This window comes from Balaenoptera ricei, chromosome 1 (genome assembly GCF_028023285.1).
Source record: "Balaenoptera ricei isolate mBalRic1 chromosome 1, mBalRic1.hap2, whole genome shotgun sequence".
Taxonomy (NCBI): Eukaryota; Metazoa; Chordata; class Mammalia; order Artiodactyla; family Balaenopteridae; genus Balaenoptera; species Balaenoptera ricei.
In genome coordinates this window covers 57,997,555-58,058,559 of record NC_082639.1, presented here as the reverse complement: position 1 = coordinate 58,058,559, position 61,005 = coordinate 57,997,555, and the positions used below count along the sequence as shown (strand labels likewise).

Here is a 61,005-nt window from a genome sequence, read left to right as displayed (position 1 = left end):
ATTTAATTGGAATGTAATTAATTCTATAAATGTGAGCTCTTCTTATTTACTTTCATTAAAATTAAATCATGACAAAAAGAAAATAGATATAAATCAAGCTGCCTGCCCTGGCTTCAGGTATCAGTCACATCTGGTTCTCATACAGTAATCTTGAACTTTCTCCAACTCACCGTTATCATACATTTAAAAATTCCTGGGGCCCACATGCTTCTGGGAATTCTGATCATATGAGCTTCTATCTAAAAAAACTTGGGTTCCTCTACAATTCTGTGGTTTATTCCATGATCTATAGAGTTCTTTACCTAAAACAGTATTGTAAAGGTGGATCTCTTAATTTATGCCTAAATAATTGATTATATGTTTAAATTTTAATTGCTTTGGAGATTTATTATTTTTCCCCTCCTTTTAAAATAGGAATTTACTGACTGACAATGGCAAAAAAAATCTTAGAGAAGTTAGATATTCTGGATGAGCAAGCAAAGACACTCTTGGCCATAAGAGCAAAGGTTTGTAAAATATAGGCTAAAATTCAATTTTCCATTAAAAGGTTATCATTTCAAATGTGAACGAGTTTTACTTTTTAGTTAATGATGCATTAGTATGAGGCTACAAACCAATTTGTAAAAAACAAATAATTATATTAGTTGAAAGAGTCATCTATGTAATACTATAAAGAATTAATTAAATATACAAGGTAACTTTTAGGTAGCTGCTGTATTTGGTTATGATGTATCTAACCTGCTTAAAAAAAAAAAAATCCTGGGTTTCCCTGGTGGTGCAGTGGTTAAGAATCCGCCTGCCAATGTAGGGGACATGGATTTGAGCCCTGGTCCGGGAAGATCCCATGTGCCGCGGATCAGCTAAACCCATGCACCACAACTACTGAGCCTATGCTCTATAGCCCACGAACCACAACTACTGAAGCCCGTGTGCCTAGAGCCCGTGCTCTGCAACAGGAGAAGCCACTGCAATGAGAAGCCCGTGCACTGCAACGAAGAGTAGCCCCCGCTCACCGCACTAGAGAAAGCCCACGCGCAGCAACAAAGACCCAACGCAGCCAAAAATAAATAAATAAAATAAGTAAATTAAAAATAAAAGAATCCTAAGCAGTCAAATAGTAAATGTGACTACTCCTATAGTTCTTACTAACCTGTTAAACATAAAATCTTGTTTAGCTGGTTCTTTAAAAGGAAGGAAATATTTGGTATAGCTACCAAATTAGAAATAAAGTTCATAGAAAATAACTAAAAAGGGTGAGTCTCTTATAAAATCCAATATACAATATTAATAAAGAATACAGTTCTGAAACACCAGATTTTTTACCATATGTGAGCAATTTAATTTGGTTGCAAAAAGACTTGTAAAATAATATAACAATGTGAATAAATGAGGCATATATAAGGAACAATAGAGTCTGAGAAATCAAGGAAGACATCACAGAGAGGAACTCTTAAGTGAATGAACATATTTGCAATTTGAAAATGAAAACGTTAGTGTTTGAATAATAATTTGGTTTCTTTTTAATTTTTCATAATTATCTCCTTTCAGAAAATAAAGTAGAGGAATACTGAAAAATGGAATAAATTAATTCTGTTATAGCTATCAAAATTTTGAATAGCAAACCAGGGGTAACTTAACTAAAGTAAACCTTTTAGGCTTTGACACCCTAAAGTTTATTGCTTTTTTATTTTTTGTTTAAAATGAATTTTAATATATTTTAAAAAATATAATCAGAGATAAATCTATTAAATTTGTCACAAAATTCCCTTTTACATAAAATTTTAAGTTATAATTAGTAATAATAATTCTTACTTTTCCTGGGAGCTTCCTTTGGGCAAAGCATTTCCACATATTTTCTCATTTTGTGTTACTATTCATGTGTTACTGATAGAAAATTCTCTGGAGATTCTTCTGGAAGTATATATAATCATTTTTAAAACCTTTTCTTAATTTTCAAATTACACTGTTGGAAACAAGTTAAGCAACATATAGATATGTATAAAGAAAATTATACAAAAGGAAAATTATATAAAGAAGTATTAATAGTCTTTGGCCTCTTCCCTCTAATCCTTTCCTCTGAGACAGACACATTTTAGCAGTTGAGGTTTATTCATCCACATCTTTTGTACTCTTACAAAGATATACAAGTATGAATATCTGTATGTATACATACATTTATCTTTACTTACAAATATCCATAATATAAATATACATGTACATATATACATACATATACATTTATGAAAGTGGATTATCTATTTTTTCTATTGACAAAAAAATGAAATACAGTATATAAATCACTTTGGTAATTGTTTTTTAATTTTTTAAAAACTTTTATTTTGAAATAATCATAGACTCACAGGAAGTTGCAGAAATAGTACAAAGAGTTCCATGTACCTTTCACCCAGTTGACCCCATCGGTGACATCTTACAGAGTTGTAGTTCAGTAGCAAAACCAGTATGAGTCACATCCAACATTGACACAGGTGTATTACTGTTAACTAGACTACAGACTTTATTGAGTTGTCACCACTTTTTAACCTTCATTCATTTGGGTCTGTAGTTTTATGCAATTTTATCCCACTACAGATTTACGGAAATCACCGCAATCAAGACACAGCACACTTCCATCCTATAAAAGTACTCCCTCATGTTACTTCTTTATATTTGTATCCATGCCCTCACCTCAGTTCTCTGTCTCTAACCCCAGCAAGGACTAATCTGTTCTCCATATCTATAATTTTGTAATTTTGAGAATGGTATATAAATGGAATTATTCAGTGTGTAAAATTTTCAGATTGACTATTTCACTATGCCCCTGAGGTCCATCTAAGTTTTTGCATGAAGCAATAGCTTTTATATGATAAATAATATATAAATTTTATTGCTGAGTAGTATTCCATTATATGGATGTACAGAGTTTCAACTGCTCACCCATTGAAGGACATTTGGGTTGTTTTCAATATTTTGCTTTTAAAAATAAAGGTGCTAAAAAAATAAGATGAAGTAAAACTGCTATGAATATTTGTGTACAGGTTTTTGTATGAATGTAAGTTTTCATTTCTCTGGGGTGAATGCCCAAGAGCGTGATTGCTGGTGCAGGGTCTGTCTCTCAAACTCAACAAGGTCAGAGCCACAAGCTTTGGTTTGAGTTCCCCCTCCCTGCACGTCAGTCCAGAAACTGCCTCCAAGAAGTAAGCTAGGCTATTGTAGGGTTTACCTAATTTGTTTCCCTTTTTTCAGGGATCATGGTCCTGCTCTGCCTGTTTCCTAATGCCTGATTGTAGTTGCTTTCACATACTTTGTCTGGTTTTTCTACTTGTGTATAACAGAAGGGCAATTCCTGTAGCACTTAATCCCTCACTGGCAGAAGCAGAAGTTCCCATATCCTTTGACTTCCTTTTCAAGTTTTTATCTCTTTATTCCTCTGTGCTGTGCTCTGAGAGAATGTTTTAAAGAAGATTTTCAGCTCCTTAACTCACTCTTTAGCTTTACCCTTTTCCCTCTTCAGTCCATCTGTATAAATATGTGAACAAAGTTCTCTTTTGATTGCTTTCTTAACTCTATTTCTGGCTCATGTTCCACCATGTGTGTGGTTCCAGGGAGAGGAGCAGGTTGGAGAGAGCTGCCAGCTATAGTTCCAATAACTCTACGTATCAATATTGTCTTTGCTAAATATATAGGTCGTTTTTAAATTCTGGACTTTAGAATTTGGAGGGAGACTTCATGATCATCTAGTCCAACACCCTCATTTCATAGATAGAAAAAGAGTTGGTACACAAGGCCTCCAATTTTCAGTCTGCGTTATTTTTCCATTGTTGCCTGCCACATAAATTCTGTGTGTGAGTGTATGTATGTATGAAGTGAGATTAATTTTGTCCTTTCCATACCGGATTTTCCTTATATGAAAAGTGCTCCCTTTTTCACTGAGTTATATTTTGGATTTGCTGCAGAAAAACTGCCTTCAGAGTGAAGTAAAGAAAAAGATTTCAGTGATACCCCTGACATTTGATTTTCAGTTGGAATTTGAAAAGGATATTGCTACTTCCATATCTGAGGCAGAATCAAAGATCACAAAAGACAGATCATATGGCATTAAAAAAACAAAAAGGTAATCATCATAACTACCTCAAACTTTCAGTTTGAAATTTTAAAGCATTATTTTATATTGTCTTAGATTATGCAATCTATATTAAATGTAAGCTTAGTAAAACAGGTATATTTCATAATGGTTATGAGGTACAATATGCTAGATTAGCATTCTGAATATTCCTAGTTTATAAAATATTTATTATAATATTTCACTATTGCAGATGATAATTGTATATAGTAATTATAATTCCAAATTTTTAAAGAAAGACTTCTTTTTTTTTTTTATAAATTTATTATTTATTTATTTACTTATTTATTTTGGCTGTGTTGGGTCTTCGTTTCTATGTGAGGGCTTCCTCTAGTTGCGGCAAGCGGGGGCCACTCTTCATCGCGGTGCGCGGGCCTCTCACTATCGCGGCCTCTCCTGTTGCGGAGCACAGGCTCCAGACGCGCAGGCTCAGTAGTTGTGGCTCACGGGCCTAGTTGCTCCGCAGCATGTGGGATCCTCCCAGACCAGGGCTCGAACCCGTGTCCCCTGCGTTGGCAGGCGGATTCTCAACCACTGCGCCACCAGGGAAGCCCCTAAAGAAAGACTTCTTGAGCTTTATTATATAGCCCCAAATTAATGTCAGGATTTATTTTAAACTTTAACCAATATACTGCAAAAAAAAAAAAGGTAGGCCTAGAAAACTAAGTAAGGCAGTTTCTCTGTGTACTTACAAGGGGTAGCCTGAATATGTAATAATTGGTCTTTCACTGGCATTGTGTATGTATGTAATGCTATATAATTTTCTAGGCATCAGAAATGTGGAGGAGAGCCCAGAAAAAAGAAATACTCAGGTGTAGAATCAATAGGACTTCAAATCAATTGGACATTGGTGGTAGTGTGTTCTTACCTCATTTATTCTGTAGTAAATCAGTGTATTAAGTGCAGTTTTACAGATGCCAAACCCAAGTCTTGATGAGGTAAAATAACTTGCCCAAAGTCACAAAGCTAACAAGTGGCAGAAGCTGGATTTAGACATAGCAGTCTGATTTCTGAGCCTATGCTCTTATCACTACCACATTCAACAGAACGATTTCCAGCTTTTGATCTTGGTGACTAGATGTACTTTGGTGTTTTGTACTTAGGTGGAGATCATAGGATGAAAAGCAGATTGGAGTGGATAAGAGATTAGAGTGAGAAATGCTGAGCTATATTTTGGATATGTTAAGTTTTAGATGCCTGTGGGGCATCCAGGTGATAGTGTCTAGAAGACAGTTGGACAAATATGTCTTAATCTAAAGTAAAACAAGATCATTTAGACTCAAAATACAGCTTACTCAGATTTTTGTTGTTTATGATTTACCAGGATGTCAGAACACGTTTCCATTGTGCAGCCATAAGAAAAAGGAGTTTGTTTCTAACACAAATAAATATTAGTGGTTTATGTAATTCAGCTTTATCACAAACTTCTTTCACTACAACTTTGTTTTTATGTAGATACAGCCAATACTTTTACTTCGAAATCATTTATAGAACTATCCATGTTAAAATAGAATATTTTAATAATACATAGAAAAAGTTGCATAAAATGGAAGTTGGGCATGTAGGGAAGGGAAAAATAATATCTTATTATATATTATGTAGTATATAATTGTAATTGTATATATTTTATATTTGTATATATTTATATTTTTGAATTTATATATATGTATACCATTATGTGATAGCATAATATATGGCTAATGACCCATTAGACACATTTAAAGATAACGTGCAGTGTGTTTTATGACAGTATTTTCCAGGATGATACTGTTGCTTTCCCTTTCCTGTCTGTAGTTTGTAAGTAGTTTATAAAGGCATCATTGATCCTGTCTTTAGTGATGGTATCAATAGCTGAGTAATGTTCCTTTTGAGTTGTTTAAGTCTGGCTGAGTTGAAGTTTGAAATCAGTCTAAAATAAAGACAAACAGGCACATAGTTTCAAGATTCAAGGATCAAGTAAATTTTGCTTGATCGGTGCTCAGAGGACCAAAACTATCACACACACACACACACACACACACACACACAAGTACAGGAAAATGTCAAGAATTTAAACAAGAATTAGGGTGTAACCTAGGCCAAAAGAAAGAAAATTTGGTTGAAGAAATTAAGAGGATCTAGTACATACAGATAAGTCCAACTGGCAGCATATCTAGGCTCTGAGTTTTGCTTTTAAGACCACTTGTAACATTTGCCTCTCTTCAAGTAACTTTGTGGCAATTTTGTACTGTCACTCATGCTTGAATGATTGGCCCTAAACCAAGTTCAAATAAAAAATTCATACAGACAACTTCATTTTAATTTTTGTTAACAGTAGCTCTGCTATCCCATATGACTGTAATTTTAATTTATTGATTTTCTTCTACAAATGTTTACTGAGTGGCTACTATACTCTGGGAATATGACAGCAAGAGTGAAATATATCTCTTCAATGGAGATTCAGATAAGCAAACAGGCAAACATCAGTTGCCACAGAGAGATTCCTAATGTGAGGATCCGCAAAAGTTTCCTAGAGGAGGTGGCCCCTCAGGCTATACAAGCCTACCTCAAGAAACAAGAAAAATGTCAAGTAAACAATCTAACCTTACACCTAAAGGAACTAGAGAAAGAAGAAAAAAACAAAACCCAAAGTTAGCAGAAGGAAAGAAATCATAAAGATCAGAGCAGAAATAAATGAAAGAGAAGCAAAGAAAACAATGGCAAAGATCAATAAAACTAAAAGCTCGTTCTTTGAGAAGATAAACAAAATTGATAAACCATTAGCCAGACTCATCAAGAAAAAGAGGGAGAGGACTCAAATCAATAAAATCAGAAATGAAAAAGGAGAAGTTACAACAGACACCACAGAAATACAAAGCATCCTAAGAGACTAGTACAAGCAACTTTATGCCAATAAAATGGACAACCTGGAAGAAATGGACAAATTCTTAGAAAGGTATAACCTTCCAAGACTGAACCAGGAAGAAACAGAAAATAAGAACAGACCAATCACAAGTAATGAAATTGAAACTGTTTACTAAAAATCTTCCAACGAACAAAAGTCCAGGACCAGATGGCTTCACAGGTGAATTCTATCAAACATTTAGAGAAGAGCTAACACCCATCCTTCTCAAACTCTTCCAAAAAATTGCAGAGGAAGGAACACTCCCAAACTCATTCTATGAGGCTACCATCACCCTGATACCAAAACCAGACAAAGATACTACAAAAAAAGAAAATTACAGACCAATATCACTGATGAATATAGATGCAAAAATCCTCAACAAAATACTAGCAAACAGAATCCAATAACACATTAAAAGGATCATACACCATGATCAAGTGGAATTTATCCCAGGGATGCAAGGATTCTTCAATATATGCAAATCAATCAATGTGATATACCATATTAACAAGTTGAAGAATAAAAACCATATGATCATCTCAATAGATGCAGAATAAAGCTTTTGACAAAATTCAACACCCATTTATGATAAAAACTCTCCAGAAAGTGGGCATAGAGGGAACCTACCTCCACATAATAAAGGCCATCTACAACAAACCCACAACAAACATCATTCTCAATGGTGAAAAACTGAAACCATTTCCTCTAAGATCAGGAACGAGACAAGGATGTCCACTCTCACCACTATTATTCAACATAGTTTTGGAAGTCCTAGCCATGGCAATCAGAGAAGAAAAAGGAATAAAAGGAATACAAATTGGAAAAGAAGAAGTAAAACTGTCACTGTTTGCAGATGACATGATACTATACGTAGAGAATCCTAAACATGCCACCAGAAAACTACTAGAGCTAATCAATGAATTTGGTAAAGTTGCAGGATACAAAATTAATGCACAGAAATCTCTTTCATTCCTATACACTAATGATGAAAAATCTGAAAGAGAAATTATGGAAACACTCCCATTTACCATTGTGACAAAAAGAATAAAATACCTAGGGAAACAAAAAAAATGACAATCCAGGAATCTGCTATTCGGATGAATCATCATTTATATTTGAGAACAAAAGAGAGACAAGTTTTTGGACATGAAAGACTTTAGAATGTAAACTGCTTATTTATTCTTTCTGAGGAACTTGGAGAAATATTTTTATCCAAATTTAAATTAAATATGAATAAAATAAAGATCTAAACTGGGTATCTTTATTACACAAAAATGCATTTGAAAATTTCCCATGGTGTCTGAATGAAACTCTGGACTTCCATCTCAAAGTGGCTGTTCTATAAAAACATAAAACATTCCAAAGAATTACCAGGTAAGTGGTCCATAAGAGATTTCAAGTTGGGAAGAGGCAGCTTTAGCTCAACCCCCATCCTCCCATCTGAGCAGTACTTTTCTCTGGGTTTCCTCCTTTGTTTGCCAGTGCCACCTCAATGGTCCATCCCAGACACATGCAACAGCCTTCTTTTAATTCCAGCCCATGCAGCACAAATCAAGGCCTTTACTTGTATTCCCTTTAACAACTGCAACAGGATGTAATTTCACAGGGAATTTTTCTAACTATAAGACAAAAAAAGTGGGGGAGGGAAAAGGATGAATTTTTAAAAATTTGAGCAGCCCCAAACCAATACAACTTACAAAAAACAGATTTATAAATTTATGCTAGTGAACTAACCTACCAAATTTATAACTCCAGTTCCATTCCTCATATTCTATGAAAACCCAGTTCTAGGAACACAGTTTTTATTCCTAGGCTCGTATCCCTCCCATTCCTTCTTCCTACTGTTGGGGGAAAATTCTTCATGGGTCTCCTGTATTTCTGTACATCTTGTGAGCAGAAGCACTGGCTGCCTTTGTTCCTATCTTTTCAAGGACGTTTGTATGACAGACAGCCTCAGAAGACAGAGAAAGAGCCTTCCTCTGAACAAGAACAGGAATATTACTGTCCATTATAAAAGATTTGGGTTCCCTAAACTCAAGGTTCCATTCCTGTAACATAACCCAGTGTGCGTGCAGGTGACATCTGGCCCTCTGCTTGTTGCCCTGTGGAATTGGGGCTCAGAGAACTGACGCAGAAGGTGCTACCCCTGTTGCTGTGCATAATAAATTGTCCTTTGTCTCTGACCCAGGAGTCTCATGTCTTCTGCCAGAAGAGATGAAACTGTGGCAGGCTAACTTGTTGCTTTGTAAGTAGGGCCAAATCTCCAATCTTTCACAGTTCTTCGCACCTACTTGGAGGGAAGGAGCTTTGCAGGTAGAATGAGAGCAAACTTGGACCTTCTCACAAACTGAGTGGTAAAAGTAGTTGTGGCTCATTCCTCATGAATAATAGAGCATCCTTATCCAGGCCCCTGTGAGCCTAGAAGGAGCCTATTTATATACCCATTTTATCTATCCTATAAGTCTATCTGCTTCTAGGTAGCAGGATTTATAATTTAGTTATACCTAAACTAAGTCCACAAAATTAATCCATATAATAAAATTTTTAAAAAGAAAGGAAACACCATGACAAGGGACTATGTAAACTAGAAAAGAAAGACGTGATTAGTTGGGGACAGAATCTGTGTAAAGTTAATTTTATAAACCAAATATCTAGAACTTAGTTCAATTTATTTTTTACAAATTACGTTAACAACTGATGGGAACATACTGTATAGCACAGGGAACTCTACCTAATGCACTGTGATAACCTAAGTGGGAGGGAAGTCCAAAAGGGAGGGGATATCTGTAGGTATATGGCTGATTCATTTTGTTGTGCAGTGGAGGCTAACACAACATTGTAGAGCAATCATACTCCAATAAAAATTAAAAAAAAAAAAAGAATAGCAAAAATAAAAATTATGTTAAGTGTTCATTTACTGAAGGACCAAAAATAAATGAATAAATAAAGCTGTCGGGGGAGACCTTCAAGATGGAGGAGGAGTAAGATGTAGAGATCACCTTCCTCCCCACAAATACATCAGAAACACATCTACATGTGGAACAACTACAGAACACCTACTGAACGCTGACAGAAGACCTCAGACCTTCCAAAAGGCAAGAAACACCCCAGGTACCTGGGTAACGCAAAAGAAAAAAGAAAAAACAGACAAAAGAATAGGGACAGGACCTGCACCTCAGGGAGGGAGCTGTGAAGGAGGAAAGGTTTCCACACACTAGGAAGCCCCTTCACTGGCGGAGGCAGGGGGAAGCTTTGGAGCCACGGAGGAGAGCTCAGCAACAGGGGTGCGGAGGGCAAAGCAGAGAGATTCCCGCACAGAGGATCGGTGCCGACCAGCACCCACCAGCCCGAGAGGCTTGTCTGCTCACCTGCCGGGGCGGGCGGGGGATGGGAACTGATGCTCGGGCTTCCGTTGGATCCCAGGGAGAGGACTGGGGTTGGCTGTGTGAACACAGCCTGAAGGGGGCTAGTGCACCACAGCTAGCTTGGAGGGAGTCCGGGAAAAAGTCTGGAACTGCCTAAGAGGCAAGAGACCATTGTTTCGGGGTGTGCGAGGAGAGGGGATTCAGAGCGCCACCTAAATGAGCTCCAGAGACCAGCGCGAGCTGCGGCTATCAGTGAGGACTCCAGAGATGGGCGTGAGACGCTAAGGCTGCTGCTGCAGCCACCAAGAAGCCTGTGTGCAAGCACAGGTCACTATCCACACCTCCCCTCCTGGGATCCTGTGCAGCCCGCCACTGCCAGGGTCCCGTGATCCAGGGACAACTTCCCCGAGAGAACACACGGCACGCCTCAGGCTGTTGCAACGTCACATCAGGCTGTACTGCTGTAGGCTCACCCTGCATTCCATACCCCTACATCCCCCCAGCCTGAGTGAGCCAGAGCCCCCGAATCAGCTGCTCCTTTAACCCCATCCTCTCTGGGTGAAGAACAGACGCCCTCAGGCGACCTACACACAGAGGAGAGGCTAATCCAAAGCTGAACCCCAGGAGCTGTGCAAACAAAGAAGAGAAAGGGAAATCTCTCCCAGCAGCCTCAGGAGCAGCGGATTAAATCTCCACAGTCAACTTGATATACCCAGCATCTCTGGAATACCTGAATAGACAACGAATCATCCCAAATTGAGGAGATGGACTTTGAGACCAGATATAGACTTGGGGTTTTGCTTTCTGCATCTAATTTGTTTCTGGTCCTATGTTTATCATAGTTTAGTATTTAGAGTTTATTATCATTGGTAGATTTGTTTGTTGATTTGGTTGCTCTCTTCATTATTTTTTTTAATATATAGATACATATGTATTTTTCCTTTTTCTCTTTTTGTGAGTGTGTATGTGTATGCTTCTTTGTGTGATTTTGTCTGTATAGCTTTGCTTTTACCATTTGTCCTAGGGGTCTCTCTGTCTTTTTTTGTTTGTTTGTTTTTAGTATACTTTTTAGTGCTTGTTGTCATTGGTGGATTTGTTTTTTGGTTTGGTTGCTCTCTTCTTTCTTTTTTTTTCTTTTTCTTTTTTTTATTACTTAAAAATTTTTTTTATGTTTAATAATTTTTTTAAATTTTTAATTTTAATAACTTTCTTTTCTTTTCTTTCTTTCTTTCTTCCTTCCTCCCTTCCTCCCTTCCTCCCTTTCTTCTTTCTTTCTTTCTTTCTTTCCTTTCATTCTTTCTTTCTTCTTTCTCCCTTTTCTTCAGAGCCGTGTGGCTGACAGGGTCTTCGTGCTCCGGCCAGGTTTCAGGTCTGTGCCTCTGAGGTGGGAGAGCCGAGTTCAGGACATTGGTCCACCAGAGACCTCCCAGCTCCATGTAATATCAAATGGCGAAAGCTCTCCCAGAGATCTCCGTCTCAACGCTAAGACCCAGCTCCACTCAATGACTAGCAAGCTACAGTGCTGGACACCCTATGCCAAACAACTAGCAAGACAGGAACACAACCCTACCCATTAGCAGAGAGGCTGCCTAAAAACATAATAAGGTCACAGACACCCTAAAACACACCACCAGGCGTGGTCCTGCCCACCAGAAAGACAAGATCCAGCCTTATGCACCAGAACACAGGCACCAGTCCCCTCCACCAGGAAGCATACACAACCCACTGAGCCAACCTTAGCCACTGGGGCAGACACCAAAAACAACGGGAACTACGAGCCTGTAGCCTGCGAAAAGGAGACCCCAAACACAGTAAGTTAAGCAAAATGAGAAGACAGAGAAACACACAGCAGATGAAGGAGCAAGGTAAAAACCCACCAGACTAAATAAATGAAGAGGAAATAGGCAGTCTACCTGAAAAAGAATTCAGAGTAATGATAGTAAAGATGATCCAAAATCTTGGAAATAGAATGGAGAAATTACAAGAAACGTTTAACAAGGACCTAGAAGAACTAAAGAGCAAGCAAACAATGATGAACAACACAATAAATGAAATTTAAAATTTTCTAGAAGGAATCAATAGCAGAATAACTGAGGCAGAAGAACGGATAAGTGACCTGGAAGATAAAATAGTGGAAATAACTACTGCAGAGCAGAATAAAGAAAAAAGAATGAAAAGAATTGAGGACAGTCTCAGAGACGTCTGGGACAACATTTAATGCATCAACATTCTAATTATAGGGGTCCCAGAAGAAGAAGAGAAAAAGAAAGGGACTGAGAAAATATTTGAAGAGTTTATAGTTGAAATCCCTAATATGGGAAAGGAAATAGTCAATCAAGTCCAGGAAGCACAGAGAGTCCCATACAAGATAAATCCTAGGAGAAACACACCAAGACACATATTAATCAAACTATCAAAAATTAAATACAAAGAAAAAATGTGAAAAGCAGCAAGGGAAAAACAACAAATAACATACAAGGGAATCCCCATAAGGTTAACAGCTGATCTTTCAGCAGAAACTCCGCAAGCCAGAAGGGAATGGCAGGACATATTTAAAGTGATGAAAGGGGAAAACCTACAACCAAGATTACTCTACCCAGCAAGGATCTCATTCAGATATGACAGAGAAATTAAAAGCTTTTCAGACAAGCAAAAGCTAAGAGAATTCAGCACCACCAAAACACCTTTACAACAAATGCTAAAGAAACTTCTCTAGGCGGGAAACACAAGAAAAGAAAAAGATGCACCAAAACAAACCCAAAACAATTAAGAAAATGGTAATAGGAACATAGATATCGATAACTGCCTTAAATGTAAAAGGATTAAATGCTCCAACCAAAATACATAGACTGGCTGAATGGATACAAAAACAAGACCTGTATACATGCTGTCTACAAATGACCCACTTCAGACCTAGGGACATATACAAACTGAAAGTGAGAGGATGGAAAAAGATATTCCATGCAAATGGAAATCAAAAGAAAGCTGAAGTAGCAATTCTCATATCAGACAAAATAGACTTTAAAATAAAGACTATTACAAGAGACAAAGAAGGACACTACATAATCATCAAGGGATCGATCCAAGAAGAAGATATAACAATGGTAAATATTTATGCAGCCAACATAGGAGCACCTCAATACATAAGGCAAATGCTAACAGCCATAAAAGGGGAAATCGACAGTAACACAATCATAGTAGGGGACTTTAACACCCCACTTTCACCAATGGACAGATCATCCAAAATGAAAATAAATAAGAAAACACAAGCTTTAAATGATACATAAAACAAGATGGACTTAATTGATATTTGTAGGACATTCCATCCAAAAACAGCAGAATACACTTTCTTCTCAAGTGCTCGTGGAACATTCTCCAGGATAGATCATATCTTGGGTCACAAATCAAGCCTTGGTAAACTTAAGTAAATTGAAATCATATCAAGTATCTTTTCCAACCACAATGCTATGAGATTAGATATCAGTTACAGGAAAAAAATCTGTAAAAAATACAAATACATGGAGGCTAAACAATACACTACTTAATAACCAAGAGATCATTGAAGACATCAAAGAGGAAATCAAAAAATACCTAGAAACAAATGACAATGTAAACGCGATGACCCAAAACCTGTGGGATGCAGCAAAAGCAGTTCTAAGAGGGAAGTTTATAGCAATACAATCCTACCTCAAGAAACAAGAAACATCTCAAATAAACAACTTAACCTTACACCTAAAGCAATTAGAGAAAGAAGAACAAAAAAACCCCAAAGTTAGCAGAAGGAAAGAAATCATAAAGATCAGATCAGAAATAAATGAAAAACAAATGAAGGAAACAATAGCAAAGATCAAGAAAACAAAAAGCTGGTTCTTTGAGAAGATAAACCAAATTGGTAAACCATTAGCCAGATTCATCAAGAAAAAAAAGGGAGAAGACTCAAAACAACAGAATTAGAAATGAAAAAGGAGAAGAAACAACTGACACTGCAGAAATACAAAGGATCATGAGAGATTACTGCAAGCAATGATATACCAATAAAATGGACAACCTGGAAGAAATGGACAAATTCTTAGAAAAGTACAACCTTCCGAGACTGAACCAGGAAGAAATAGAAAATATAAGCAGACCAATCACAAGCACTGAAATTGAGACTGCGATTAAAAATGTTCCAACAAACAAAAGCCAACGACCAGATGGCTTCACAGGAGAAATCTATCAAACATTTAGAGAAGAGCTAACACCTATCCTTCTCAAACTCTTCCAAAATATAGCAGAGGGAGGAACACTCCCCAACTCATTCTACCAGGCCACCATCACCCTGATACCAAAACCAGACAAAGATGTCACAAAGAAAGAAAACTACAGGCCAATATCACTGATAAACATAGATGCAAAAATCCTCAACAAAATACTAGCAAACAGAACCTAACAGCACATTAAAAGGAGCATACACCATGACCAAGTGGGGTTTATCCCAGGAACGCAAGGATTCTTCAGTATACGCAATCAACCAATGTGATAAACCATATTAACAAATTGAAGGAGAAAAACCATATGATCATCTCAATAGATGTAGAAAAAGCTTTTGACAAAATTCAACACCTATTTATGATAAAACCCCCCCAGAAAGTGGGCATAGAGGGAACTTACCTCACCATAATAAAGGCCATATATGACAAACCCACAGCAAACATCATTCTCAATGGTGAAAAACTGAAAGCATTTCCTCTAAGATCAGGAACGAGACAAGGATGTCCACTCTCACCACTATTATTCAACATAGTTCTGGGAGTCCTAGCCACAGCAATCAGAGAAGAAAAAGGAATAAAAGGAATACAAATTGGAAAAGAAGAAGTAAAACTGTCACTGTTTGCAGATGACATGATACTATACGTAGAGAATCCTAAAACTGCCACCAGAAAACTGCTAGAGCTAATTAATGAATATAGTAAAGTTGCAGGATACAAAATTAATGCACAGAAATCTCTTGCATTCCTATACACTAATGATGAAAAATCTGAAAGAGAAATTATGGAAACACTCCCATTTACCATTGCAACAAAAAGAATAAAATACCTAGGAATAAACCTACCTAGGGAGACAAAAGACCTGTATGCAGAAAACTATAAGACACTGATGAAAGAAATTAAAGATGATACCAACAGATGGAGAGATATACCATGTTCTTGGATTGGAAGAATCAACATTGTGAAAATTACTCTACTACCCAAAGCAATTTACAGATTCAATGCAATCCCTATCAAACTACCAGTGACATTTTTCACAGAACTACAACAAAAAAATTTCACAATTTGTATGGAAACACAAAAGACCCTGAATAGCCAAAGCAATCTTGAGAAAGAAAAACAGAGCTGGAGGAATCAGGCTCCTGGACTTCAAAGTATACTACAAAGCTACAGAAATCAAGACAGTACGGTACTGGCACAAAAAAAGAAATACAGATCAATGAGACAGGATAGAAAGCCCAGAGATTAAACCCACACACATATGGTCACCTTATTTTTGATAAAGGAGGCAAGAATATACAATGGAGAAAAGACAGCCTCTTTTCTGGGAAAACTGGGCAGCTACATGTAAAACAATGAAATTAGAACACTCCTAACACTATACACAAAAATAAACTCAAAATGGATTAAAGACCTAAATGTAAGGCCAGACAATATAAAACTCTTAGAGGAAAACGTAGGCAGAACACTCTATGACATAAATCACGGCAAGATCCTTTTTGACCCACCTCCTAGAGAAATGGAAATAAAATAAACAAATGGAACCTAATGAAACTTAAAAGCTTTTGCACAGCAAAGGAAACCATAAACAAGACGAAAAGACAACCCTCAGAATGGGAGAAAATATTTGCAAATGAAGCAGCTGACAAAAGATTAATCTCCAAAATTTACAAGCAGCTCATGCAGCTCAATATCAAAAAAACAAACAACCCAATCCGAAAATGGGCAGAAGACCTAAATAGACATTTCTCCAAAGAAGAGATACAGATTGCCAACAAACACATGAAAGGATGCTCAACATCACTAATTATTAGAGAAATGCAAATCAAAACTACAGTGGGGTATCACCTCACACCAGTCAGAATGGCCATCATCAAAAAATCTACAAACAATAAATGCTGGAGAGGGTGTGGAGAAAAGGGAACCCTCTTGCACTGTTGGCTGGAATGTAAATTGATACAGCCACTATTGAGAACAGTATGGAAGTTCCTTAAAAAACTGAAAATAGAAATACCGTATGACCCAGCAATTCCACTACTGGGCATATGCCCTGAGAAAACCATAATTCAAAAAGAGTTATGTACCACAATGTTCACTGCAGCTCTATTTACAATAGCCAGGACATGGAAGCAACCTAAGTGTCCATCAACAGATGAATGGATAAAGAAGATGTGGCACATATATACAATGGACTATTACTCAGCCATAAGAAGAAACGAAATTGAGTTATTTGTAGTGAGGTGGATGGACCTAGAAACTGTCACAGAGTGAAGTAAGTCAGAAAGAGAAAAACAAATACCATATGCTAACACATATATGGATTCTAAAGAAAAAAAAAGGTTCTGAAGAACCCAGGGGCAGAACAGGTATAAAGACGCAGGCATAGAGAATGGACTTGAGGACACAGGGAGGGGGAAAGGTAAGCTGGGATGAAGTGAGAGAGTGGCATGGACATATATACACTACCAAATATAAAATAGAAAGCTAGTGGGAAGCAGCTGCATAGTACAGGGAGATCAGCTTGGTGCTTTGTCACCACCTAGAGGAGCAGGATAGAGAGGATGGGAGGGAGATGCAAGAGGGAGGAGATATGGGGATATATGTATATGTATAGCTGATTCACTTTTTTATAAAGCAGAAACCAACACACCATTGTAAAGCAATTATACTTCAATAAAGGTGTAAAAAAAAAAAAAAAAACGCTGTCATCTCCCAGTACTTCCACCAGACTTTGGCTTTCCTCTCATAAGCACACTGAATCTTTAACAGCATTTTGCAAAATTAGCATGTTTAAGACCTCCCCAAAGAATGTTAAAATGACCATAATTTAAGAAATTGAAGAGAAGAAACAGACAACATAAAGGCACAATATTAGTAATGAGAAAGGAGCTATGCCAATGGACGTAGAAGAAATTAAAATAATTATAATGAGTACTTCATATAACTGTGCTGCTTTGAAACATGAGTCAGATAGTGGATAATCTGGGAAAATATAAATGGTGAAAATAGAATCAACAAGAAAAAGAAAATGTAACTAAATCAATAACTAGAAAATTTTGAGAAATTATCAAAGAACTATCTTTTACAAAAACACCGTCTTGAAGCTGTGTCAGGGTGACTCCAACGTTTCAAAGAACTATTTAAATGGTTTCTGTGCATAGAGATGGAATAGTTCCAATTCTTTTTATAAAGATAGCTTTGAACCTCAAGTCTGACCACAAGAATGTAAAACCATTGCAGTGTCTCGCTTATAAATATAGATTTTTTAAAAATCTAAAATAAAAATATTAGCTTAACTGTTTCACTGCCTTTCTCAACTTGGGAACATATAACATAGAGCAGTTTTACATTTATTTCTCCAATTTCACTCTGATCATTTTTGGTTATTAAAAGTCTGACCAGTTTAGTATTTTGATCCCATGTATTAGTTGAGGTTTCCCCTTCCCCCATATAAGCCAGTTTAGTGACCTGAAATGAAAAGGGGTATGGCCAGCAATTTGATTCTTCCTGTCCTGACCTGTAAGTGGGAGATGGGTGTGGTCTTCCTCTAGCGCACCTCCTCTTCTTCCCTCTTTTAATCTTTTCTTTTCTTCTGGTATGGGATCATTGGTGTGCTAGAGCCAGCTCCCAACAATTTGTTAGAGCTGATTGTTGAATCTTCAGGGATTGTGTTAGATGGTTATTAAACACAGTCATTATTTAAATTAAATATGTAAACTAAAAATTCAGTGACATACTAAAAAAGATAAAACTCATCACCTCCTAATTATTTTATTACATTTCACTATTATCTAATGTTTTTTGTTTGTTTGTTTGTTATTTGAAGGCCCAGTGTTTGATTTTATTTCATCCAACAGAAGATTCTATTTGTGGTAGCAAACAGACGCTGGGGATTAGGGCTGAGAGGGGGCAGGAGAAGGGAAAAAAAGCCACATCCACTACCACGCATAGGTTTTCCCCGGAATTGCCACGTGGGGATGAATGAGTGATTCTTCAATTTATCACCTTCTCTCTCCTCCCTTCCTCTGGCTACCGCTGGGTCTCGATAACGCCCATGTCTTCAACAGGAGGTCCCAAGGCGCGGGGCAGTGGGGAGATCCCCGGGGCAAAAGGCGTCACCTCGCGGCTGCAGTGAGCGGCGGGTGCCTATCTAATGTAAATAATTCTTATAACAACCCCAAGAGGTAAATATTACCCTCATTTGGCATATGAGGGACTGAGATTCAGAGAAACTCAATATTCTGCAGAAGTTTACATAGAGTCTAGATGCAAAGTATGGTCTAACCTCAAAGCCCATGCTCTTTAGTTCACTGTAAGGAAATCCATATCTGAACATCTCTATATATTCTGCAGATGTATTTGAAAAAATACCATAGTAAGATAAGTATAAAAAAATCATCTCCTTAACAAGACTATATAGCCAACAACATTAGGGTGGAATCTTTGACACATTCCCATTTAAATTAGAAACAGAGGGATGCCCATTCTCACTAGTATACCAAACTATTCTGGAAGTACTTGCCAATGATATTAAATAACAACATAAGATACAAATTTAAATGTTTTGAAAGGAACAGATAAATTATTTTATGAAGATTAAATGATTGTTTATTGAAAAACCTAAAGAGAATAAACTGAAAACTCATTGGAAATTATAAGATTATAAGAGAGTTCAATCAAAATTTACCAAAACAATTCATATATTCAACAAATATTTATTATACGTGTACTATGTGCCAGTCACTGTTCTAGGTGCTAAGAATACAACAGTGACTAAAACAAAGACCCTGCCCTCAATTTGCATTCTAGGGTAAGGCGGAGAGACAAATAACAAATAAACAAGCAAATGAATGTGTAATATAAATTCACTAGTGATAAATGCTATGAAGAAAAATATAGTAAATTGACAGAATTAGGATTGATTCCCTTAATTTACTATGTTAGACGAGAGGGGGCGCAAAAAGACCTTTCTGGAGAGATGGGAATTTGAGTAAAGACTTATGAAATACATCTCTTATGATTTAAGTGAGTAAACCTTGCAATACCTAGGGGAAGAATATTACAGGCAGAGGGAAGAGCAAGGGTCAAGGTACTTACGTGAGAGCATAAGTTCCTTTCCTTAAACCAAACAGCCAAAAAACTCACTCTGCTTCCATGTGGAGGAGAGGGGTAAAGGGATGCACAGAGAGAGGGCTGGAGGGGCATTCAATGGAAGCTCCTCTACTTGGAAATACAAGAATTGGGAGGAAAGTTTCTGTCTTGCAATGAGAATTGTGAATTTCATTTCAGTGTGACAGGAAGCAGTTGGAGGGAAATGACAGTCTCATTTATATTTTACAGGTGCCACCATGGTTGCATTGGGAAAATACTGCTGGGCACAAGAGTGACAGCAGAGAGAGCAGATAGAAGAAGATGAGGGATGTAGAGAAGTAGTTCAGATGAGAGATGAAGGGGCCTTGGACTAGGGTAGATGTGATGAGGAAGGAAGTGGTTGGATTTGGAATGTACTTCAAAGAAAGATCCAATGAGACGTGCTGAGATATCGGGAATGGGGAACGAGAGAAAGAAAAGTCAAAGATGATTGCAGAGTTTTTGGCCTAAGCCTCTGGCTGAATGGAAATGAGAAAACCTGGGGAAGGAACAGATTGGAAAGGAAGTGGAAGCAAACATTTGGTTTTGAATATGTTTGAAATTCCCATGATATATCTAACTGCAGAAATCATGTAGCAGTTGGATATATAAATCTGGAGCTCAGGGAAGAGTTTGGGGTCTGTACTATAAATCTGGAGGACATCAACCTATAGATAATAAAAGGTGGGAGACTGGATGATATAAACTAAAGGTGAGTGTCTGAGATCTGAGTCATAGCATTTAGAGGTCAGAAATATCATAAATTATATAATTATTATAATTACATACCATCAATAGTCAGTTAAAGAATTTAGTGGAAAAAAATTTCTGTTTACTGTAAATAGATTCTGTGATCCTATCTGGTATACTATTCTGGAATCTGAGCTGACCCTAACTGCATATCCCACCACTGTGACTCGGCTTAGCAATGTCCCCAATATCTCATTTAACAAATTTCCAATGTATTTTTCTAAAAGGGTTAATTAGCTTGTGAACAGTAGTTTCCTGAGTGCCCTCAATTTTATGACAACAGCAGTTTTCTCTCTCTGTTTCCAGTGATTACCACTAATATTTTCAGCTCCTGCTTAATCAGTCCCAACCTTTTACACTTTGTACTATAATATATTAAAACAATAACATTCAAATCTATATAACTGGGACTTGACCACATTTCTCCAAATTTATTTTTTAGATTAGTTTTGTAAATTTTCTGATTATTTTAATTTAGATTAATTTTATTTCTTTCAGATATGTCTCCTTCAAAAATATGCCTGAACCTAAAAAGAGTGATTTTGAAAAGTCAAATTTAAGACCACACTTTGTACCAACAAAAATTAAAATTCAAGAAATCAAGTCAGTAGGTAATGCTGTGTATATTTACCTCTGTTTCGATGTATTAATGAAGTGCTTTTATTAAATACTTTATAATTTATTAATGCTTGTCTTATAAGTTCTTATAATTTGATGTTTCTGTTGAAAGCATTTGCTTGAAAGCCCATGGGTTATAACTGCAGTGTGAAAGATGTCAGTGAGCTATGAAGAAGAATTTCCTAAGAGAAAGAGATGATAAATGTCAGAATAGACATTTGTACAATTCACAAATTAAGAATATATTTTTATGTTTATTTTTCTGGAAAGAAAATCTTTGGATTTCCTTTCAGCTCAATCCTGAGTTTTCTTGTAATTGTTTTAAAAAAAATCACTCAAGCTTGTACATCTTACTTAGTAGAAATTTACTTTACAGGGACTGTAAAGGAACTCACTTTCCTAGAAACTTAAGGAATCTGTGAGCTAGGAACTAGCGTTATAGATCCTCAGAAAATTTGAATGTTTTATGTTGTCTTTGTTTTTCTCTCTCTGGCATTATCAAAAAAACCATCTAATTGTGTCATGCTCATCAACAACCCTGACTGAGGCTCCTTGAATCCACATTGCCCCATATTACCTCATTTCTGTGACTCTTCGTAATCTAATTCCTCAAAAGATTTGTTTACGTATACTGTCTCCACTCCCTCAACTTTTGTTTAAGCTTCAGCCTACTCCAAATTGGTCTTGCCTCCACCATTCTACTGAAGTTACACTGATTAAGAGTACCAGTGATCTCCATGTTGCTAAATCCAAAGGATATTTTTCTGCCACCTCTCAATACCAGTATAGTTAGTTGATCACTCCCTCCTGCTTAAAACTCTGTTTTTCTGCTATCTCACCCTTTCTCAGTCTCTCTTTTTAATTTCTCTTCTCCATCCTTAAAATACTGTATTTGCTCAGAGCTCAATCCTGAGCCTGCCTCTGCTTCTACATTCTTTCTCCTTGGGTGATCTAATCCAGTCTTACGGATTAGATCACCCAACCGTATTTTAAATCTCTATGGTTTAAAATACTGTAGAGATACCGTTAAATCCTTCATTTATATCTCAATCCAGACTAATCCTCTGAAGGGCAGGTGCCTACACTGAGCTACCTATTTGATATCTCCACTCAAACTTCTCATTACATCTTAAACCTAATATCCAGAACTGGTCTCATGATTCCCTATCCTAGCCATCCTCTCAAACTTTCTCTCCCATCCCCTCCCTGCAACAGCATTCCATTCTCAGTACATTGGGCCAATTTGCGCCAACTGGCTCAAGTCTAAAACCTAGAAGCAATCCTTGATCTCTCCTGTCCCTCCTCCCCAAAGTTCAATATATCAACAAGCTCTTTTCATTCTAACTCATCTTGAATTAATCTGTTTTCACCATGTCTGCTGTCACCACCCTAATCCAAATCATCATCATCTTTGTGTGTCAACTATAGTAGCTTGCCGACAGGTATTTTTTCTTTCATTCTTGCCCTCTTTCTAATCACTTTCCTTTTTTATTAAACCATTTAAAATTATGAAATAACATACATTATGAAAAGTGAACATAGCATAAAATGTACAGTATAATAACCAATTATTTAAAAAACACCTATATAACCATATTGCACATCAAGAAATAGAGCATTGCCAACATCACCACTTGACCTTTCCCAAATCACCTCTCCCTTCCTTGTCCCTAGGAGTTACTACTGTCCTGATTTCTGTGGTAATCACTTCCTTACTTTTCTTTAAATTTTTACCATCTATTGTTTGCATCTCTAAAGAATATTGTTTAGTTTGCTTGCTTTTTACTGTATATGAATGTAATCATGCCGTATGCATTCATTTGTATTTTTTTTCCTTAGCATTGTTTGTAAGATTCACTCATATTGTTCTGTGGAGGTGTAGTTGCTTCATTTTCATTGCTGTTAAGTATTCCATTGCATGAATATATCACACTTTGTCCGTACTACTCTTGAAATTTGGGGTTTTTAGTTTGTCAGTCATTGCAATGCTGAAATGAATATTTTTGTTTAGGCATCCTGCTGCATCTGTGTAAAAGTTTCTTGAGAGTGTATATCCAGGATTTACATTACCGGGGATGCTTATCTCCACCTATAATAGATAATGTCAACTTTCTAAAGTGTTTTTACCAATGTATGCTCCCATCAGATTTGTGAGGGTTCTTTTTGTTCTGCTTCCTAACACTTGGAATTGTCAGTTTTCCATTTTAGCAATCTACTGGGTATATAATAGTATATCATTATGGTTTAATTTGCATTTCTGTGATTACTAATAGGTTTGAGAACTTTTTCATAGACTATTGACAAATTGGATTTAAACTTTTGGAAATCATCCAAGTTTTACCTTATTTCAAAATTAGTTTTTTATCCTTTTCTTGTTGATTTTCAAATATATTCTTTTTACTTGTTCTTTGTTGGTTTTGCGTGTTGTGAATATCTTCCCCTTTTCTATAGGTTTTCTTTTCACTCTCTTTATGGTGTCTTTTTGATGAACAAAAATTCTTCCACTTTAATAAGGTCAAATATACCAAATCTTTTCTCATTTGATAAGTACTTTTTGTACCATATCTAAGAAATCTTTTCCTACTCTGTGGTCATGAATATCTTTTTCTATTTATCTTGCAAAAGATTTTAGTTCTTCTTTTTACCTTTAGGTCTAAAGTCTACCTGGAATTACATTTTGAGTGAGGTAAGAGTCAAATTTAGTATTTGTTCATGTGAATACCCAGCTATCCCAGCGTGGTATTAAAAAGGCTATTCTTTCCCTAATGCTCTGGGCTCTTTGTTCTGGAGTTCTTATTATGTTTCATTATATTATTTATCCATTTCAATATTAATACCACACAACATTAATTTCTGTAGCTTAAAATAACCCTTGATATCTGGTAGAGCAAGTCTTCCCACCTTGCTCTTCAAGAGTATCATGGTTATTTTCTGTTTTCCATTATGATTTCTTCTTCTGACCCATTGGTTATTTAGAAGTTTATGTCTTAATTCAAAATATATGAGGCTTTTCTAATTATCTTTTGTTTATAAATTTTTAGCACAATTACATTGTAGTTTGAGGATATACTCCATAGGATTTCAGTCCTATGTAATTAGTTAACACTTGTATTTTCATCCAGTATATGGTCGATTGTTGTAAATGTTCAGTATGTGCTTGAAAATAAAGTATATTCTGTGGCTGTTGGGTGCAGTGTTCTACATATGTCTTTTAGGTCAAATTTCTTCATTGTTTTTCAACTCTTCTATATCCTTACTGATTTTTCTGCTTGCTTATTCTGTCAATTGCTGAGAAATTTCAGACTTATTTATTTTTTCCTTGTAGAGTTATCAAATCTTGCTTTACAGATTTTTAATATAGTTTAGGCTGTGTTATTAATTGCATAAAACTTTAGAATTATTATATATTTGTAGTGAATTATTATATATTTCTAGTGAATTGAACCCTTTTAAATTACAAAGTGATTGTCTTGTTATCCAATATTACTGTAGTTACACCAGCTTTCTTTTGGCTAACATTTACATGGTATATCTTTTTCCATCATCTTGTTGCCACATTTCTGTAACATTATGATCTCTTACATAAGAGACTTATCTCTTGTAAACATCAAATTGTTAGATTTAAAAATCTACTCTGTAATCTTTCTTTGTCTTTGAAATGGAGCATTTAGTCCATTTGTACTTAGTGTAACTACTTATATCTTTGGATTTAAATCTGCCATCTTATTTTGTTCCTTCTATCTCTCCTGTTGATTCTGTGTTTCCTTTTATTTTCTCTTATGTCTTATTTAGGATTGAGTTTTTAAAATTTAAACTTTTCCCCTTTACTAATTTGGTAGTTATGCATTCTGTTTCTATTCTTTAAATGATTACCCTAGAAATTACAATATTCATCCTTCAAAATATATTGTTACCCTCCTTCTGGACAATAAAGGAATCCTAGAACATGTTAATTATTTTACTGCCATACTGAGTTTTATGTTATTACTAAAGTCCAAAGTCTCACCTAAATATCGTCTAAATCAGCTATGGTGAGACTCAAGGTATGATTGATCCTGAGGCAAAATTCCTCTCCAGCTTGAACCTGTGGAATCAAACAAATTATGTGCTTCCAAAATACAGAGTTGGGACAGGAATAGGATAGACATTCTCATTCTAAAAGGGAGAAATCGGAAAGAAGAATGGAGTAATGGGTCCCAAGGAAGTTTAAAACCTACTAAGACAAACTTTATGAGATCTTAAGGCTCAAGGATAATCCTCTTTGGCTTGATGCTCTGCCTTCCTGACCCACTGGGGCAGAGGTCCTGCTCTCACAACTCTGCTGGATCGAGGGTCACATCTCCCCCACTTCCCCACTGGGACTCTCCTAGGCCAGGATTTCATCCCCAGGACTATCTAGTGGGAGTGTTGGCCTACCCCCAAGGTCTCCATAGGCAGAAACTGAGGCAGGCCTGATGATCTTTGAGTCACCTTCATGGTCATTCTTCCCTTGTCTTGAGGAATAGCACGTTTGCAGTGCATAGCTCTGTGATCCTATCCTGTAAAACCCAAGAAGTCCGACAGCCTTCCTTCATTTTATCCTGTCTCTATCCCCTTCACTTCAAGCTGACAGTGTCTCTGCTGGGATGGCTGATTAGGTCCATGTTGCACACCCATACCAATCTCCTTATCTCCTTATCAAGTGGTCAGTGCACCACAGCCTTAGTGTTCTCTTTTGAACGTGATTTCTCAGTTTTTGTAATATGAGAATTTTCTAAATTCTTAAGTTCTGTTTCCATTTTGCTTAACAATTTTGTCTTCAATTCATTTCTCTCATCTTGCATTTTACTACAGGCAGTCAGGAGAAATCAAGCCTCTTCTTTAACACTTTGCTTAGAAATCTCAGCTAACTATCCAATTTCATCACTCACAAGTTCTACCTTCCACAAAAAACCAGAACACAAACACAAGTCAGCCAAGTTCTCTGCCACTTTATAACAAGGATCACCTTTGCTCCATTGTCCAATAGCATGTTCCCCATTTCTGTCTGAGAGCTCATCAGAATGGCCTTTACCATCCGTATTTCTACCAACATTTCTGCATATGGTTATTCATGTATTCTCAGTGAAAATGGAAGCTTCCTCAATGGCTCTCCTCTTTCTTTCTGGGTTCTCACCAGAATTGCCTTTAAAAATCTCTTCATGGCCATATTAGCTTTTTCTAGCATGCACCTCACAACTCTTTTGGCCTCTACCCACTACCCAGTTCCAAAGGTTCTTTTATATTTTTAGGTATTTGTTACAGCAGCACCCCACCTCTCAGTCCCAATTTCTGTCTTATTCAGGCTGCTATAACAAACTACTATAAACTGGGTGGCTTAAACAACAAATATTTATTTCTCACAGTTCTGGAGGCTGGAAGTCTGAGATCAGTAGGATCAGGTTCTGTTGAGAGTCTTCTTCTTGGTTTGCAGACAGCCACCTTCTTACTTTATTCTCACATGGCGGAGAGAGCATTATTCTCATCAAGGGCATTCTACCCTCATCACCTCATCTAAACCTAATTACCTCCCCAAAGCCCAACTCCCAAAACCACCACATTGAGAATTAGAGCTTCAACATATGAATTGTGGGAGGGACACAAACATTCAATCCATAGCAACTACCCTATCTAAATTATACCTCCCTCTAATGCTGCCCCTCACCAAAATCTGTCTATGTCTGTCACAGCATGCATCTCAATTTATAATTGTTCACTCCTTTGTTTCTTTACTTAATTCTTTTCTGTACTATCCAATAAAATGTGTGCATCATTGGGCAGAAATCACAATTCCAGAGTCCAACACCAGTGCCTGGCACATTGCAGGTGATCAACAAATAACTGTTGATTGAAGGAATACCAGATGTAAGTTTGTTACATCTATTATCTCATTTAATCCTCACAGCATCCCTGTTACATAAGTACTATTATTTCCACTTAACAGATGGGGAAACTAAAGCTCAGAGGGGTTAAATGATTTTCCTAAAGCTACATAACTCACAAACAGAAAAGTAGTTTTTGGTCCCAGGCTATCTACATCCAAAGTCTGCATGCTTGACCCTACATTATACCTACTTGAAAAAAAAATCCATTATATGTTAATCCAAATTAGTAAAACTCATAATTGGAGATGGGGGATTCAGGTTGAGGGGAATCTTTCTCTTTTCAAAGGAATTAATGAGAAGATTTATTTGACTATCAAGTATGATTCTGTGTGATTTAGAAATCATTTTTTTCTAAGAAAATACAGCTGTATTGTATAATAGTAATTGAATGTTATATTCTGTTAATAGAAATTCTTTTTAAAAGCAAATTATTCTAGAATATATTTAGCTCTAACAAACTACATTTCTAAAAAGTTTACAAGTAGAGAAAATGGTTTGTTGAGTTAAATTAGAAGTAGTCTAACAGTATAGAAATATCATTTATGTTTGCATTTGTTTCTTTAGAGCCAGTAGAAGAATATCTAAAATCAAAATCTATTAGATCTTTTCATTATCTTAAGGATACAACTGAGGTAGGTTTAATTTGCATGCTTACAATTATTTAATAGAAATTCAGATTATCACTAATAGTTTTATACATTTTTCTACAAATCCCAAATTCAAATGAATTTTAGGATTCAGAAGCATAAAATTTTAAAGTGATTTCATCTCTGATATTATGCAAAACTATATATGGCAATAATAGAGAAAATAATATGTTATTTGTTGGACAGGCAATACAGTGGAAATTATTTATTGAATATGAGAAGTACTAGCAGTTATCATAAAGTCAGTTAAGACAGGGCCTCATAGAAAATTATACATGCATAATTTAAATATTGTATTTTAATTTAGAATATGAAAATATACATCCATTTGTTAATCTTTTGATATATAGCCAAGACCATTTCTGTTATAGTTATTTAACTCACATAATTACAATAGCAATGATTATAACGGGTTTAGCACCAATACTATTGGGAACATTTTTTAAAAATTTATTTTATTGAAGTATAGTTGATTTACAATGTTGTGTTAATTTCTTCTGTATAACAAAATGATTCAGTTATACATATATATACATTCTTTCATATTCTTTTTTTTTTTTTTTTATAGCTACTTTATTTATTTATTTATTTTATTTTTGGCTGTGTTGGGTCTTAGGTTCGTGCGAGGGCTTTCTCTAGTTGCGGCAAGTGGGGGCCACTCTTCATCGCGGTGCGCGGGCCTTTCACTATCGCGGCCCCTCCCGTTGCGGGGCACAGGCTCCAGACGCGCAGGCTCAGTAGTTGTGGCTCACGGGCCCAGCTGCTCCGTGGCATGTGGGATCTTCCCAAACCAGGGCTCGAACCGGTGTCCCCTGCATTGGCAGGCAGATTCTCAACCACTGCGCCACCAGGGAAGCCCCATTCTTTCATATTCTTTTGCATTATGGTTTATCACAGGATATTGAATATAGCTTTCTGTACTATGCAGTAGGACCTTGTTGTTTATCCATTCTACATATAATAGTTTGCATCTGCTAATCCTAAACTCCTAATCCATCCCTCCCCTACACCTCTCCCTCTTGGCAACCCCAAGTCTGTTCTCTATGTCTGTAGCACCAGCACTATTGACTCTTGCTAACAACCTGAGCAGAGGTACATGGGCATCCTGAAAAGTGACCAACCAGCCTTGACCATTGAGCATGCCTGGATTTTATTCAGGAGGTTTTATCTAGGAGACTAGAGAGAGGAATTAATACAGAGAATCAGCAAAGGGAAATCATTCAAGAGAGTCTCTTAGGTGTTAATTTACTTATTATTGGTATTATTATTTAATTAATTAATTAATTTTTTAAACACAAAAGGGAATTCATTGGCTCATGTACATGAAATGTCCAGGGCTGTCTAGCTTCAGACACAGCTGGATCCAGGGGCTGATATGATGCCATAATGGCTCAGTCTCCATCTCTCAACAATGGTTTCCTGCCTTGGCTTTCCACTCTGTGGCAAGATGGCAGCTGAAGTGCTGGACCTCCTTCCCCTCTTCTCAGCAGGCTCTTTCTTTTTTTTTTTTTTAACATCTTTATTGGAGTATAATTGTTTTACAATGGTGTGTTAGTTTCTGCTTTAGAACAAAGTGAATCAGCTATACATATACATATATCCCCATATCTCCTCCCTCTTGCGTCTCCCTCCCGCCCTCCCTACCCCACCCCTCTAGGTGATCACAAAGCACCAAGCTGATCTCCCTGTGCTATGCGGCTGCTTCCCACTAGCTATCTATTTTACATTTGGTAGTATTTGTAAGTCCATGCCACTCTCTCACTTAATTTACTTATTATTAACCCTGTTTATTGCTAATTTGGAGAATGAAACATGAAGAAATACATACTTTGCACCATAATTAATAACATGTTATCATTTTATTGCATATTTATACCTTTTATACTTTTTAAAAATATTGACAAAATACACTGTCTGGCTTATTAGTTCTATCCTCATCTACCTGTTTTATATAGGTTTGTGTTTAATAAAAATCTCCCAAGAAATATAAATATATTGTAACATCATCATGATTACTCAGCACAATAAATTTACTAACATCTTATATAAAACATTTTAATTTTTAAAAAACAAATTAAAATATACATATGCCTTTTTAAATTAAATTATACAGAAAGGCTAATAAGAACACAAAGCCCTTGCACCCATTCTTCCTGTTCTAATTTCCTCTTTTCAGAAACAACCATGTTTAACCTTTTGGGGTTTCAATTCCTCTTATGATTAACTCTATAATTCTAAAGAATGAGCTTCTACTGCTAATTTTTTATTTTTTTATTTAATTTTTTAAATTTAAGCATTATCTACTGCATAATCAAAAACAAAGATTTGAATTAGTTTATTTACACTACATCTCACCTCTTTCCCTCTCTCCTCTTCTGTATCTTCGATAGTTACTTTTCTGCTTCTTCTGTTTTAACTTTGAAATAATATATCTAAATACTTTTTTCTTTTCTTTTTTTTTTTTAAATACTTTTTTCTTCCCTATCAACTTTAATCACTAACTCCTGATTCCTCTTTACATAAGATGAAGATCTTAGCAGTTTTAGCCTTCCCTCCACATCTTCTTCCCTAGGTCAAGTATATCTTTATTTTTACATTTTTGAGGTCAATGATTATACTCACTTTGCAACTCTGATTAAGCCTTTATGTTTTGTCTATAGATTAATTTTAAAACTAAAAACGCTATAAACAGCATTTATATTATTACATTTTTGTAAATAATTGTTTATTGTAGAACAAAGTAGTGTGCTAGGACTATGTTTCTTCTCAATGGATACAGTATAAAAACAATAGGCTCTCTTTTCTTATTCTCCATCAGTTACTAAAAAATAATGCCATATATTAATTTCCCTTATATTTAGATCTTGACTGTCTTGTATACTTTTTCTGGAGTTCCTAGTTGCCTTTCTTTTTTCTTGTGGTGAATGATAATAATAGCAAACATCTATGTAGTACTTGAGTGTGCCAAGCACTGTTCAAATGCATATATATACCCATATATTCAAAGATATATATATAATATATAATAAATGTACAATATATTCATTTATATGAAGTATATGTATACATGTATGATTTACACCTTCAAGAACCCAGTGAAATAAGTACTATTATTATTCCTATTCTATAGATGAGAAAAAAGAGGCACAAAGAAAATAAGGAACTTGGCTGAAATCAAATTATAAGTAACAGTGCCAGGAAGAACCCAGCAGTCTAATTCATGCTCTTTACCCCTAAGATATGCCGCCTCCAATATGTGAATATGATTAAGTTTCCTTTCTCATTCTGTTTAGTGGAATCCATTCCCGTCTTCTTGGAGGAATTGTTCATGGAGCCCAGAGACTTCTTGCTCTACATTTGACTCACTGCTTTTAAGCCTGCTCTGCAGTTGTCACTGGGTCATCCCACTCCTGGCTTAGTTTCCAGGTTCTAATATCCCATGCCTTATTTCTGCTTGGATTTAATCTTTACTTTCCTAAACTACATCTTCAAGAAACTTCCCTAGAAATGGTACATGAATGTCTGAGAGTGTATTTATTTTCCCCATACACTTGACTGATAATTTGGCTGAGTAGAAAATCTTTTTTTCTCTAAACTTTAGAGACAATGCCCCACTGTCCTATACCATTCAAAGTTGCTAATGAAAAGTTCCAGGTCTTTTGTGAGTGATATTTTTTTCTCTGGAAAACTTTAGGATCTTCTCTTTATCAATGTTGTTTTGAAATGTCTTGAGGTTATGCCTAAGTGTGCTTTATTCAGGTCTAAAAAACGTCTTTCCATTACTTCTTTTATTTATTTATTTATGGCTGTGCTGGGTCTTAGTTTCTGTGCGAGGGCTTTCTCTAGTTGCGGCGAGCGGGGGCCACTCTTCATTGCGGTGCGCGGGCCTCTCACTATCGCGGCCTCTCTTGTTGCGGAGCACAGGCTCCAGACGCGCAGGCTCAGCAACTGTGGCTCACGGGCCTAGTCGCTCCGCGGCATGTGGGATCCTCCCAGACCAGGGCTCGAACCCGTGTTCCCGGCATTAGCAGGCAGACTCTCAACCACTGCGCCACCAGGGAAACCCCCTGAAGCACTCTCCATTACTTCTTTTCCATTTTCCTTTCCACTATTTTTTCTGTTCTCTAATGGCCAAATACTAGACATCTTGGATTGATTCTCTACATCACTTTTCTCTATTTTTGTCTCTTTGAAAATTTTCCCTGTATTATGGAACATTTCCTTAACTCTTTCTTCTGGTCTTTTTATTGCATTTTTGTTCAGTAATCGTATTTTAAATTTCAAAATTTTCTTTATTGTTCTTGGTTATGTTTTTTTTTTAATTTTCATAGAATCCTATTAACATTTGTTCTCTAATTTTTCTGAGGAGAGTTCATATTTTCTTAAGTTATTTTCTGTTTCTTCAATTATCTGTTTCTTCTGGTATTCTTTTTGTTCTGTCCTTTTTGATTATCATCATATGTACCTTTGAAGTTGCTGATTTTTATCATATCTGGTAAATCTTCATTTGTTCATATTTAGAAATAAAGATATGAGTTAATTTTTCCAGGAAACTGCCATTAATTTTATAAATAAGTCTCTCTCCAGAATTGAACACTAACTGTTCTGTGTATATGGTAGAGTTCTCAACCAGCTAGCTTTACTTTAGGATCAGAAGGCAGAGAGTAGGCAGTTTGCCTGGTAGCCTTCCTCCCAGATGCTAACATGTGAAGAGCTTTACTTTGGGGAGCCAAAACCCATACTAACAGAAGTTTATTAAGAGAAAGCCACTTATTTTAGCCTGGGATTAATTTCCTGTAACTCTCTACGTGGGATAGGGTAACTAGGAGATGGGGGAATTGGCAACTGGCTCAGAAATTTCATAACAGCATTTCAGTTAACGTGTCTCTTTTACCACTTCTGTTCTCATTCCCATCTTCAATATCTGCCAACTTTAAGCTGAAAGATAGAAAGATAACAATTTTTTTTAGTGACCCCCCACTACTATGCTACTAGCTTCAATTAACTTTATGTCTTTCAGAAATCTGTTTGAACTCTCCCATGTGCTAACACCTCTCTCTTTCTCTCTCTCTCTCTCTCTGACACACAGGCACGCACACACCCCTTCCTGTTCTCTTTCTATTATAGGTTGATTCTTTTTTTTTACTCCTTTGCCACAATTGTAAAGGGCTCTCAATAAGATATGGCTGTAAACAGCATGGTCCATCACACTGACTCAGAAAGCCTCCTCCCCTTTAAAACTACTAACACCTTTATCAGTTCCCCTCATCTACATTCACACTGACTCCTGAAATGCCTTGCTCGTTCAATGAGTTTTTGTTTGACTTTTACCAAAATACTTCTTAGACAAATGTATCATCTGTTGCTATATCTTTTCCATAAATCTACAAGGTAAGAGATGGTGAGGCACTGAACCAAAGTAGTAGCAATGGGAATGTAGTGGAGGGCACTGATTGGAGAGAAATAAAGTAGTTAGAAACTATATAGTGGGGCTTCCCTGGTGGCGCAGTGGTTAAGAATCCACCTGCCAAGGCAGGGGACACAGGTTTGAGCCCTGGTCTGGGAAGATCTCACATGCCGCGGAGCAACTAAGCTCATGCACCACAACTACTGAGCCTGCGCTCTAGAGCCCATGAGCCACGACTACTGAGCCCTCGTGCCACAACTACTGAAGCCTGCACTCCTAGAGCCTGTGCTCTGCAACAAGAGAAGCCACCACAATGAGAAGCCTGTGCACCTCAATGAAGAGTAGCCCCCTCTCACTGCAACTAGAGAAAGCCCACGTGCAGCAATGAAGACCCCAACACAGCCAAAAATAAATAAATAAAAATTTATTAAAAAAAAAAAGAGGGCTTCCCTGGTGGCGCAGTGGTTGAGAATCTGCCTGCCAATGCAGGGGACACGGGTTCGAGCCCTGGTCTGGGAAGATCCCACATGCCGCGGAGCAACTGGGCCCGTGAGCCACAGCTGCTGAGCCTGCGCGTCTGGAGCCCGTGCTCCGCAACAAGAGAGGCCGCGACAGTGAAAGGCCCGCGCACCGCAATGAAGAGTGGCCCCCACTTGCCACAACTAGAGAAAGCCCTCACACAGAAACGAAGACCCAACACAGCTAAAAATAAAAAAAAAAAAAAAAAAAAAGAAACTGTATGGTAATGTATGGAAACTAAATTTTTGGTGGTGAGCACACTGTAAGGTATACAGAAGTAGAAATATATGCTGTACACATGAAACGTATATAATGTTATAAACCAATGTTACCTCAATAAAAAAACATTTTTAAGGCAAAAAAAAAAAAAAGAAATTAAGTAGTTAAACTTGACAGAATTTTTTAAGTGACTGGATATGGTGCTTAGAATAATAATCCCCGAATTTCTTTTTCGGAGAACTGGAAAAATGATGGTGCCATTAACTAAAATTCCATTCATTTTAATATGTTATATTTACACTGTCATTCAGTTTGAAAAATTATCTAATTTCTTCTATGATTTCTTCCTTAAAACATGAAACCTGCAGAAGTGTGTTGTAGAAGTTCCAAATATTTGGAGTCTTTCTAGATATCTTACTTTATTGATGTCTAATTTTCATTGTGGTTAGAGAACATATTCTGTAGGATTTCAATCTTTCTAAACTTATTGAGACTTGTTTTAAGATTCAACATATGGTTTGTTTTATTGAAAGTATTATGTGCACTTGAATAGAATGTGTATTTGGCAGTTATAGGGTGTGTTCTATAAGTATATACTTATAAACATATGAATATATCTATATGTTATAGATGTATAAATATGTAACTATACCTATAAATTAGGTTAAGGTGATAGTTTTGTTCAGATCATCTGTATCTTTAATGAATGTTTAGCTAGTTATTCTACCAGTTGCAGAGATGGGTGTTAAAACCTCTATTATTATAAAGTTGCCTGTTCTCCATTTTATTCTGTCAATTTGCTTCATGTATTTTACAACTCTGTTATCAGGTACATACATATTTATGAATTTTATGTCTCACTGATGAATTGATCATCTTTATCTCTGCAAATACTATGTCTTGAAGTCTATTTTGTCTGATATTAATAAAGCCACCATACGCATCCTGTTTACACAGTATATATTTTTCCAACAATTTGCTTTCAACTTACATTTAAAGTACATTTCTTATAAACAGCATATAACTGGGTCTTGCTTTTATCCCATTCTGAGAATTTCTTTTAATTGGAATGTTTAGTCCATTAATATTTAATGTAATTTTTGATATGAATGAATTTAAGACTAATGTTGGGGGGGTTGTTTGTCTCTCCATTTTTTTGTTCCTCTGTTCTTCTTTTCCTGTCTTCTTTTGGGTAATTTGAATATTTTTTAACATTTCATTTTAATTTATTGACTTTTAGCTGTACCTCTTTGTGTTTGGATTTTTTAGTGGTATCTTTAGGGATTAAAATATACATCATCAACTTTTCAAAGCCTACTTAGAGTAAAATTGTACTATTTCACATAAAGATTTAGAAGCCTTTAAATTGTATAAATCCATTTACTAACCCTGTCTTTCATAATATAGTTTTCATGTATTACTATAAACCCCATAGGACAATACTATAATTTTTGCTTTCAACACTCCTATATGTTTTAAAGAAAGTAACAGAGTAAAAATACAACCAAATACAACCAGATCTGATGCTATTCAGTACTTCCTGAAGATATATTTCCATCTGTTATCATTTCCCTTTAGCCTGAAGAACTCCCTTAAGTATATTTTGTAGTGAAGGTCTGCTGGCAACAAATTCTCTGTTTTCTTTTACCTGAAAGTGTCTTAAGGATATTCTGAAGGAAATTTTTGCTTGACACAAAATTTTGGCTGATAATTTTTTTTTCTTTCAGCATATTGATGATGTTCCAATATCTACTGGCCTTCACAGTTCTGACCGCCATAGTTTCTGATGAGAAGTCAGGGGTGTTTTGAATTGTTCCCCTGTGTGTATAACTTGTTTTCCTCTGGCTGCTTAAAGATGTTTTCCTCATATTTGGTTTTCAGCAGTTTGATTATGTGCTTAAGCATGGTGTTCTTCTAATTATCCTGCTTAGGGTTCATTAAGCTTCTGGAATTTATAAATTTATGTCTTTCATCAAATTAAGATCATATTTCATCTGACCACTATTTATTTAAATATTTTTCTACCCCATTCTACCTTTCCTCTCCTTCTGGGACTCTTGTTACACATATATCAGACTTTTCTTTTTTTCTTTTTTGAGTTCAGCAAGTATTTATTGAGTTCCTACAGCAGCCAGCCTCCTGTCCAGAGACTTGTGGCCTGAGATCACAGGGTAGGTGAGCAGGCTCAGACTTTTCATTATTGTTTTCTCACAGGGACACATATGTCTCTGAATCCCTCTAAAAAAAAAAAAATTTCTCCTCTCTTTTTTCATATTGGGTAACTTCTATTGTTCTGTATTAAAGTTCCCTGACTCTTTGCTCTGATGTCTCCATTCTGTTTTAAAGTCAACCAGTGAGTTTTTTTATTTCAGGTATTATATATTTTCAGTTCTAGAATTTCCTTTTTTTTTTTTCACACACACACACTGTATTTTATTTTTACAAGAGATAAATAGACTGACACCAAGCATTGTACATGGATGACCACAACCAAAGCAACAATGATTGCAATTACCAAACATGAAACACACTCATACTATGTCATAATATTGACATTCAGTCCAGTAATCCTCCACTGTAACAGCTCCTTTACTTTGCAGTGAAAATTGATTTGTATATTCTTTGCCTCTGAGAACTTGTGGGATTTTTTTTTTTAATTCAGACAGAAAGTCACAAAAATTATACTCATCCTCATCAGTTCACACAGTCCCATGTAATTAATTTTTTTTTCATCTTGATCTTTTGTTAGCACTTTTATGAGTTCATCAGTTTTTCATTAGAGTTCTGAAAATGCTTATTCACTCAGTTCAGCAGTACAGTCAGTTACCAGAAACCTGTACTTGTCAGAGTCTTTTCCATGAATTTCTTGAAGATGAAACCCTTTTATAGGAACATATTTGCAAAAGCATCAGAGTACACCCAGAACTGTCTGTAAATGACAAAAGACTTAAAAATGACCACAGTTAAAGATTTGATGAAAGTTCATAATAATGCAGTTGACAAGAAAATTAGTTATTTCTGAGATATACATTTTAAAGTAATAACTAGGATTATGACTTATAACATTATACCAGAACATATAAGATTTTTAGAAATTTCATGTAATGTCTGAAACATTTATATTAACATATTTCCACACATATTTCCATACAAATACAAATATAAGATTTTTAGAAATTTCATGTAATGTCTGAAACATTTATATTAACATATTTCCACACATATTTCCATACAAATACAAATATAAGATTTTTAGAAATTTCATGTAATGTCTGAAACATTTATATTAACATATTTCCATACAAATAACCCAATGAAAGTTTAGTATTAGTTGTTTTGTTTGTTTGTTTTTTTATACTGCAGGTTCTTATTAGGCATCAATTTTATACACATCAGTGTATACATGTCAATCCCAATCGCCCAATTCAGCACACCACCATCCCCACCCCACTGCAGTTTTCCCCCCTTGGTGTCCATATGTCCATTCTCTACATCTGTGTCTCAACTTCTGCCCTGCAAACCGGCTCATCTGTACCATTTTTCTAGGTTCCACATACATGTGTTAATATACGATATTTGTTTTTCTCTTTCTGACTTACTTCACTCTGTATGACAGTCTCTAGATCCATCCACTTCTCAACAAATGACTCAATTTCGTTCCTTTTTATGGCTGAGTAATATTCCATTGCATATATGTACCACAACTTCTTTATCCATTCGTCTGTTGATGGGCATTTAGGTTGCTTCCATGACCTGGCTATTGTAAATAGTGCTGCAATGAACATTGGGGCGCATGTGTCTTTTTGAATTATGGTTTTCTCAGGGTATATGCCCAATAGTGGGATTGCTGGGTCATATGGTAATTCTATTTTTAGTTTTTTAAGGAACCTCCATATTGTTCTCCATAGTAGCTGTATCAATTTACATTCCCACCAACAGTGCAAGAGGGTTCCCTTTTCTCCACACCCTCTCCAGCATTTGTTGATTGTAGATTTTCTGATGATGCCCATTCTAACAGGAGTGAGGTGATACCTCATTGTAGTTTTGATTTGCATTTCTCTAATAATTAGTGATGTTGAGCATCTTTTCATGTGCTTCGTGGCCGTCTGTATGTCTTCTTTGGAGAAATGTCTATTTAGGTCTTCTGCCCATTTTTGGATTGGGGTGTTTGTTTCTTTAATATTGAGCTGAATGAGCTGTTTATATATTTTGGAGATTAATCCTTTGTCCGTTGATTTGTTTGCAAATATTTTCTCCCATTCTGAGGGTTGTCTTTTGGTCTTGTTTATGGTTTCCTTTGCTGTGCAAAAGCTTTGAAGTTTCATTAGGTCCCATTTGTTTATTTTTGTTTTTATTTCCATTACTCTAGGAGGTGGATCAAAAAAGATCTTGCTGTGATTTATGTCAAAGAGTGTTCTTCCTATGTTTTCCTCTAAGAGTTTTATAGTGTCCAGTCTTATATTTAGGTCTCTAATCCATTTTGAGTTTATTTTTGTGTATGGTGTTAGGGAGTAATCTAATTTCATTCTTTTACATGTAGCTGTCCAGTTTTCCCAGCACCACTTATTGAAGAGACTGTCTTTCTCCATTCTTTGCCTCCTTTGTCATAGATTAGTTGACCATAGGTGCGTGGGTTAATCTCTGGGCTGTCTATCTTGTTCCATTGATCTATGTTTCTGTTTTTGTTCCAGTACCATATTGTCTTGATTACTGTAGCTTTGTAGTATAGTCTGAAGTCAGGGAGTCTGATTCCTCCAGCTCCATTTTTTTCCCTCAAGACTGCTTTGGCTATTCGGGGTCTTTTGTGTCTCCATACAAATTTTAAGATGATTTGTTCTAGCTCCGTAAAAAATGCCATTGGTAATTTGATAGGGATTGCATTGAATCTGTAGATTGCTTTGGGTAGTATAGTCATTTTCACAATGTTGATTCTTCCAATCCAAGAACATGGTATATCTCTCCATCTGTTGGTATCATCTTTAATTTCTTTCATCAGTGTCTTATAGTTTTCTGCATACAGGTCTTTTGTCTCCCTAGGTAGGTTTATTCCTAGGTATTTTATTCTTTTTGTTGCAATGGTAAATGGGAGTGTTTCCATAATTTCTCTTTCAGATTTTTCATCATTAGTGTATAGGAATGCAAGAGATTTCTGTGCATTAATTTTGTATCCTGCAACTTTACTATATTCATTAATTAGCTCTAGCAGTTTTCTGGTGGCAGTTTTAGGATTCTCTACGTATAGTATCATGTCATCTGCAAACAGTGACAGTTTTACTTCTTCTTTTCCAATTTGTATTCCTTTTATTCCTTTTTCTTCTCTGATTGCTGTGGCTAGGACTCCCAGAACTATGTTGAATAATAGTGGTGAGAGTGGACATCCTTGTCTCGTTCCTGATCTTAGAGGAAATGCTTTCAGTTTTTCACCATTGAGAATGATGTTTGCTGTGGGTTTGTCATATATGGCCTTTATTATGGTGAGGTAGGTTCCCTCTATGCCCACTTTCTGGAGAGTTTTTATCATAAATGGGTGTTGAATTTTGTCAAAAGCTCTTTCTGCATCTATTGAGATGATCATGTGGTTTTTATTCTTCAATTTGTTAATATGGTGTATCACATTGATTGATTTGCGTATAGTGAAGAATTCTTGCATCACTGGGATAAATCCCACTTGATCGTGGTGTATGATCCTTTTAATGTGTTGTTGGATTCTGTTTGCTAGTATTTTGTTGAGGATTTTTGCATCTATATTCATCAGTGATATTGGTCTGTAATTTTCTTTTTTTGTAGTGTCTTTGTCTGGTTTTGGTATCAGGGTGATGGTGGCCTCATAGAATGAGTTTGGGAGTGTTCCTTCCTCTGCAATTTTTTGGAAGAGTTTGAGAAGGATAGGTGTTAGCTCTTCTCTAAATGTTTGATAGAATTCACCTGTGAAGCCATCTGGTCCTGGACTTTTGTTTGTTGGAAGATTTTTAATCACAGTTTCCATTTCATTACTTGTGATTGGTCTGTTCATATTTTCTGTTTCTTCCTGGTTCAGTCTTGGAAGGTTATACCTTTCTAAAAATTTGTCCATTTCTTCCAGGTTGTCCATTTTATTGGCATAAAGTTGCTTGTAGTAGTCTCTTAGGATGCTTTGTATTTCTGCGGTGTCTGTTGTAACTTCTTCTTTTTCATTTCTGATTTTATTGATTTGAGTCCTCTCCCTCTTTTTCTTGATGAGTCTGGCTAATGGCTTATCAATTTTGTTTATCTTCTCAAAGAACCAACTTTTAGTTTTATTGATCTTTGCTATTGTTTTCTTTGTTTCTATTTCATTTATTTCTGCTCTGATCTTTATGATTTCTTTCCTTCTGCTAACTTTGGGTTTTGTTTGTTCTTCTTTCTCTAGTTTCTTTAGGTGTAAGGTTAGATTGTTTACTTGAGATTTTTTTTGTTTCTTTAGGTAGGCTTGTATATCTATAAAATTCCCTCTTAGAACTGCTTTTGCTACATCCCATAGGTTTTGGGTCGTCGTGCTTTCATTGTCATTTGTCTCTAGGTGTTTTTTGATTTCCTCTTTGATTTCTTCAGTGATCTCTTGGTTATTTAGTAACGTATTGTTTAGCCTCCATGTGTTTGTCTTTTTTACGTTTTTTTCCCTGTAATTCATTTCTAATCTCATAGCGTTGTGGTCAGAAAAGATGCTTGATATGATTTCAATTTTTTAAAATTTACTGAGGCTTGATTTGTGACCCAAGATGTGATCTATCCTGGAGAATGTTCCGTGCGCACTTGAGAAGAACGTGTAATCTGCTGTTTTTGGATGGAATGTCCTATATATATAAATTAAATCTAACTGGTCTATTGTGTCATTTAAAGCTTCTGTTTCCTTATTTATTTTCATTTTGGATGATCTGTCCATTGGTGTAAGTGAGGTGTTAAAGTCCCCCACTATGATTGTGTTACTGTCGATTTCCTCTTTTATAGCTGTTAGCAGTTGCCTTATGTATTGAGGTGCTCCTATGTTGGGTGCATATATATTTATAATTGTTATATCTTCTTCTTGGATTGATTCCTTGATCATTATGTAGTGTCCTTCCTTGTCTCTTGTAACATTCTTTATTTTAAAGTCTATTTTATCTGATATGAGTATAGCTACTCCAGCTTTCTTTTGATTTCCATTTGCATGGAATATCTTTTTCCATCCCCTCACTTTCAGTCTGTATGTGTCCCTAGGTCTAAAGTGGGTCTGTTGTAGACAGCATATATATGGGTCTTGTTTTTTTATCCATTCAGCCAGTCTATGTCTTTTGGTTGGGGCATTTAATCCATTCACGTTTAAGGTAATTATCAATATGTATGTTCCTATGACCATTTTCTTAATTGTTTTGGGTTTGTTTTTGTAGGTCCTTTTCTTCTCTTGTGTTTCCCACTTAGAGAAGTTCCTTTAGCATTTGTTGTAGAGCTGGTTTGGTGGTGCTGAATTCTCTTAGCTGTTGCTTGTCTGTAAAGCTTTTGATTTCTCCATCAAATCTAAATGAGATCCTTGCTGGGTAGAGTAATCTTGGTTGTAGGTTCTTCCCTTTCATCACTTTAAGTGTATCATGCCACTCCCTTCTGGCTTGTAGAGTTTCTGCTGAGAAATCAGCTGTTAACCTTATGGGAGTTCCCTTGTATGTTATTTGTCATTTTTCCCTTGCTGCTTTCAGTAATTTTTCTTTGTCTTTAATTTTTGCCACTTTGATTGCTATGTGTCTCGGCGTGTTTCTCCTTGGGTTTATCCTGTATGGGACTCTCTGCGCTTCCTGGACTTGGGTGGCTATTTCCTTTCCCAAGTTAGGGAAGTTTTCGACTATAATCTCTTCAAATATTTTCTCTGGTCCTTTCTCTCTCTCTTCTCCTTCTGGGATCCCTATAATGCGAATGTTGTTGCGTTTAATGTTGTCCCAGAGGTCTCTTAGGCTGTCTTCATTTCTTTTCATTCTTTTTTCTTTAGTCTGTTCCGCAGCAGTGAATTCCACCATTCTGTCTTCCAGGTCACTTATCCATTCTTCTGCCTCAGTTATTCTGCTATTGATTCCTTCTAGTGTAGTTTTCATTTCAGTTATTGTATTGGTCATCTCTGTTTGTTTGTTCTTTAATTCTTCTAGGTCTTTTTTAATCATTTCTTGCATCTTCTCAATCTTTGCCTCCATTCTTATTCCGAGGTCCTGGATCATCTTCCCTATCATTATTCTGAATTCTTTTTCTGGAAGGTTGCCTATCTCCACTTCATTTAGTTGTTTTTCTGGGGTTTTTTCTTGTTCCTTCATCTGGTAGATAGCCCTCTGCCTTTTCATCTTGTCTATCTTTCTGTAACTGTAGTTTTTGGTCCACAGGCTGCAGGATTGTAGTTTTTCTTGCTTCTGCTGTCTGCCCTCTGGTGGTTGAGGCTATCTAAGAGGCTTGATGGGAGGCTCTGGTGGTGGGTAGAGCTGACTGTCGCTGTGGCGGTCAGAGCTCAGTAAAACTTTAATCCACTTGACTGTTGATGGGTGGGGCTGGGTTCCCTCCCTGTTGGTTGTTTTGCCTGAGGCAACCCAACACTGGAGCCTACCTGGGCTCTTTGGTGGGATTAATGGCAGACTCTGGGAGGGCTCATGCCAAGGAGCACTTCCCAGAACCTCTGCTGCCAGTGTCCTTGTCCCCACGGTGAAACAGAGCCACCCCCCGCCTCTGCAGGAGACCCCCCAACACCAGCAGGTAGGTCTGGTTCAGTCTCCCCCAGGGTCACTGCTCCTTCCCCTGGGTCCCGATGCGCACACTACTTTGTATGTGCCCTCCAAGAGTGGGGTCTCTGTTTCGCCCAGTCCTGTCAAAGTCCTGCAATCAATTCCCACTAGGCTTCAAAGTCTGATTCTCTAGGAATTCCTCCTCCCTTTGCCGGACCCCCAGGTTGGGAAGCCTGACGTGGGGCTCAGAACCTTCACTCCAGTGGGTGGACTTCTGTGGTATAAGTGTTCGCCAGTCTGTGAGTCACCCACCCAGCAGTTATGGGATTTGATTTTACTCTGATTGCACCCCTCCTACTGTCTCACTGTGGCTTCTCCTCTGTCCTTGGACGTGGGGTATCCTCCTTGGTGAAGTCCAGGGTCATCCTGTCAATGATTGTCCAGCAGCCAGTTGTGATTCTGGTGCTCTCGCAAGATGGAGTGAGAGCATGTCCTTCTACTCCGCCATCTTGGTTAATCCTCTGGAATTTCCATTTTTAAAAATAGTTTCTATTTCTCTAAGATTTCCTATTTCTTCATTCACTGTGAACATATTTTACTTTTTTCATTGAGCATAATTATAATAGCTGCCATAACATCTGATAATTCCAACATCTGGGTCATTTCAAAGTTGGTTTTGATTGATTGCCTTCTCTGTTGAGACTAGGTTTCATTTTCCTGGTCTTTGTATGTTAAGTTGGATTTATCCTGGACACCACAACTGTTATAATGTGGAGACTCCAGAGTCTGTTATATTCCTACAAAGAGTAATGATGTTACTGTTTTAGCAGTCAGCTAACTTGGTTGGGCTCAAAATATACTCTGTCCCTATAGCAGTAGTTCAAATTTCAGTTCAGTTGTTATATCCTTAGCTGGGCCGCTTGCAGTTTTCCCTAAACGTGCATCGTTCATGGGTCAGCAGGAGACTTGGACGGGGTTTATACATTAAAGATGGGGCTATCATCTTTGGCACTCTTCTTTCTATCATTCCCTTCTCATTTCCCAGAAGTTTTGGTCAGCCTGAACTTTTTCCTCTGGTTCTTCTGGCCAGAAAGAACTTAAGTTTTCTATCAGAGTTTTAGATGTCCTATACTTTGGCCTGCCTTCAAACTAAAAGCCATAAAAATAGAAACTTCATTCTACGCAAGTCAGTAATTCCAAGTTTCAATGCTTTTTCTTTGTCACCTGCTTTTGTTCATTCTCCAGGACCTTCAGGCAATTTGTGTGTGTATGTGTGTGTGTTTTCTAGAGTATTTTGTCTAGAGTTTATAGTTTTTATCTGAGAGAAGGTGGCTCTGATAGAGGCTTACTCAGCCATACAGAATAAGAATTTTCCAGAGTTTCTACTACTTCCATTATCTTTTCCTACTGCATTGCTCAATATTTCCTAAACATCTATAAATAATAGTGATGATAGGTGTCACTCTTGTCTTGCCACACACTAGTGTATTGTCATTAACCATAATATTAGTTATTGGTTTTATATGGGTATAATTTTTTAAATTTTTCTAAGATATTCTTTATCATATTAAGAAAGTATTCTCTCTAGTTTTATTACAGTTCTTATCAATGATGGTTACTGAATTTATCAAATGTATTTTAAATATTACAGCTATTAAAATAATTACATTATTTTTCTCCTTTGATCTATTGGGAGACAAATTATAATAACTTAGAACTATTAGGAGCTTTTAGTTTCTTGATAATTTTGTTTAGCCATTACAAATTGTTCCATTAGTATAGTGTTGAGTAGTATTTTATTTTGAATTTGTGAAATCGCCTGAAGTCACATGTGAAATTAGCTTGTAAGCTTCTTCTGGTGCATGATCTTTTCAGACTTTGGTGTCAAGACTATGTCAGCTATAAAAAGAACTGAAAAGTCTTTGTTGTTATTTATTTTTTAATTTAACTGATATTATATTGCATAAGAATTATTTGTTGCATAAAAATTTGAAAGAACCTATGTATAAATCTATTTGGGCTGGGTTACTTTTTTAAAGGTAGTTATTTGAAACTTCTTTACATTTCTTTTAAGAACTATTGGTATGCTCAAATTTTCTACTTCTTCTCAAGTCAATTTTGGCCATTTTTCTTTACGTTAAAATTTATCTGTTTGACTTTGAAGACATCGATAGTCTATCCCTCTCACAACCATCCTTCTTGACTATTGAAACTTACCCTTTATACACAACAAATGATAAATGCTCCCCTGCCCCACCTGGCTTTGAATATGCTGTTGACTGTCTTATGAATACCCTGGATGTATGTTGTTGGCCTCTCCTGATATGTCCTTATCTCCAAATCCCAGCATTAAGTTCTTCCTCACTGATGAAATGTTTCCTGTCTATTCCAGCCCTCTCTTCTAAACTCCTCCTCATTTATAGATTGTATTGATTGGTTTGGTTCTTAGTGATATTATCTTATTACATTATTTGCCAATGATTCATGCATGCTAATCATATATATTTAGAATGTGAATTCTTTATGGCCTGGATTTTTGTCATATTTTAAATTTTTATCTCATATTATCCAGAATGAAATATATTATGTGCCTAGTGTGAAAAAAAATTGTAGGTACTAAACAAATATTTGTTTGGTTGGTTGATGGACAGTCACAAGTTACGCAGTTTATACTTATATATGCATGTTTATTTTGGGTATCTAAATAATTATATTTAAGTAGAAATATACAGAGACAATCTGAGACACTAGGTAAAGCTGGATCACTTTTTTACAGTTTCTCCCCCTTTACTCAGAACTATTCTGCTGTACCTGCTCTGTGTATGAGACAGTAAAGTTTCTGTTTAAACCAAGAGGGCTTTTTTCTCAGTATTTAAACTTCAGACTTTCCCTGCATTTGGAGAAATACATTTTATATGAAAATAATGGCTAAGTTTTAGAGACAAAGAAAATAAAAGTTAGTAAAAAGTGTGAGCATAGGCAAATTTTTTAATTTCTGTAGATTTGTTTCCTTATCTATGAAGTAGTAATAACATCTATTTCATAGGGCTTTTTTTTTGAGGATTAAATAAGCATTATATTTGAAATTATTTAAAGATCTAGTCAGCTGTTAGTTATCATAATTAGCTATTCCAAATATGAATAATCAAGTATAAATTATTTATCAATATAGACATGGAAAAAATAATTTCTAAGATAGTTTCCCCTTTTCTTTATGTTTAGGCGGAACATGCTAAGCCCTTCCATGAACTGTATTCACAGCATAGACAACAACAATGTAGAAGAACATTGGGTTCTACAATCTTTTCTCCTGTACCCAGCATTCAGTCTAATGCTTATAAGAATGAAAAAGACTCTATTTACAGGTATACACATTGTGTGTTTATATTGAAATAACTGAAAATTAACTGCATCTAACTTTAAGATATAGTCATTAAGAAAATCTTTAGCCAAGGAATATCAGTATCTAATCATATTACCACATTATTTCACTATTTAATAACATCTGAAGACTCTATAACAAAAATGGTAAAGCTTAGAGTCCTTAGTATGGCATATAATATCTTTCCAGTCGTCTATTCTGTCCTTTGCTTATACTGAGTCTAATCACAACCAACAGTCTGTTCCAAGTACTGTGTGATTGACCCACTCTGTTCTTTATGCTCAGAACATTCTTCTTCTGATAGATTCCTATTCATCTTGAATAGTTGGGACACTTTTAGCTGCAATTAAAAGAAAACTAACTACATATGATTTAGACAAAAAAGATATTTATAATCTCAAATAACAAGAAGTCCATCAGTAAGGCAGCTCCAGGTTAATTCAGGGATTTAATGATGCCATCAAATATCCAGCTTCTCCATCTTTCCTCAACTTGCCTCTACTGTCTCAGCAACTAACTTGTCCTCCTAGCCTTGCTGTACAAGATGGTGACCACTATTCAAGATAACTGATAACAGCACCCACTGAAAAGGAGAAAAGCGCTTTGACCCTTTTTTTCTTTTAAAGATTTATTTTATTTATTATTTTTGGCTGTGTGGGGTCTTAGTTGGAACGCGGTATCTTCATTGAGGCATGTGGGATCTTTCGTTGCGGCGTGCAGGCTCTTCCTTGTGATGCGCAGACTTCTCTCTAGTTGTGGCGTGCGGGTTTTCTCTCTCTAGTTGTGGTGCACAGGCTCCAGGGCGCAAGGGCTCTGTAGTTTGCAGCACACGGGCTCTAGTCGAGGTGTGCAAGCTCAGTAGCTGTGGCGCACGGGCTTAGTTGCACCGTGGCATGTGGGATCTTAGTTCCCTGACCAGGGATGGAACCTGAGTCCCCTACATTGTGAGGCAGATTCTTTATCACTGGACCACCAGGGACGTCCCTTTTTGACCCTTTTGTAAGAGTGAGGAAAATGTTCCCCAAAGCCCTCCAGCAGACCTCCCCTGGTGTCTCCTTGGCTAGAATAGCTTCATACACTCATATCTAAAAACCAGTAAATCATTATCAGCTTTTAACACAACCCACAGTATGAAATACTTTTTATATCACAATGATTGATATCTATATCAATATCTATATGTATCTATCAATCTATCTATCTGTGGAGCAGAAGATTCAGATTCATAGACCCCTAATTATTTGTCTTTCTGTTAGTTGAAATTGATTGCAGTATTTTAGTATTTTGAACAATTGTTACTAAGGATCTATGTGATACACTCTATTCTATTCTACTTTTTTAAATGTTGGTCAGGAGATGCTAAATTGATTTATTGTCTGAATTGATCGGTTGTAGCTCACATTTTGAAAAGCACAGGCTTAGATTATTCAAGATTCTTTCCCTTGATTTAGGAAGGCGCTCAGCCTCCCTTGGAGGACAGGGTTGCTTGGAGAAAAATGAATAGGATCAGGGTTCTGTTAGCAAAAAAGGGGGGAAAAGGACTCTTAAGTAGGCAACCCTCTGTTTACCGCATTATCCTTTAAGTTCTACTCAGATGTCACATTTTCTCTGAAATGTTCCTTGATAGCAGTGGCGGGCTGTTCTACATGTGCCCTTATGTGTTTTGGCCCCTGACACCTGTCTCATCTCATCTTACTCCACTCTCCTCATCACTACACTCCAACAACACTGGCCTTCCAGTGAGCATTCCAAGCTGGTTTCACACTCAGACCTTTACACTTGCTATTCTCCCAGCTCTTCACCTGGCTGTCTCCTTCCCTTTCTCAGATTTCAACTCAAATATCCCCTCCTGAGAGAGGTCTCCCATAGCCACCCTAGATGAAGTATCATGTTTATATTTTTCTGTAATACTTACAAGTAGTTGAAATTATTTTATTTATATGTTTTGTTGGTTGGTTGGTTGGTTTTTTTACTATTTCCTCTCTCTAGAACAGAGCTTCCTAACCAATAAACTGTGGTAATTTTGTGCTCAGAGAGGGTTATAGGTGTGCTGAAATGTTGATCCTTCAGCCTTCAAAACTGCTGAGTTGGCCCCATGGTAGCCAGGCTACAAGTGTTCTCAAGTGTTTATCTCAGTGTACTGAATAAAGACTATTAACTAATACGTCTGTCATTATGTGGAAAAGGTTGGGAAACATTGCACTAGGATACAAACTACTTGAGGACAAGAAAAAAACTGAATTTATTGCCAACAGCATGTGTGTCTGGGAACATGTTTAAGAAAGTAGAGAAATACTGGAGTGGCCAGCAGGCATATTTGGAAGAGTTCCGCCTTGGACACTTTATTCATGCCCGGTGGCAAAGTCTGTTTGGCATGTGCTAACTGACCTCTCTCCATACCAAGTGTTTAACCATCTGAGGCTTCCTACTGGCTAATAATGACTTTACATTTTAGAGAGATTTGCAAATTTGGGGATGCCTTTCTTCAACAAAAATCCCCAAGACCAGTTTTATGTTAGCCAAACATTAGATCCTTGATCTCAGTCTTTTCCAGTTCTATCTTGTTCACTTAAGAAGTTTTTACTGAGTAGCTACTACAGATCAAGCACAATACCAAGTACTTTCCATGTTATTTTATACTGAAAAATATTTTATGCAAAGTATTTTCTAAATGCCATAATATATATGTGTCTTTTATGAAAATCTTTTATAATTTCAGCTCAAACTGAAAAAAAAAACCTAGGGGATCATTTGATTTGGTTGGTGACTTAGAATATTAAGTTAATAAAAGGTAATTTATTTAAAATTTTTTATTTTATTTTGTTCAAAGATGTTTCTAAGAAGAAGAGTTCTGCCTTTTATTTTCTTGTAGACCAGAATGGATTTATTCTGGCTTATTATGTCCATCTAGGCCCATACTACAATCCAATGACCATTCTAAGACTGCTCAGCTAGTCACATTCACACTCAGACAAGGTCGTACACATGTGACACAAGGTCACATTCAGACCTTGAGCACATGCTCTATCTGCTGCAAGTTCACAGTCAAATGGAGAGGAAGACAATGAAAAATGAATAGAGAGAATACAATTGCATTTTTATAGTAGATACAAATTTAATTACAGTACAACATGGATGTGAAAAAAAAGTAGCTTTTTATTTTTATATAGTTCTGATACTTCTCCTGAGATCCTCAAACCCTGTGTAATGAAAAAAATTCATATTAATCCATTGTGTTTTAAACTTTGTTTGGAGTAAAAATGCACAGCCTCTTTAGGTTTAACACAGTCCTTCTGTTTCTTTCTACCATGGTATCTTAGTATATGAGTGAGGGGCTCACTGGACTTTGTGACATTGAGGAAAAGGTACTTGGCCAGGGATCTTGGTCAGTGCCCTTGTACTGCTGACCTCATTCCTAGATGTTCTGTGGCTACTGACATTTGTGCTTCATGAACATATAGTCTATTCTCTCTGAACCTGGATAGGGTCCACTCTCAACTATCACTAGTATGGTAGAACTCATTTAGTTCTTGTCATGTCTTCATCTCTTCTTAGACTGTCTATTTATACCTCACTCATGTCAAGCCTTTGCTATGGGTCACTGCACCCCTGCAATGACAAGCTTGTTGGCAAGCCTAATCTCAGTGTCCATGTCACATGTGGACCAAGGGAGATCTGGAATGAAAACTATATCCTCTCTCTGCCTAACCACACCATTTCATCCTGATAACAAAGCTAGGGTCACCCTGTGTTGGCAGGAAGCTGCCCTGCAAAGCACTTTCATCCCAGAATCTCAACAAAGGATGCGGCAAATATATCTCTCTTCCTTTGTTGTTCTCCTCAACCTACATAATATACTTCCTCTCCACTCAAAAACCAAAGAGGCACACATACTACTGTCTTGCTTCCACCCCTGCTTTTGCTATTTTCCCCCACAAACCAAGCAGGAAAGGATGGTTTTGTCAGGTTGAAAGTATGGCAGAGGGTTTGAGGGAGATGTTAGCAGTAGTGATTTTTTTTTTTAAATTGGGGTATAGCTGTTTTACAATGTTGTGTTAGTTTCTACTGTACAGTGAAGTGGAGTTTCCTGTGCTATACAGCAGGTTCTTATTAGTTATCTACTTTATACATATTAGTGTATATATGTCAATCCCAATTCATCCCACGCCCCCGCTTTCCCCCCTTGGTGTCCATACGTTTGTTCTCTAGCAGTAATGATTTTGAGGAATGGGAAAGGCAGACAAGAACAGACAAGCTGAAATCAGCCCTATAAACATTTATGCTGAACTTGTGTTCATTTTCAGAATAAAATCTCCTCCAGAGATGAATGATTTTAGTACAAAAGAAAATAAATCCATCAGAAATGATCAATTAAATGAGTATTCAGTAAGAAAGAAAAGCTTGCTCCCCTTGTGCTTTGAGGATGAACTGAAAGAGCCAAATGCCAAGATAATCGACATTAGTCCAGCAAAGACAGCAACTTCTTACACGGTAATAAAAACATCTACTACTGTTCAGTAAAAATGTGTATTATTACTACTTGTGGGAATGTCATATTCCAGTGCCCAGAATCTTTGATAAATTCTCCTTACCTCTTGGCTTCATATTCTGAAGTGACAACAGCACACATTCTTAGTGTTCTTTTTAGAACCTCCACCCCAAATCTGGGGATTCCTCTGCACCAGCTGAAAATTTTGTGTTTCTCTTTATAAAGAACAATTTATCAATTTTTCTTGATTATAAAAGAAATATAAAGATGGTATTTTTTTAAATGACTGGATTATGTTTCACTTTTCTATCAATCTATTTTAACTGTTTCAACCAGAAAATACATTTATTAAAGGCCGTCTGGTAGCTCAGAGTCTCTAGGATGCTGGAGAGACAATCTGGCTTGAAAGCTCTCCAATCAGGACTAACCCTGTTACAGCCCCAGATTGCTCCACTGGGGCCCATGCTGTGTCACAGATAAAAGTTTACAACTCTGATTCTGGGCAGGGGGCACTGTTTCTAAGATCTTTGCCAGTGCTGCCCTTCAGCTAGATATATCTACCACCATCCTCGCTAGAATAGTTTTCACAATGCCTACTTTTCAAAATGCTTGCTTTTTCTGAACTGAAGACTGTCTTAGGTGTGTCTGAGTGGCAGAGCCTAGGTCACACACCTACACCCTAACCTCAAGGGAGGCTGATAAAACGAGTTTTTGCCTCTACCTAAGTGTACATTGACTCGGAAGGTGGAAAATTCCCTAAGGTATTGATTAGACAGACCAAAAATTTGACAAACCTCTACTACTATCGCTAAATAGGTAACATTGGCATCACCAGTGGACTGCAAAACTAGATCTTTTGTCATTTTTTCAGTAATCATATGCATTAATAAGCCTTTCACACTAAGGACACTAATATACAATTAGATGATCCTAATTTCTTACTTCATTAATTATATTTCTAAAGGAAAAGTAGCAATCATTGACTTAAAGTTTACAAGCTAAATACTAGTAATACTCATATTTGATGAGTTTCTGTGGAGTTAATCTTTTTTCCTTATAATGGAAATGTGGAAAAGAGTTCAGTGAGTAGCTCATACATACAGATTTTGCTACTACTGTGATAAAAGTAATCTATTTTTAAGTCAATCTATTACTTTGGCTATTTTATTCCACAGATACATTGAGCACTTTTTATTGGGCTAAGTATTGTGCTAAATGTTGGGGTATAGTAATGAATATAATTATTTTAAAGAAAATTTTACACTTTCTGAACTTATTAGGATACTCAGACTGTAATTTTGGCTTATAATCAGTTATATTTCTTTTGATTTTTGACTCAATCCATTTTTTGGTATGCTGCTTGTTTCTGGACATGGAAACCTAAGAAATGACAGAACAATGTTCCATCCCACCAACTATCATGTTTCCCAGTGACAACACCAAACATTTCTTTATATCTCACTCTATTTCAAAAAGGGTTTTAGGAGGCCAAAAGTTCAGATTTTACTCCTAACATCTCAACAGAGTGTCAAGAGAAAGAAGTGTGTCACATACAAGGACATCTTTTTTATATGTTTAAATACCATTATTGTTTATATTAAAAACTTCTATGTAGTCATTTTTAGAATACTTTACCATTTTATTTTCATGTTTTAAAAATTATAGCCTTCTTGCCTCAATAGACTGATGATGAATACTCTTTTCTTTAATCCACAGGAACAAAATGATACAAACCCCATAATTTTCCATGAGACTGGATATGTACAAATGTTACTTTTGACAAAAAATAGGCTTCCTTCCCATTCTATGGAAAATGGAAATGGTTACCCATATAAAAGATCAAATATTGTTTTAGAAAGAAATTGTGAAATGCTCAAATCTGTAGCTAGAGGTCAATCTATTACTCCTTCCAAACCCAAAAGAACTCTGCCTACAACACAGAAGAAAGCTATACAAGCAGTATCTTTTGAAGTAAGCCGTAGAGTTGTAGATGATAAACTAAGGAAGAAAACTAGCAAGCAGACATTTGAAAACATATCTTGGAATAAACTCTGTAACTTTTCACAGACTTTTTCCAGCCTAACAGAAAAATTTGTGGGTTTCCTTGATAAAACTGTTATTCAAGAAATGAGTGCTAAAACTGGCAAATTTGAAAAAATGTTTTCTACAGTAAAACCAATGAGCAAATTGAGTGCCTCACCTGTCAAATATTGCTCAAAGCCTTCAAAAAATATACTCAAAGTCCATAAAATAAATAATGTAACACCATTGGATGATTTGTTAAACTTGTCAAGTAAAAATTAAGCACCTCATAAAATATTGTTTATACAGCAAAATTTGTTTATACAGCAAAAGCAAATAAAGTTCCAAGATCACAGAAGAAATTCTTGTCTAAATGGTAATGTTCTAGTGGATGGTAGAAGAAAACAAAGCATAGAAATTGGAATTACAAACCAACAGTGGTATACTATTTTTAGTAAATAAGAGGACAAAATTAGGAAATAATGATCAACAAGAGGAACTAGTTCAGGAATTTCTCTTATCTCAGTTAGATCCCTCAATCATCAGCATTCCTACAGTAAAGTAGATTCAGGACCAAGAATGGCATAGACTGACTCTGGAAATTTGCTATTGGAAGCCAAATAACGTCAATAACCTTGCCCCATAATTGGATAACAAACAAGACAAATATACCATTACTTGATGCATGTGGAATTAATCATCGTAGCAGCATTTTGGATAATCATTGGAAACTAGTATTACATTAGCAATTCATGCAATTAAAAGACTATAAAATTTCAAATACCTTTTTGTTAGTAAACGTTGGAACTTCTTTACTATATAATGCCTTTACCAAGTATAACTTTGACTTTTTTCTGAATTGTTAAATAATTTATCTTTAATAAGCTAAATAATTTTGTAGCAAATCCTTAAAGGATTAAAAGTTTAAAATATATTATTACATTGCTATTTTGTCTACTCATTAACTTCTCATGAACCCAAACACTGTAAAGGCGGAATTCACCTTAGAAACAAGTTGCATTTGAAGAGTTCATTGGTAATCCGCTAGTTTAAGGACTTTGAAAAAAAAATCTTAACTGTTAGTACTTGAGGAGAAGTAGGTTCATTAGAAGCATTTCAGTTAAAGGAAGGTTTTGGAGGTCTTTTGGAAACTTTCGAGGGTAAGGAGGTAAACTTGTTCAGGTTTCTGTGTTTCCACTGACTGGAGGTTTTCTTTATTGCATGTCATCAATGTTACTCTTGGGCACCTTTTCACAGTAGAGGCAGATTTTGGCTCTCAAATAGGATGACAAGGAGAGAAAACGGAGATGAAGGAAAGATAGTGTAACTGGAGACTTTGTAAATGAGGGAAGAGCAAGAGAAAAAGGGTTCAAGATAAGGTGGTGGGTCCAGGTATGTAGGAAGTAGTAGGGTGGAAACGCACAGGCTTTCCTGGCTCTTTACCTTTCTTTTTGTAACTGGCTGGGGAGGAGAGGCAGCAGCAGCAGCAACTCGAAGTCATGAAGTCCTCTTTCTTTCTTTCCAGAAGACAGGGATTGACCCTCTTGCTCTCTTTGCTTGCTCCTATCCATTCTCCCCCTACCTCTACCCCACCGCCATATTCACTCCTCCCTCGCTCACTGCAAAGCAAAATAGTTTCCCTAACTACCCTGCTGGCTCAGAAGAGAAAACACAGACTCTTCTTAACCACTAACAATACAAATGATAAGAAATAGAAAATATACCTAATAATAGCCCAAGTAATGATGGTAGGGTTTCCTGATATTCAGTACAAGAGAAACAGGTGTAGGCCCTGGGTTTGGGCAGTTATGAGTAAACTTGGGCAAATAATGTAAACTACCTGAGTCTCACTTTTCTGTATCCCTGCCTTAAGATGAGGACAACAATACCTTATTTTACTGTATTATTATTTTTAAGATTAAAACAACAGTGTGGAGTATCTTGAGTATGGTAAGCATTCATTTAAAATTCCCTTTTTAGTCCCATCCTTTCTCCTGCTCTTAGTGTAAGCATAACATCTTAAAAGATGTTCCCAAAAGTGTCTTACTACCATCTTTTCTAAATTAAATGCTAAACCTAACTACAATCAGTGTCCAGACTTCAGCCCAAAGTAGACTCAAATTAGAACTGAGGATTTTGTATGTTATTTTTGGAAGTTTCTGCTGGAGCTTGTGAGTTTTATCCTTTAGAAAGGCACTAAATCAACTTAAAAATTCCACTTGGCTGAGGATTGGCCACTGACATAGCTGGACAGCAGGGAGCAGTGGATTCTGGGAAGATGGTGACATAAGCTCAGCACCTTTCTCTTCCACTCTCAGATTTAATCTATTATCTCCTCAGCCAAATAGATGCTGGCATCTGCAGGACATGGGGTGCAAGGTTAGACCTGGTTTCTATTCTGATGCTGAGATCTGAATATGGCCCTGGAAACCAGTCTCTGAGTTAGAAGGTAATAACGGAAGTTGTGCTGTATCCAGGGACTAGCTAGCAGTTGGGATCTATGGATTACCCCAGGGAAAGGTTGTCTTTGGTCCTGTGTAATTAAGTGTTCCTGGTCTCATTGGTCCCCAGGAGACCAACAAGGAAACTGTAAACCTATGAAAAAACTGGGAAGTCAGAGGTCCATGAATTTTCCTTCAGATGCCTCAACAGGGGGTCGTGTTCTGCTTGCTTTTATAGTACCAGTCCATAATGGGCAGGACTTTACCTTCTACCATTTACATGACTGTGGTCACTAGATATTGCAAAAAACAGACCTGAGCTTCCCTGAGCCAACTAAGAAAAACAGCAAGCCATCTAAAGGGGCACAGCAATTAGATGGTGGCCAGCCAGGCAGGATGTAATGCAGAAAAGGGCAAAATTATGAGAATTGCCAGAGGTTTCACCTAGGGATGGGGAGGAATAAGCAAACATAGTAATTTTGTAGGATTAGCAGTCAGAAAAAATCTGAAAAAATAAAGTTTTTTCCTGTTTGCTCATCCTGCCAAGTCCAGCTCATTCAGCAATCAGCTATTAAATAAATAGAACAGATAAAGATGCTAGAGGAGACAGGGATAATTTGACAAGAAAAATAATAAAAGCACTTAAGTTGATTCAAGTGCAGCACCCCCCCCCCCAGACACACACACACTCATTACACTATTTTTTATAAAACACTGGTTGTATGTATTACTCTCAATCGTAATCTGAATTGATAGAAGAGGTAACTGTTACCTGAATAGAAAATATAAGAAGACTTCCAAAATTAGGAGAAATGGAATTAATTAAAAAATGTATAGAAAATAAAATAAAATCATAAAAATATTGATATCAAGTATCTGTCATACTACATTTGAATTGGTTGAATTTTCTCTATAAGAAACAGAGACTCTCAGACTGAGTTAAAAATAACACTTAACTCTACGATCAGCTCTCTGTATCCATGAGTTCTACATCTGTGGATTCAACCAACCACAGATAGAAAATAGTCCCCCAAAAAAAAAAATTCTGGAAAGTACCAAAAACCAAAACTTGAATTTGCCTAGCACCAGCAACTAGTTACATTTACACTGTATTTATAAATATTTACATAGCATTTACATTGTATTAGGTATTATAAGTGATCTAGAAATGATTTAAAGTATATGGGAGGATGTGTATAGGTTTTATACAAATACTACTCCATTTTATATAGGAACTTGAGCATCATGGATTTTGGTATCTGTGGGGGGCCTTGGAACCAATCCCCTGTGGATACAAAGGGATGACTGTATACTGTTTATAAGAAATATAGTTAAAGCAATAAAGAGAGCTTGAAAATAAAGGAGTGAAGATGGAGATACCAGACTAATGAAACAAAAACAGATTGGAGTGGCATTATTAATATCAGATGTTAAAATTTAAGATTAGAAACAATAAATAAGACAAAGAAGGACCTTATGCCTTATGTAATAATAAAAACACAATATCTGAAAAAGATATAACAGCATCTTTGGTGCACTATATATGTACCAAACAACAAAACAGTTAGTTATATAAAGCAAAGGCTATTGGAAATCTCAGGAGAACTTAAAAAAATAAAATTATTGTGGAAGACCTCAATTCACCTCTTTCAGAGTTAAACAGGTAAAAAAAAAAGTATGGATACGGAGTAATCATATAATGCAATTAATAAAATTGATGTGATGGATATAAACCCATTTCTTTGTTTGAAACAGAGAAAATAAATTTTTGAAATTGTCCATAGAAAGTGGATTATGTGCGAGGCTACACAAAAACACTTAACTTTTTTTTTTTAAATGAATATAGAGACCTTTTAAAAAAATAACCCAATAAAAAATAACCCACTGTCCTAGAAGACAGTGACAAGCACCAGGACTAGATGAGTTCAAAAATAATTTTTCTTATTTTATTATTGAAGCCAGCGTGGTAAGTAGAATTTCAAAGATGTCTCTCCAAGATTCCTGATCCTTATTTTTCAAACATTAGATACAGCTGTGAATGTACTTTGTAAATGGGTTTAAGTTTATTAACCATCTGACCTCAAATATGGAGATTATTTGGAATTACTGGTGGGCCTGATGTAATCACATGATCCCTTAGGAGCAGAGGAATGCAGAAGTCAGAGAGATGTGGCAGAAGAGAAGGTAAGAAAGATGGGAGAGAAGTAGAGGTTGGAGACTTTAATTCATAAAGGCAAAACTTTTAAACACTTGTTTACAATATTTTCAATTTGTTCACAATTCTCATTTCCTCCCTACCTTTTCCATGTGTCTCCATAGTTGGAGTGTATCTCTCTATTCCACTGACATGGGCTTGGCCATGGGACTTACTTTAACCAATAGAATGTGAGTAGACATGACTTACATGATTCAACGTTGCTCCTCTTGCTCCTGTCCTCCACCATGAGATCAGCATGTCTCAAGTAGTGGCCACTCCTTGAACCTGGGTGCCAGTATGAGAAGACATTCGGAACCAAGGCAAGCCGAATCCTGCAAAGCCCAGAAGAGCCTCAACCAACCCATAGCCCTCATGTAACATGATCAAAAAATAATTTTTTGATATTGTAAGTCACTAAGACAATGTACAATTGTTTTCACAACAAGGTCAGACTATTACAATCTCTTTGGGACTTTAATCTTTGAATTTAATTTCTCACAAGAAATCTTATAGTTGGGGGAGTTGAATTCAAAACTGGGCATTTCTATGTTAGCATTTTATTATTGGAGTGTATTAATCTCATAACAGCGCCTCTAATGACTTTTGCTGGGCGATGGGCTGGCCATAATTTGAGATGGGAAATAAAATAGGAAATGAAATTTTTACTCTTGACACATCATGGTCTCCGAGTTAATTGAATAAATATAATTTTGTTACTGAGTCCAAGCTTGTACTGCTCACTGCATGACAGGTCAATAAATCGAGAGACAAGGTGTTGGAGCAAGGAATAGTGACTTTATTCAGAAAGCCAGCAGACCAAAAAGATGGCAGACTAGCGTCCCGAATTGCCTCTTACCTGAGTTAGAATTCAAGCTTCTTTTATACTAAGAGAGGAGGGGATGTGATAATCCTTTGTTCTTGCAGCTGCCCAGGCAGGTCTGGTCATGATGTGCCTATAAACCTCCAACAAGACAACTGTTATTCTGTTTTGCAACTTTATATGAATGAAAAGTGTTACACCTTTAAAGGTCAAGGGGGGCAGAGCCTTGAGGATGGGCTGTCGTGTAGTTTTCAGGTTACAGGCAACACTGTTTTACGAAGGTGCAGAGCCAGCATGATTAGGCGCAGGCAACAGAGCGCAAAGGTTAGAGCTAAAGGAATAGATCCAATACAGAATCAGGCTTGTTCTTCTCTGTTAAATAATGATTAATGTGTATTTCAGAGCCTTCTGAACACAAAATTAACGCTATTAACCAATATTCCTAGGAGAATCCAAAAACGTACACTGTTGGAGCAATCTCATAAAGGTAGGAGCAGGACTTCCCTGATAGCTGCTAAAATCCTCTCCAAAGGGTACTAGACACACCCCTGATTGAACATAACTTAATGATTAAATTCAAAAGGTAAGGGAAAGTTAGACAAGAGCACTTATTCCCCCACCCTTCTTGTTCCCCTGTGGAGAGAGGGACTTCTCTATGGTAACGCCCATGGTCTCCTGCGCCACACATTGCACCACTTTTCTCCACTGAGGAGTGAGAAGCCTCATTAGGGGGGGAAGCAATTAGCCCAGGTTTCTTGACTGCATAGGACTAATCTGTTAAAAGGCTGTAAACACTAGGGAATTGATTCTTTTCTTCCCTCTTTGACCCAATTCAGAGGGAGCAGCAATATATGGGGTAAATGTGTGCACTCTGCAGACTCAAACATTCCGTTGGGTGGGCAATCCCATCCTTGGAGACAGGGAAGCAGAACACAGTCCTAAACAAGTCCATTTAGTTCTCAAACCTAAGCCACACCCTCCAAACAGCTTGAACTGTGTTATGATTGCCATCAAACTACCTGCTGCATCTATTTCCCAGTTACTCCCAAATTTGGGTGGGGAAAATGGACCTTATTCTTTAGCTTCCTCAAATTCCAACATATATTTTCCAATGTACTTTCCCAAAATGCCTCTTGTCAAAGATTATGATTCAATCACATAACATTGAGTGTGGATATGGATGCGGTGGCCGGGAGAGAACCACCAGAGCAATTCAACTGCAAGTCATCAATCTTCCCTTGAGTCCTGAGCCACTGTCCTGGAACTCAGTCTAATAGCCTGGGCTAGCATCAAATAGATCCCAAAATGGCTTAGGCCAAAAATGACTTCTCTTATGTCAAGAAACCCATGCTTGGTTTTCTTTCTCCGGGGACCCCCTACCTCATCTGCTTACAGTAGTAATAATAAATACCAGAACCTCACTCTCCTCTTGCGCTTTTGTGTCTATAATGCTATTGGCTAAAATCAATCTGAAGTCTGGGTTTAAGACAGGCCTGAGACTAGAGTGAGGCTAGAGAAGTGCTTAGGGCACCACATTTAAGGAGGCACTTTCTGTCAGGGCCTGAGAGTGAGTGCTTTTTTATATGTGGTGCCCTAGGTGTCTCTCTTGCCTCATTCTAGTCCCAGCTCTGAGTTAGGAGAGCCCACAAGGTAATCCATAGAAATTAACCTCCCAGGGCAGAGCTGGGTGGTAAGTAGATTTAAGGATCAATTAGAAGATAGTACACACTGTCAGAAAGTTCTTTACTAATAATAAGTTAAAAATCTATGGGGAATCCCCTGGCGGTCTAGTGGTTAGGACTCAGTCACTGCTGGGGGGCTGGGTTCAATCCCTGGTTGGGGAACTAAGATCCCACAAGCTGCGCGGCACAGCCAAAAAAAAAAAACAAAAACAAAAAACAAAAAAAACACTGATTTGTGTTTAAAAAAACAAACAAAAAAAGCTGATTAACATCCTATAGGGAAATAAATTAAAAATTTTGAGGTTATCTTTTCTACCAGAGGGAAATCAATTATATCTCTACAGATAAAATTTATTTGCACTGCTGTGAACAAGTCATTTGCATTACAGTTGATTTTCTCCAAGTAGAAAGCCCATCAAAGGGGCACACCCCTATAGAATTAATCTACCAAGGATCCATCCAACAATTCCCAGTGCTCCACTGCAAGGACAATCAGTAATCACCTTTCTTATTTCTACAGTTGGATAAATTTTTTATACATTCCTCCTCTTGCCTGGAAGCCATTCAGATATTTAAAGACATCAGAGACATCTCATTTTTCTCCAGGAGTCAGGTGCCCAGGATTAAGCACAGGTGAGGTATGAGCAACACGGTGTTTTATTTCAATTCCCAAAGGGAGAATCGAAACCACTCATTATTAAAACTAGGGTATATTATTAAATGTAAATCCCACTTACCGCCTATTTCACTCTAAAGAAAGCCTTCATTATATATATTCTCTGCCCAAAAAAGAAGTAGGACAGTATTTGTAGCTATAGCAGTGGGTTGACAACAGGAAAAAAAAAAAGAACTAGTCAGACAAGTAGTCACAATGTAGATTCCAAAGTGGCGTTTAGTTTGTCAACATGCTTAATTAATTTTAGTCAATAATTAATTTGATCTAAACACTACACTTCTGTGTGAAACAGAATCAAAATATGGCCTGTATGTTTCAGATTATGAACTATCTATGTTTAGTGGCAATAATTGGTAATTGATGCATCTAAAGACAATTCTATTTCATTCTGTTGCCTTATTTTTCTTTCTCTTAGCATCCTTACTATCTTGTTCATTTCTTTCATTGACTTGCTTAGGACCTCAGAGGTTAAAAAAGGATCTTGAAAATCTTCTAGACCAGAGCTGTCTGGTAGAATGTTCTGCATTGATGGAAAAGTTCTATATTCGTGCTGTTCAACATAGTAACTGCCAGCCACATGTGGCCATTAAACACTTAAAATGTTTCTAGGGCAGGGTTTCTCAAACTCAGCACTATTAATGTTCTGGGCTGAGTATTTCTTTATCGTTGCCAACATTGCTGAGAAAATTCATGCACCATACTGAGTAGGTCCATGCACAGTCATCCTATTTAATTTCAACCTCATTCTCTCAGCTCTCAGCAATCTTCTTTTTTTTTTTTTTTTTTTTTTAATTTTA

At 36.6% G+C, this 61,005-nt stretch overlaps 1 protein-coding gene across 1 annotated transcript; it reads left to right on the top strand.

The window, feature by feature from the left end:
• The first annotated feature begins 431 nt into the window (after positions 1-431).
• On the top strand, positions 432-52,674 carry C1H1orf141 (chromosome 1 C1orf141 homolog). Its single transcript, XM_059914860.1, has 7 exons — positions 432-506; positions 3,954-4,111; positions 20,995-21,107; positions 27,582-27,649; positions 45,722-45,864; positions 50,219-50,372; positions 52,087-52,674. Exons 1-7 carry the CDS (start codon positions 432-434, stop codon positions 52,672-52,674), a joined length of 1,299 nt encoding a protein of 432 aa, XP_059770843.1.
• Positions 52,675-61,005: the final 8,331 nt, after the last annotated feature.

Excerpts from the sequence above, each read along its gene's own strand:
- C1H1orf141 (XM_059914860.1), top strand. The coding sequence starts at position 432 with ATGGCAAAAAAAATCTTAGAGAAGTTAGATATTCTGGATGAGCAAGCA. Across the intron at positions 507-3,953 it reads TCTTGGCCATAAGAGCAAAG|AAAAACTGCCTTCAGAGTGA; the intron begins GTTTGTAAAATA and ends GATTTGCTGCAG. Across the intron at positions 45,865-50,218 it reads GAAAAAGACTCTATTTACAG|TACAAAAGAAAATAAATCCA; the intron begins GTATACACATTG and ends GAATGATTTTAG.